General features: G+C 43.5%; 1 protein-coding gene and 1 long non-coding RNA gene across 5 annotated transcripts; one reads left to right on the plus strand and one right to left on the minus strand.

Moving 5' to 3' along the window:
• Positions 1–262: 262 nt before the first annotated feature.
• Positions 263–7,329, minus strand: LOC133075660 (uncharacterized). The gene is made up of 3 exons (XR_009697379.1): positions 7,298–7,329; positions 5,829–5,870; positions 263–657 (listed from the first exon to the last, which is right to left on the minus strand). It is a non-coding gene; the product is annotated as an uncharacterized LOC133075660 (long non-coding RNA).
• Positions 7,330–7,674: 345 nt separating this feature from the next.
• LOC133075658 (cytochrome b5) lies at positions 7,675–36,895 on the plus strand. Of its 4 annotated transcripts, XM_061170008.1 has the most exons (6): positions 7,849–7,933; positions 22,000–23,193; positions 27,899–28,027; positions 30,089–30,118; positions 33,605–33,639; positions 35,378–36,895. In XM_061170008.1, exons 2-6 carry the CDS (start codon positions 23,119–23,121, stop codon positions 35,457–35,459), a joined length of 351 nt encoding a protein of 116 aa, XP_061025991.1. In that variant the 5' UTR covers positions 7,849–7,933; positions 22,000–23,118; the 3' UTR covers positions 35,460–36,895. The 4 variants fall into 4 exon arrangements, with proteins under 4 accessions (XP_061025990.1, XP_061025992.1, XP_061025993.1 ...); XM_061170007.1 differs by lacking the exon at positions 22,000–23,193 and having other exon boundaries at positions 7,675–7,933; XM_061170009.1 differs by lacking the exons at positions 22,000–23,193; positions 27,899–28,027 and having other exon boundaries at positions 7,675–7,933.
• Positions 36,896–72,089: the final 35,194 nt, after the last annotated feature.

Raw genomic sequence — 72,089 nt, forward strand, 5'->3', positions numbered from 1 at the left:
TTACGGCTGGGTTCAGCACGCACCTTGGCCTGGAATTCGAAGAACTGGGATGTCTAAGATTGTATTTATGGGTAGAGTATAATCATCTGCCCTCAAACATACAGAGGGAGACTGGGACTTAGAAGGTAGGGTCCCTAAAAAGGGTCCTCACTGGGTGTGCACCTCACAGTCATTTGGCATCACTGCTTCATTTATTTTTTATTTATTTAATTTATTTTTAAAATAAATTTATGTATTTATTTATATTTATTTATTTATGGCTGCGTTGGGTCTTCGTTGCTGCGTGCAGGCTTTCTTTAGTTGCGTCGAGCAGGGGTTACTCTTCGTTGCGGTGTGCGGGCTTCTCATTGTGGCGCTTCTCTTGTTGCGGAGCATGGGCTCTAGGCGTGCGGGCTTCAGTAGTTGTGGCTCGCGGGCTCTAGAGCGCAGGCTCAGTAGTTGTGGCGCACGGGCTTAGTTGCTCCGCGGCATGTGGGATCTTCCTGGACCAGGGCTCGAACCTGTGTCCCCTGCCTTGGCAGGCGGATTCTTAACCACTGCGCCACCAGGGAAGCCCTGCTTCATTTATTAAAGGTGAATGAACTATGTCAGGCTCTCATAGTGGAAAATTCTTTTAGGTTATCCTTTAGCAAAGTTCATTTGAATATTCTGGCTCTGCTGTAAGAAAGCAAAGAAAGGGCTCTTTATCCACACTTATGCCAGAGTGTCAAGGAGAGTAGCATAGTGGTAGGCGGTGGGGAGTGGTATCAGTAATCAGTGAGAGAATCAGGGAAAGAAGGATATGGAGGGATGCAGTTGCATACCTAGAAAGAAGAAACTTTTACTTCCTTCTAGCGTCAGCCTTAGAGGTCCTAGATGGTATTTTTATTTAGGTAGGTAGCTGTGTTTCTGATATGGGGCTCCCAGCTTTCGAGAACTCCACTGCCCTCTCCATCATTCATGTTACTTGTACACTTATGTGGCTGCATTGAACACCTTGGACTGGTGTTAGGTCCACACACTCATTCATTTTAAACTATTTTCATGCTGCTGCTGCTGCATTTAGCTTCTTTTCCCCAGTTTCCTAGACTGAGAAAGAAATAAAACAGTTTTACTTTTTGTAGTGTTACCGAGCCAGGTTTGTTTGTCTGACATGCAAGCCAAACGCTGAGACCCTGAGGTTTGCAGCAGAGAAAGGGTTTATTCTTGAGGCCACCAAGTGAGGAGATGGGAGAACAAATCTCAAATCCACTTCCCCAAAGGCAAGGGACTTGGGATATTTATGGAATAAAGCTGGGGTGTCAGGAGCACGGGGAGTGTGAGGAAAAGTAATTAGAGACAAGAAAAAGGTGAGGTAATCATCGTTGTGCAACTAAGCTACAGGCGTCTTCTTCGGACACGTGCTCAGAAAATGGTGGCATTAGCATGTTCTGAGGGAGGAGTTTTTGGCCTTCTGACATGAGACATTTTCGCCATCTTAACCAGTCTTAACTGTCTGGAGCTTGAACTGGACACAGCTGACTCCAAGTTCCTAATAAACAACTTGGGCAAACATCTCTTATTATTTGGGCTGACACTTGGAGTACATGCAAGTTTTTGTAAAAACAATTAAAGCAAGCTTGATCAGTGACGGCAAGTTACAGGTGTAATGGATCTAACTGATGATTACCACCCCCCCACCCCCCCCACCCCCCCGCCGCCCCGGTTTCAGTAGGTGTCCTGGGAAAAGTTAAAAACTTGGCTAATACTCTTGCTAGTGTCAGATAAATGAATCCACATTTCTCAGTATGATTATAGTGTAATTATGATTTTTCCAAGTACTCACATGCCATCTCCTATATCACATTTATACCATTATTCATTCAAAAACATTTATGGAGCACGTGCTGAGTGCCAGGCACTGTGCCAGGCTCTGAAGATACAGATGTGACTAACCATTCCTGTCCTTTAGGGACTCTTGGTCCAGTGAGAAAGACAGACATGTTGACCGATGATGTAGTGAGTGCATGATAGCCATGATTGGGGAATAAAGGAACAGAGAGGGCGCTACTTGGAGGGGAAGGGTGTGGTCAGCACATGCTTCCTCCACAGTTGACTCCTAAGGTGAGTCAAAAAGGATCCTGAGTCCTTGGCCAGGATAAAGGAAGTAGGAGAAAGGAGGTAAGGAGAGTAAGAGGTAAGAGGTAAACTTAAGGTAAGAGGCAAAGGACAGGGCTTGAGCAAGGGTATGGAAGTGAGGAAAGAATGCAGTGTGTTGGAGATCTAAAAATAGCTCACTGTTGCTAGGCTATAAGGCTTGAGGGGGAAATGACAAAGGATGAAGCTAGAGAGAGAGACAGATTTTGAATGATCTTGGATGTTCTGGTAAGGAATTTGAACTTTAGTTATTGGGAAACACTGGAATGTCTTAGGCAAATAGTGATATGATCAGATTTTAATTTTGGATCCATTACTCATGGAAAATGGGTCTGAGGATTTCAAGACTAGAGGCAAAAAGAGCCTGTTAGGAAGTTATTGTAAGCAGATAGGCAGGTAATCATGAAAGGCAAATCTGGGGCAGTGGTAGTAGGGATAAAGAGGAGAGACTGACCTGCATGATTCCCAAGCTTCTGACTTGGGTGACCTGCTGATGATAACACTATCAGCTGTATTTCATAGAACTGTCTAGAACCCTGAAGCCTTTACAGAGTTAAATAGGATATCTGGAACTTTCCTTATCTATACCATTTTACTCTTGTTCTGTTTACTTGTGCTGGAGACAAAAAGATTTTTAAAAAGAAGTTTAATATTGCAACCATGTACAATCAAACATCTAATCTTTTTATTTACCTGCTCCTACTTAAAGATGGACATACAAGGAAAATGTGCCTAAGAACGTATTTACAATAAGATGTCCTACATATAATTAACTTGTCTTTGTCTGAAGTTACTGAGGAAAGTTGCCCTACCTCAGCAATGAACTTAAGACCTTTGTATTGGCTTTGTGATCAGATATCTATTGTTTTCTGCTCATTTCTGCCTTTGCTATTCAATTGATTAGAGATTATCAACTGAAATTCTGGTGTGTTATAAATATGCATGGATTAAGAAAAATTCAAGACATAAATGCTTTATTTAAAATGAATGAAAAATTTAAAAATTTAGAAAATTTTGGATATTATTGCTAATAGATGGGGAATTGTTTGGAAATCAACTAAATAGGGTATACATACTAGAGATACAGATACTTTTAGAAGGGAAAAGTTAACCTATGCTAACATATTTAAAAGACATGGATTTAATACAAATTATCCATGTAGATAATTTGATTTGGAGTCCATCTTTTTAGAGTGCCCATTTGTTAAGGGGGAACCTGCTCTCTATGGTTATGGCAAATATAATGATTTGTCAATGGGAAGGAAAGAGCTGATGAAGTGTTTCTTGTGCATTAGTGGCAGAAAGAATTAGAAAAGGAATAAAAAATGTAATAATGTTTGCTTATTTGTGCTTTATGTTAGAAGACTGAGTGCCTTCTACAGTATATTTTACCTGAGGAACTTTAGGAGTAGAGTTGGTTTTCTAAATGTTTATTAAAATTTCTTTGCTGGAGGGGAGGTCAGGAAGAGTTCATAAATTCTTATGTTCCTTTAATTTCTCAGGTTTGTTTGTTTCTAAATTTGCCTAAATTTACTTCACCTTGGAGCACCTTCCACGTAGGATGTTTCCTTATACCTGTGTTTTAGAATAAGGAAGTCTTGATTGATAATAGCACTTGCGAAAATCTATTGATTGCTTTCTATGTGCCAGACCCTGTGCTAAGCATTTTATAAGCAGTGGCTTAGATAAGTTAACTGATTAAGTCATAGTCATGCATTTGATAAGTTACTAATCCAGGGATAGGACCAGGTCACTGGCACCAAAGTTTTGTTTTAACCACTTATGGAGTTATTTGGAACTGGGACTGAAATCTGAAACAGTCTTGACGTTGGATTATAGAGGTAGCCATGCAATCAAGAGACTCATTGCTCTGCCAGAGTCACGGGGAGGTTCAGCAGACCAGGGAACTGTTAGGAAAATAGTATACATCATCTGGTTTACTTTTTTTTTTTTAATATTTATTTATTTGGCTGCGTTGGCCCTTAGTTGCGGCACGCGGGATCTTCATTGAGGCATGCAGGATCTTTTGTTGTGGCACTAGGGCTTCTCTCTAGTTGTGGCATGTGGGTTTTTCTCTCTCTAGTTGTAGCGCAAGGGCTTAGTTGCCCCGTGGCATGTGGGATCTTAGTTCCCTGACCAGGCATTGAACCTGCATCCCCTGCATTGGAAGGCAGATTCTTTACCACTGGACCACCAGGGAAGTCCCTGGTTTACTATTTTTAAAGCGTTTAAGAAAGTTATAACACTAAATGCATGCATTTGGAAAGAGGAAAAGTCTCAATTCAATAATCTAAACTCTTACCCCAAGAGACTAGGGGAAAAAAAAAAAAAAGAAAGAAACCCAAAGCAAGCAGAAAGAAGGACTCAATAAAGAGCAGAAATCAGTGACATTTAAAAAAAAAAAAAAAGGAAAAACAATAGAGAAAATCAGAGACAGAAAGCTAGCTCTTTGAAAAAATCAATAAAACTGACAAACCTCTGGCAAGGCTGACAACAATAACAACAAGAAGAGTGGTCAAATTACTACTGCCAGGAATTAAACAGAGGATATCACTGCAGATGTTGCAGACATCAAAAGATAATAAGGGAAAACTATGAACAACTCTATACATAGATTTGACAATTCAGATGAAGTGGACCAACTCCTCGAAAAGTACAGACTACCACAACTCACCCAGTATGAAACAGATCTGAATAGTCTTATAACTGTTATGGAAATTAAACTCATAGTTTAAAACTTCCTGAAAAATACATCTGCCAGCCCATATGATTTCACTGGAGAATTCTACCAAGCTTTTAAAGAAGAGTAACACCAATTCTACACATACTTTTCCAGAAAAATAGAGGAAAAGGGAATACTTCACAACTCATTCTATGAAGCCAGTATTACTCTGATAGCCAAGCCGGACAAATACAATGCATAAAATGAAAACTACACACCAATACCTCTCATAAATATAGACAGAAAATCTCTTAACAAAATATAATTCAGCAATACATAAAAAGAATTACATATCTTTTCAGCAGGTGGTGTTGGGAAAGCTGGACAGCCGCATGTAAAGCAATGCAGTTAGAATACTCCCTCACACCATACACAAAAATGAACTCAAAATGGCTTAAAGACTTGAATATAAACCATGACATCATAAAACTCCTAGAAGGGAACATAGGCAAAACATTCTCTGACATAAATCGTAGCAATGTTTTCTTAGGTTAGTCTCCCAAGGCAACAGAAATAAAAGCAAAAATAAACAAATGGGACCTAATCAAACTTATCAACTTTTGCATAGCAAAGGAAACCATAAACAAAATGAAAAGACAACCCACAGAATGGGAGAAAATATTTGCAAACAATGTGACCAGCAAGGGATTAATTTCCAAAGTATACAAACAGCTCATACAACTCAATAACAAAAAAGCAAACAACCCAATCAAAAAATGGGCAGAAGACCTAAATAGCTATTTCTTCAACATAGAGATGGATAATAAGCACATGAAAAGATGCTTAACATTTCTAATTATTAGAGGAATGCAAATCAAAACTACAATGAGCTATCACCTCACACAGGTCAGAAACAATACAAATAAGTCTACAAATAATAAATGCTGGAGAGGGTGTGGAGAAAATGGAACCCTCCTACACCATGGGAATGTAAATTGATGCAGCCACTATGGAGAACAGTATGGAGGTTCCTTAAAAAAACTAGAGTTACCATATGATCTTGCAGTCCTGCTGGGCATATATCCAGAGAAAACTGTAATTCAAAAAGAGACATACACCCCAATCAATATTCATAGCAGCACTATTTACAATAGCCAAGACATGGAAGCAACCTAAATGTCCATTGACAGATGAATGAATAAAGATGATGTCGTATATGTGTATATATATATATATGCACACACATATATGTACAATGGAATACTACTCAGCTGTAAAATAGAATGAAATTATGACACAGCAATATGGATGGACCTAGAGATTAACAACTAAATGAAGTCAGAGAAAAATAAATATATGATATCTATATATGGACTCTAAAATATGATACAAATGAACATATTTACAAAACAGAAGCAGACTCACAGACATAGAAAACAAATTTATGGTTACCAAAGGGGAAAGGGGTGGGATAAATTAGGAGTTTGGGATTAGCAGATACAAACTATTATATATAAAATAGATAAACAACAAGGTCCTACTGTATAACACAGGGAACTATATTCAATATCTTGTAATACACTATAACGAAAAAGAATATGAAAAAACATATATATGTACGTATAACTGAATCACTTTGCTGTACATCAGAAACTAACACAACGTTGTATATTAACTATACTTCAATTTTTTTTAAAAGCAAATAAAAAAAAGAATTATATATCGTAAGCAAGTGGGGTTTATTTCAGAGATGCAAAGCTAGTGCAGTATTTGAAAATCGGTGTATTCCATCATATGAAAAGGCTAAAGACTATTTGGAATGTTTGGAAAAATGTCTTTTCCATGGCCTTGCATTCCTATGGAAGAGGTAAGCAGGGGTACAGGAAGCTAACATTCATCAGCAGCTGGTGTGGAAGAACTATGCTTAGTTTCTGGGAGGATGACCTACATGTGTAACCTATTGTGTAGTTCTTTTTGGAATTAAATACCATTGCCGAAAAAGACCTTAATAAATATCAGACGACTTTTTAATATGCTGGAATTCTCTCCCCCGCCTTTTTAAAATAGAACATTTGTAAATCTTCCTATGGGTGCCCAGCTGGGGAGGTACTGTTCCAGACTCTATTCCAAGAGCAATCAGTTATTTAGGATTTACCTTAAACAATATACTGTTGAGAATAGACAGGAGGCACTAATACAAGTACTCGCCTAGTCAGGGTCAACAGCGAATAACTTCAGAGCGACATACGTCCTACGCACATTAGGACGTTTTTGCTTTTATAGAACAATTTCCCTGGGTTTGTTTATCCTGTGAGAATGGGGCAGTTCTGGGGATGGGTCGGGCAATTACAGAGCACTGTTCTGGGCAGCACACTTGTTTTGTCGAGGCTAAATTAGGTAACTGCGTCTTTTAACGTCCACGAGGCTCGTTTACATCTCCTCTCACACTAACAGTCCACCCCGACACTCGCAGCGGAACGACTTTGTTACAAATTAACGCCCAGCTCTGCGTGATCTGACCTGATTGGGAAATCGCGGCGCTGTTGATGTGGGGTCGCTGCCCTGCACAAGATGGACTCTGCGCCCGCCCCGTCGGACCCTCCCTCTCCGGCCACCTCGCCGTGTCCGCCAGGAACACCCACACATGAGGGCGCAGGTCCCAGCGCCGGATCTTCGCGGCACCACCTTCTGCGCAGACGCAAAGGGAGCCCCGTCCTCCGCGTGCTCCTACAGCTGTGATTGTGAAGGGCACCTTCTGCAGCCAATCAACACTCGCGCACTGGGCGCGGCCCGTTGGAGTTGGTGGAGTGTCGGTCAAGGGCGGGACCCTTGAGTGACACGAATTTTGGCCAATCATCGGAGGCCTTGCTTCGGCTCCCCCCCCCACCCCACCCCAGTGCCTGCCTCCCTGCCCAGGCGCTGAGCAGGGCTGTGGGGAATGTCCCGGGGCAAGTTCGCGGAGACGCCCGCTGAACTCCGCCCGGCTCCGCTGCTCCTTTTAGGGCCTGAGGCTCGCCGCGTTCCGAAATGGCAGAGGAGTCCGACAAAGCCGTGAAGTACTATACCCTGGAAGAGATCCAGAAGCACAACGACAGCAAGAGCACCTGGCTGATCCTGCATTACAAGGTGTACGATGTGACCAAATTTTTGGAGGAGGTGAGTTGGTGGAGGCAGGATGCCGACCGGAGTTTGGGGGTTCCCTGTCGAGACCTGTTGTTCGCAGCGTGGTGGGATTGACCTGCCCGGCTCTATGGGCGCACCTGAGTGTGTTCACCAGTGCGTGCGCACCCGGCTTTGCACACCTGGGAGCGGCTCCCCGCTTCTGCATACTTGTGTGTGCACCCCCTGAGTCTGCACACCTGGGAGCGGACCCCGAGTTTGTACACCTGAGGCTGCGCGCCCGCGTGTTCACACCTGGAGGTGCATAAGTCAGTGCCGCGGCGAGGTGAACCAGTTTAGCAGCCCTTGTAGGGCAGAAACTGTCTCCCGAGACCCTGCGCGGGCATGTAGGAGAGCACTACTTCGCACTTCGTGGGAAAAAAAATCTCATCTGGAGCTGTCTTCCTAAGAGAGAGCGCAACTACGGAAGGATTTTTGAAGATCCTTTTTATCCTTGAGTGTGCATAGACCGGGTCTTCATCTAGGACAGGGGTCGTCCCACTTATTATTCCTGGAGTGGATTCCTAATTGGAGCCGGTTGGAGACCACCCACCTTGAGAGCTGTGGGATCCCACAAGAGGGGACCTTGAGTTCGGAGGTCCAGGTGTGGTCTGCGCCGGCTCTCCCCCTGGCATCCACAAGCCCACCCCACCATCCACGCCCACCCACCCGCTGTTCACCTAGAAGGCGCCCAGTGATATTTAAGGTATCCAGTGACGACTTCGGTGAGGTACAGTACTGGACTCCTGCGAGTGAGCATGGGGGTATGTGTGTGGCTTTGATGAGAAGCAAGGGAGAGGGACAGAGAAGTGGAAAATGCCAGTGCGACTTCATCCTTAAGCAGCTTTGGGAATTGTAAAGTAACTTTGCTTAACTTTGAGGAGAACATTCCTTTGATAAGATTCTTTGCGTTGATTATAATTTTTGCAATAAATTCTAAGGAGTTTTTCTTTGCTGCCTCTGGCTGTGTTTTATCACTGTGGGGGAGTTTCAGTCATAAATCTTACACTTACTCTCCTTCATTTCCCCAGACAATAGACAGGAATGCTTAGTAATGGGAATTTTCTACATAGTTTGTGAGGAAAATGAAGATAGAGGCCTGGTCTGAGCTGGATCACAATTTATATCAAAGGACATTGGTTTTGTAGAGAATGTTTTAAAAAAAATTTTTTTAAAGGTTGAAGTTGATGGTTATTAGTAAGATATATTACTGTTAAATTGTCCTCAGGTGATGTGCCAGAAGATAAAATAGTGTCCTGATCTGGTTAAGAGTGGTTTATAGTAGGGGGTCAGATCTGATCCGTCCTGTTCCTTCTGCTGAGCTACAGAGCTTATTTGCTATTAGAGATTCTTGAACTAATAATCCTGCATCATAACATCAGGTCTAATTGACACCAGATGTCTGCTTAAAACTGTTCCTTCCCCCTTCCCATGGTATATGTAATTGTAGAATTTTAAGATCCATTGTGTGCTTTCTTTATTTGTGTCTATAAAAAAGAATAGCATTTATAAAATAATAGGATATTTTATGTTATGAAGCTTTGCCATTTTTTTCTTTCTTTTCTGTGGGGTCCTATTCATTGTGTTGTACAGGGGGCCTCCATGGTCTCCCCCCACCAGATGCCAGTATCACCCCCTCCCCCCGTTGTGACAACCAAAAATGTCTCCAACTATTGCCAAATGTCCCCTTGGGGACAACAAAGTCACTGCTAGTCAAGAATCACTGCCCTAAGATATATTTTGCATAACTTTTATGGGTACATTTCTCAGGAGATAAGGAAGAGAAGATTATTAAGCTTTACTATAAACCATTTACATTTCATTCTTATGAGGCAGAAAAGGAATTGGACAAGGTTTTCTAAGTGAAACGGGAAGAGATGCAAACCAGCTGCTCAGTGGGTGAATTAGCTGACAGCAAATTCCTTTATTTTTCACTCAGTTTTCAATACTCTTTCTTTAAAAGTAGCTTGGGGAGAACATCTCTCAAGAAAAATGCGATGAATCGAGTTTATCACTAATATTTGATAACTAATACTTATAGCAAGATAACTCAAAACTACTGTTTATAGTGAGATACATAAAAACAAGTTTACAGCAGTTCCTATAAACTAAACTTTTCTTAATTGCTTCTTGGTAGAAACTCCCCAGAATAGCCTATCTGGACTTGAGTTTGGGACACCACTGCTCTCTGGTACTCACTCACGCCCTTCCTTTTGATCAGTGATCCTGTATCTGCTGAGTTCTTATAGTGGAGACTGTGGAACTCGAGAGGAAGAGATATCAGTTCTATTCTCAGAAGTTTCCGTTTGAGGAAGCCGGAATAACACAGAAAACAATGCAATGGGCAGGGATTATTATACACAAAGCTGTGCTGTATCAGCCAGAGTCTAGTTGAGCGGTGGGGAGTGGACCCGGAGTGGCCGTGTGAGGCGTCAGGCATCAACTCTGGTGAGTAGGGCCTAACATCAGCGGTGACAGACCGGCTCCCAGAGCTCATCTGGATTAAGGTAGAACAGGACGGTGGCTGACATTGTGAAATGGGACCGATCAGAAGGATGAAGGTGTGCAGCGAGGAGGAGGCTCACGCAACCTGTTCTAGCTGGTCATCGGCGGTGCCAGCCTCCCCAGAACATCTCATTCTACTTTTAGGGGACATATGTTCTATTTACTGTTTTCACTATCTGTTTTCATTTTTTGTGACCATCTCTGATTAATGCAGTGTCCTAGGCTTTGGCTTCCTGCCCCAGCTTAGCCATCCTAGGATTCCCTGCCAGTGGCTTCCTGCATCTTCAACACACATCTCCTTCAGAGACCTGCAGGGCGCTCTGCCAGAATTTTCACTTCTTCCTAGATTCCTGCTGTTCCATTACTTTATTAGGGCAGTGCTATTTATCTCATCCCTTCTTTTGAAACAGAGGAAGGAGCCCAGAAGATGTTTCTCCTCCCTTGCCCTGCCGCCTTTCTTCCATCATTTAAAAGCTCCAGAAATTCATGAAGCCTTTGCGTGGTAACTAAAGAATATTCTACTTTCCCTAACTTACCCAAATATGAAAGAAGTTTTTTGTTTGTTTTTTGTTTTTTGCCTTCCTACCTCTAAATAGTGAACTTTCATTATGGGCTACATCTCTGTATATATCATAGATTTATATGCATGTCTGTATTCATGTTGAGACAGTATATACTGTGATGGGTGGAAGGGGGTCCTAGTCTGTGCCTACACTCTCTATGCCTCATATGCCTTATTTAACGTAAAATGGGAGGATGACAGTAGTGCCAACTTTGAGGGGTTACGATAAGAAACAAAATAATGCTGGTTAAACATATAACACAATGGCAGGTGTATGGTCTTCACAGTAAATGCAAACTCCTATACCTGTACAGGTCAGCGTGGGGTGTGCCTTTCTTTCTGTAGCATCATATGCAGCTGAGTGCTAACATTAGATTTTAGGTGAAGGTGTGAAACAGGAGAGCATTATAAAAATTGTACCCTCTGGTCAAGAACACAAGTGAAGTTTCTAAGTTGTTCAGTGAGCTCCACCTCCTGAAATAATAGCCTTATATAAAGCTGTTTTGTTTTCCAGAGAAGGGTAGACACCTGAGAGGGAAGATTGGCTCCTTATTGCTGGCAATCTCAATAGCAGCAGGTGTTCAGTTACTATCGGATACTGATCTGTGAGATTATGAGCCTTGTTGCCTACGTATTTTTTGAAATTTTATTTATTTATTTGTTTTTGGCTGCGTTGGGTCTTTGTTGCTGCACGCGGGCTTTCTCTAGTTGCGGCGAGCGGGGGCTACTCTTTGTTGCGGTGCGCGGGCTTCTCATTACAGTGGCTTCTCTTGTTGCGAAGCACGGGCTCTAGGCGCGCGGGCTTCAGTAGTTGTGGCATGTGGGCTCAGTAGTTGTGGCTCATGGCCTCTAGAGTGCAGGCTCACTAATTGTGGCGCACGGGCTTAGTTGCCCTGCGGCATGTGGGATCTTCCCGGACCAGGGATCGAACCTGTTTCCCCTGCATTGGTAGGCAGATTCTTAACCACTGTGCCACCAGGGAAGTCCCTGCCTACGTATTTTGAAGTAGGTCGGTTTTGTTTTTCAATTCTGAGTTATAGTTTTTGAACTTATGTTTGTGAATTTGAGTCTTGTCATTCCTGATTATATGATTAGCAAGGTTAATGATTGTAGAACTTTGAATGAAAATGCAGGCATTTGGGGCCAGGGAGAAAAATGGTTTGCTTTTCCCTTTCTGTGATTTGGGCAGTAGCATTTATTCAGGTTTTATGAGTGCTGTGGAATATGAGAAGAAAATATCACATAATTGATGGCAGTAATATTAACTTGCTTTCAGTTCAAGTCTTTACGTGTTTAATTTGTGAAATAGACACCTTCCTGAAAAATATTATAAAGCATAATATTTTGTGTCAAGTTGTCCTCCTCCTTTACATGATCAAAATGGAAACTTGTTTCTGTAGAACTTTTTCTGGTGATCTTGGGATTCTGATGCTCTGTATCTGCATCTTAGATGTTCTTTAACAGCATTCTGCCTTACAAAGCTGTTGGCTTCTGACTCACTTTTGCCTTTGGAGTCTTAGGCAGTATTCTCTATAGCAGGTTTTGTTTTAGGGACTTACTTTTTGTTGTTTTCCTTGAACATGGCTGCCTGCTTTGCAGGGACGAGTGGTTCCAAGCCTGGGGGACCTCAGTGCCCTGGGGAGCCAGGAAGAGAGTGTGTTGAAACTCAGTGTCCTTAATTTTGAAAAACACAGAGGACCCTGCATCTTTACTGTTGGTAGGACTGTCATATTTAGTGCTAAAATCCCAAACGCCTTTGCTTTTTTCAAGGAAGTTTGATAATATCCTGAATCTTATACAACTAAAAAGCTGCAGTTGCAAATATGTCTTTGATGAGTGTGAAATGGAAAAGTTATTATTATTTAACATACATAGTTTGGTAAATAAAACTCAGAAAATATGAAATCCATAGGAGGAAAATATAAAGGGATCCTTGGTGGTAAAGGTGGTTCAGGCATCTTGGGTAAATAGGCATCAGAGCCTCATCTCACAATGGTGAATGTGAGAATTTATATGTTGAAGAAATCCAGGAGCTGTGAGCACATTTAAAGTTGTGATACTGGATGAGATGGCCGAGGGAAAGTGGAAAACACTAACTCTGTGACTAGGGCAGGGGACCTAAGATAACTAGTACAGCTTTAAAAGAAAACAGACATCCAGTTGGTACACAGCTGCTGTTATTTGCTTTGAGATTCCCCCCCACCCCCATATCCAGGGTTCTCCATAGGAACCAGGGAGAAAGCAGAGGGGAGTTGTGAAAGAATAAAAAGAAAACCTTTGGAAGGTCAAAGGGCTAAAATGTGCTTTTTTTCCCATCTGCTGTCGTTTTATTGTGTTGCCTTTTAGAAGGTGGAGAAAACAGCCATTCCAGTTGCCCATGGGGAGTTTTTAAGTAGAGAAAGTTCTGGAGGAGTCTTCAAGGATGCCATTTGTTCCTAACACAGATGACATCTGGATGATTTTAAGAATCTGTATTATTTCATTCAAGAAAGAGATTGTTGGGCATGCGTGCAGAGGTTAAATGTTGTTTTCTAAAGGCCTCTTAAATAACTGGCCTGGAAGGGCTTGTTCTGAGTGGAAATCTGATGAGGTTACTGCTCTGAGAAAATCCTTCTGTGGATTTAGCTGATCCCCTGCCCTCCTCTTCCCACCCCCTCGCTGATTTCCGTCCTGTCCTCTGAGCTGTGGGTGGTACCGTGTTTCCTTGTCCGCCAGCGTCCCCGTCTCACTTACACGTGGTTCCTGGGCCTCGGGAAGGGTCTCTCCCTCCTTCCTTCACACTGTCATCCGTCTTCACCTTCCTTTCTTGTGGCTCTAGTTGTTAGACTATCTTCCTCTTCAGAGCTCGTGTCCTGACATAGTCTTCAGGATTTCAGTGGTTCCATCACATTGGTTGTTGATTTATGAGTTTTCAGTTCACGTAATGTATGTTGTTATTGTGTTAAAGAATGTAATTTCTAGAAGAACATAAAAAACTTCATTTTGTAGAAACAGACTGTCATTTCTCTGCTTAGTCCCTTTCCATGGCTTCCCAATGCATTTAGAATAAAATGCCATCTCTCTCCTGGTGTAATAAACTCTGCGTAATCTGGTCCCTTCCTTCCTCTCCCACCTCAGCTGGTAACACTGTCGCCTTGCCCTCCACACCTTTCTGTGTCCCTAACAAGTCGGCCTTGTTTCTGCCTTAAGACCTTTGTGCAGTTTCCCTTCTGCCTGGTGTGCCCTCCTTTCACCACCCTCTTCAGGTCACCGCCCAATGTCTTTTACCAGAAAGGGGGATGTTCTGTCTCATCCTGCAGTGTCAGAGGTCCCGGGGCCCAGTGTTTTCCACTTTCCCTCAGCCGTCTCATCCAATGTCACGACTTTAAATGTGCTGACAGCTCCTGGATTTCTATCTCCAGGTCACAAGGATGTCTCTCCTACACTGAGGATTCTTGTATCCGCAACTCACTTTGCATCTCCACTCAGATCTCTAACATGCCTCTCAGACCCAACGTGTTAAAGACTGAACTGACCTTCCCTATCTCAGTGATGACACTTCCATCCATTTGCTCAGGTCGAAAACCCTGGGGTCATGTCTGATCCTTCTCTCTCTCTCACTCCCACACTGAATCCCCCAGAACATTCTGTGGGCTCAGCTTTTATAAAGGAGTCAGAATCCGACTAATCTTTCCCCCTCTACGCCGTCTCCCTGCTCTGAGCACCATCACCTCCAACCTGGTGGCCCTCACCCCTGACTGTGTACTTTTGGTAGTAGAGTGCTATTTTAAGATGTCATATTCTATCACTTTCCTATTTAAACCCTTCAGTGGCTAATGACACCACCCAATTTAAGACTTTGGATATAGCTGCAGTAATCAAGAAAGCGTGGTCCTGGCAAAGAGACATATACGTAGATCAATGGAACAGAGTAGAGAAACCAGAAATAGACCCATGCAAATACTTCTGACTTTTGACAGAGATGCAAAAGCAATTTGATGGAGGAAGGACAGCCTTTTCAACAAATGGTTCTGGAACAATTGGACAACAGTAGTCAAAAATATAAATCTTGACCCAAACCTCACACTTTATATAAAAATTAACCCCAAGTAGATCATAGATCTAAATATAAAATTTTAAAATTTTGAAGAGACTTAGGATTAGGCAAAGTTCTTAGACACAACAGCAAAAGCATGATCCATATAAGAAAAAGTGGATAAACTGGACTTCATGAAAATTAAAAATGCTGTTCTTTAAAAGATCCTGTTAATAGAATGAAATGACAGGGCCATTGACTAGGAGAAAACTTTTTCTAATCTCATATCTGACAAAGGACTTATATCCAGAATATATAAAGAGTTTTCTAATCTCAACAATAAGGAAACAAATAATCCAAATAGAAAATGGGAAAAAGACTTGAATAGACATTTCCTCCAAGAAGATATATGAATGGCAAATGAATACATGAAAAGATGTCCAACATCATTAGCTGCTATGGAAATGCAAATTAAAACCACAGTGAGATACTATAACATACTTGTTAGAATAAAAAATACTGGTAACCCAAATTCTGGTGAGGATGTAGAAATGCTGAATTGGTCATGCATTGCTGGTGAGAATGCAGAATGGTACAGACACTCTGGAAATCAATCTACCTGTTGATTGATTGATTGAAAAAGCTAAACATAGACTTACTATATGATCCAGCAGTAGCACTCCTTGACATTTGTTCTAGAGAAATGAAAATTTATGTCCACATAAAAGCCTGTATGCAAATCCCAGCAACTAGAACAATGCTGGCACAGAGAGAGGACTCAATATTGATTGATCGAATGAATAAAAGTTTATAAGTGTAAACAATATCAGATAATTGATACAGAGTGGCTGTTGGGCTGGCAGCTTTATTTGTAAAGCCCCGAACTGGAAACAACTCACATGTTCCTCAGTGGGTCCCTGGTTAGACTGGTACACGCGTAGAGGGAAGACAGCTCAGCAGTAAAAAGGGAATAAAGCAACCTGACTGGGTGTCAAGGGTATTACGCTAAGTGAAAAAAGACAGTCTCAAAAGATTGCACGCAGTGTGCTTCCATTTCTGTGACATTCTCAGAATGACAAGGTCACAGAAGTGAAGAACAGATGATAGGTGGCAGGGGAGGGGGACTGCAAAGGGGCAGGAGGGGGAGCGCCTTTGTGGTGACAGAATGGTCTTGTGTTCTGTGAATCTGCATGTGGGAAAGTGCCACAGACCAGGACCCAAAGATACACCAGACAGACACACAAGTGCACACAACAACTCTAAGTCAGTCTAGTGACTCCTATGTAAGATATTTGCTGGTTTTGACGATGTATTACAGTTATGGAAAATGTTGCCCATTGAAGGAATCTGAGTGATGGGCGCACGGCACCTCTCTGCAGCTATTTTCAATATAAAGAGTTAAAACAAAAAACACGTTCATCAGCTCCCTCTCTTTCGTGGTTAAAGCCAAGCCTGTAAGGCAGCTACAAGGTCCCACCGCCTTCTGGCACGTCCTGCGTCATGCATGCTGATGCCCTTGCTCTTCTAAGAACGTGCCAGGAACCCTTCCACCATAACCCTTTGTGCTGGAAGGTTATCCCCCAGATAGCAGCATGCTCACTCCTTCACTTTCTCAACGAGGCCTCTCCTGACCCCCCATTTACAGCTGGACATCTGCATTCAGCCCCCTGCATTCTGGACCCCACCATCCTGCTCTGGTTTTTCTTTTTCCTATAGCACCTGTCACCTTCTAACATACCGTGTAACCTATTTCTCATGCTTACTGCTTATCTGTCTCCCTCCACTGGAATGTAAACTCTGAATGCAGGAATTTTTTTCTGCTTTATTCCCCGGTATATCCCAGCCACTGGAACAATGCTGGCACATAGAAAAGACTCAATAAATAGTTATTTATTGAATGAATAAGTGAAAGTTTACAAGTGTAAAATATTAGAAAATCGATGCAGAATGGGTATTGGGCCAGCGTGGATAATTTCCTGACAGCTTGTTTTATTTCTCTCTTGCCTCCAGTTGCCTGTTTTAGCCAAATTTTTTTATTCTTAACACTAGATATAAAAGGAAAAATAGGCCTAATGATTTGGTATTGAGGAGGACTGGTTCCACCCTCAATCCTCCTTTTCAGTATCAATTGTAGCCTGTCCTGTCCTCTCATCTTTTGGCCATTCCAACTCAAGATGGATCCTAGCGTAGATAGAGGAATAGCCCCTCTTAGATCATAACCCATCTTCCACTGGGCCCTCAATTTTGGTGGCTTTGCTTGTTCTTATGAGGAGCGTTGGGTTGAGCTGGGTCACAAGGCAAGCGGTGTGTGTTCTAACTCTCCTGGCCTCGGTGTCCCCTGCTCTTGTCCCTCGGAGGCAGACCTGTCCCTGCCCCTTCCTCTACCCCAGGGTCCTTACTTCTCAGTCTGGGACTTACTCTTCCCTTCAGAGATCCCAGGAGTTGTTACGTCTCCAATGAACTCACTTATTTTACCTAATGAGATAAGTTTAGTGATGGTAGAATTAAAAATATTGGTCAGGGCACACTGACTAAATGCAAAATTATCTTTGATTCATGGTAAATTTTGGGCCAAACATTTACTGTCTCAACTCTAAAAGTAACCATGAATGATTTTGCTTCTCTTTCTTTTCAAGGAGAGAACACTATAACAGCACTCTGCAGGATAGTTACCAGCTCACAGCTGCATTGCTTATCTGTTCTCATCCTAATGACCTTTATGAATTATTTCATGTAGCGAATGTTCTTTGTCCTTATGGTATGTTGTTTCTATTAACTCTTGTCATTGGGTCTGTGGCTTAGTAGGATCAAGCCAGTTGATTTAATCCACAGAAATCTCTTGAAGATGAAGGGCAGGGTGGAAAGAAGGGGTCCCTTGGGGTTTGGGGTTTGGTGCTGGACTTGGCCTCAGCAGTTTACAGGGACCAGGCACTGTGCGAGGTTCTGTTCAAGGTTCTTTCTGGCAGTATTGAATGGGCAGTATTGGATAAGAAAGGGAACGAAATTGATATTGATGGAACACCTATTACATGCCAGGTATTGTACTAGTTATATCACTTAATCTCTGTAGTGTAAGTGGGAGAGGTATCTAGTGATGGAGAAATGGAAGCTCAGGAAGAGCTGCTACCTTCCTGGGTCGCTCTGCTAAGACGTGGCAGAGCCGGATCTTGAATTCAGCTTCCTCAGCTTCCAAACCTGGGCTTCTTCCGTAACACAGTACTGCCTGGACGTGGAGGCCAAGACAGCTGGAGACCAAACCGCAACAAAGGTGCAGGGGCTTATGGCCAAATACGTGACTACTGAGGGGTCTGCTTTAACATTTTGTTGAGTGATATGGGGAAGGGTTATCGATAGTAATTGGGAGGTGACATGTGCTTGATTCTCTTTTCTCATTGCCTCCCCCAAACAAAAACAAATGAAAAAATGATCAAACAGTGCCTTTTTATCCATGTGAAACCGGTTATTTACAGTGCCTGAGTTAAGATCTCCAGTTGAGTTTTATGCTTTTGATGCTGTGCTCACAGGTGAGGTGGAGGACAGCCAACTTTCAGGAAGCCGAGAGTGGCTTATTATTAAGGCTGGCGCCTGTGGGCTGGTAGAGGGAGAGAGAGGGGTTTGTGCTGTTCATGCTGGTCAGATTGCTGCATGTCTGCAGTGGTGCTCTCCCTGTCTGGATTTTGAGCCTCTCTGTTCTAACCATGACAGGTCCATCCGGCATTTTGTCATGGTCGCTCTGCTCTTCAGGAACCCACAGTGGTCCTCATTGTCTTCCACTTCACACTGGCTCTCAAGGCCCTAATGGTTTGGTCCTTCTAACCATCCAGCCTGTGTTAGGGTTCTCCAGAGAAATAGAACCAATAGGAGATACTCATACACACTTCATATATATATTTATGTATGAAGAGATTTATTATAAGGAATTGGCTCCCATGATTATGGAGGGTGAGAAGTCCCCCAATCTGCCATCTGCAAGCTGGAGACCCAGGAGAGCTGGTGGAGTGATTGTCTGAGTCTGAAGGCCTGAGAACCAGAGGAGTCAATGGGAGGCTGAGGGCAGGGGAAGGAGAGATGAGATGTCCCAACTCAAATAATGATACAGGAAAACAGGTGAATTCTTCCTTGCTCCACCTTTTGTTCTATTCAAGCTCTGAATGGATTGGATAGTGCCCGCCCACATTGGGCGGGGCCATCTCCTCCGCTGAGTCCACTGATCCAAATGCTAATCTCATCTAGAAACACCTCCCAGAAATCAAGTTTCACCTCAAGTTGACATGTAAAGTAAGCCATCACACAGCCTCACATATTTTACTTTATTCACACTTACCTCTTCATTTGCCCCAAGTATGCCATGCATATTTCAGCCAGTAAGCCTTCATTCGTGTTCATATTCCTCTTGAGCTTATTCATCTTTATCTACTCTATTTATCCAAATAGTAACTCTCCTAAAGCAGCCTAGATTATTTTTTAAAAGCATCTACCTTTCTAGACTTCTACTCTGTTCAGTCAACCATTAAGATGATCCCTTAATATTTCTCTAATTTTTTAATGTACATAAAGATCATTGTCCTAATTTGATTTTAAGTTTCTTGACACAGAGTATGTTTATCTATGTCTTTTATATGTTCAGGACTTAGTACAGTGCCTGCCACATGGTATTTTTTTGACAAAGTGATTGATGTAGTAATTAGAATTAAGCTCAGAAGAACCCCCTTGTGCTTGAACAAGGTAGATGTTTATTCATCTGTCATAAAGAAATGAGCTTTGCAGTCCAGGTCTGGTGTGCTAGCTGTGTTCCATCAAGTCCCCTGGGGCTCTCCTTCTGGCTCACTTCTCACCTATCCCCAGAGTCAGGCCCTCATCGTTATTCTCAAAGGCTGCATTCCCCTTCCAGACAGCAAGATGAAGGAAGGGATGAAGAGAAAGGGCAAAGGGTGCACATCACTCTGAAGGTTCTCCTGACACTTGTGCTCACATTAGGCAGAATTTAATCACATGGCATACCCAGCTGCAAAGGAGGCTGGGAAAATCTTCTATTCTAAGTAGCCATTTCCCAGCTAAAAGTTTAAGTGGGGTGGGGGGAGGGTCAAAACAATATTTGGGGATGAATATTCTAGCAGCAATGTATAAGATGGTTAAGAATGTGCTGAGGGATTGGAGAGGGGAAGACTAGTTTGGTGGCTGGAGCCATGAATTTGATGAGAAGCACTTCCCTGGTTTATTTACAAGAATGTAGGGCTTTGCTGTCTTACTAACAAGACCTTCTAACCTTTGACTTCGAAATTTTATAACTTGTTTTTCCAAAGCCACTAAAATGTAGGAATTCTAGGAGTTAAGTTCAAAGAATAAGTAAAACATATTTTTCTGTATCAAGCCTAAAAGTATCTCATTTATGAAATTATTTGTATTAAAGAGGAATATAACTAGCAAAGACAATTTCAAAGAGATAATATAGACCCATTTTTATTTTCTGGGTAGAGAATCTAAGGAACTGTAAATGGCCATAGAAGCAAACAGTAGGAATGCAGAATGGACCTGGAAGGTATTTTCACTCGATAATCAGTTTCCCAATTAATAGTAGTTACAGACTGCATGTTCGAACCTACGAGTGATTCAACATTTTGATTTTACCCACAACATTTTCTTTCTGATTAAGATTACTGCCTTCATATTAAGTATTTATTGAAAGCATCTGTATCAGGAGTGGCATGTAAGTTTATCTTTTTTATCTTCCCAGCTTTTCTAGATCCATTTTTAATGTATTATTGCTATTTACTGTACTATTAAATATGAAGTAGAATTTACCTATAATATAAAATAATCCTTGATCTTGTAGAATCTCTAATAATGCATTTATTGCTTTATTTAGCATTTCTCTTTGGCTTCATTCTAAAAAGGACGTGAGGCATAACTCTCATTATGTTGACTTTAGAATTCTTGGCGTCGTAACATACAAAAGTTATCCAAGACCTTGCCTTCATTGATTGTAACACTTATTCTGTACCTGACCCCTTATACATTTGTACTTTTGTGGTCTGGTAAAGCACCTTCTGCTCTTTTTACTCTTGATATTCTCTTTTTTTTTCTTTCTCCCCTGTATGTGGGAAACTGGACTTACTTTTATTTGAAAAAAAGTTACATGTTGTATGTGGTCTCTCTCTCAGTACTAGTTATCCCTGAAGTGGAGAATATCCAGGGGTTAGAGGACGAGGTGCAATCCTCCTAGGGACTGGCCTTCGCCTCTTGAACAGTGTGGTGTAGCATTGCTGGGCCATGAGGGCATTGCATATCAGGTTTGGGTCACATACTGTTTTGTTATGTCCTAGGGGATACACCATGGAGCTTCGCAGTTTTCAGTGGGCCACGTGAGATTCTTGGAACTTTGGTTATGAATGAAGCTTATCATGTGGTCCCTGATGGGAGGTGCTGCAAATGTGGGGTTAACCCTGATAACCTTGGTATCTCTCCTGAAGGAAGCAATCCCAGGAACACTTGAACTCCACCTGCACTGAGTGTTTTTTCAGATTAAAGCTGATGCCACCACTTCTTTAATCATCATCACATTACGCAAAGAAGCACCCTTCTCAATGTACTGAGCTCACCTTTATTCACACACACACACACACACACACACACACACAATAAATAAATGTTCATGTCTTTCACTGCAAATGAAATGCCTTTTCAGTTTTCACCTAGGTTGTCTCTATCTCTTGAAAAATGTTTGCATTGTCTATAGCTACACTTTCCAATCTGGTAGCTAATAGACAAAAATCGCTAGTTAAATTTAAATAAATTAAATAAAATTTACATTATTTTTCAGCTCCATTTCAAATGTTCAGTAGCCACTTGTGGCCACCATATTGGACAGTTTAGATATAGAGCATTTCTATCATTGCAAAAAGTTCTAAGCACAAATCTGGAGCTCTCACTAAAGCAGCTTTTGTGAAGGAACCACGTTTTTGTTTGTTTGTTTCCATACAGATAAGGTATTTGGTGCAATCGTTTACATCACTATTCCAAGCCATTTCTGAATTCACATCTTATTGGAAACCAAATTTCTAATGTCTGGCACTCCTTCTTGCGAGAGCACCGGAATCACAACTAACTGCTGAACAGTCATTGACAGGAAAACACTGGAACTCACCAAAAATGATACCCCACATCTAAAGACAAAGGAGAAGCCACAATGAAACGGTAAAAGGGGTACGATCACGGTAAAATCAAATCCCATAACCGCTGGGTGGGCGACTCACAAACTGGAGAACAGTACCACAGAAGTCCACCCACTGGAGTGAAGGTTCTGAGCCCCATGTCAGGCTTCCCAACCTGGGGGTCTGGCAATGGGAGGAGGAATCCCCAGAGAATCGGACTTTGAAGGCTGGTGGGATTTGATTGCAGGACTTTGACAGGACTGGGGGAAACAGAGACTGCACTCTTGGAGGGCACACACAAAGTCTTGTGTGCACCAGGACCCAGGGGGAAGGAGCAGTGAGCCCACAGGAGACTGAGCCAGACCTACCTGCTGGTGTTGGAGGGTCTCCTGCAGAGGCGGGGGGTGGCTGTGGCTCACCGCGGGGACAAGGACACTGGCAGCAGAAGTTCTGGGAAGTACTCATTGGCATGAGCCCTCCAGGAGTCAACCATTAGTCCCACCAAAGAGCCTGTAGCCTCCAGTGCTGGGGCGCCTCTGGCCAAACAACCACCAGGGAGGGAACCCAGCCCCACCCATCAGCAGACAAGCAGATTAAAGTTTTACTGAGCTCTGCCCACCAGAGCAACAGCCAGCTCTACCCACAACCAGGCCCTCCCTGCAGGAAGCTTGCACAAGCCTCTTAGATAGCCTCATCCACCAGAGGGCAGACACAATCACAGAGAGATAGGCAAAATGAAAAGGCAGAGGATTATGTCCCAGATGAAGGAACAAGGTAAAACCCCAGAAAAACAACTAAATGAAGTGGAGATAGGCAACCTTCCAGAAAAAGAATGCAGAATAATGATAGTGAAGATGATCCAGGACCTTGGAAAAAGAATGGAGGCAAAAATCGAGAAGATGCAAGAAATGTTTAACAAAGACCTAGAAGAATTAACAAACAAACAGAGATGAACAATACAATAAGTGAAATGAAAAATACACTAGAAGGAATCAGTAGCAGAATAACTGAGGCAGAAGAACGGGTAAGTGACCTGGAAGACAGAATGGTAGCAATCACTGCCGTGGGTCACACATGAATAGTCAAAACTATGAGGCTATATTTGTGTTTTTCTTTTTTTTTTTTTTTTAAATTATTTATTTATTTATTTATTTTTGGCTGTGTTGGGTCTTCGTTTCTGTGCGAGGGCTTTCGCTAGTTGCGGCAAGTGGGGGCCGCTCTTAATCGCGGTGCGCGGGCCTCTCACTATCGTGGCCTCTCTTGTTGCGGAGCGCAGGCTCCAGAGGCGCAGGCTCAGTAGTTGTGGCTCACGGGCTTAGTTGCTCCGCGGCATGTGGGATCTTCCCAGACCAGGGCTCGAACCTGTGTCCCCTGCATTGGCAGGCAGATTCTCAACCACTGCGCCACCAGGGAAGCCCTGTGTTTTTCTTCTTTAACCTCAAATTAATTGTATGCTTTTCAGGATCAAATCATGTCTATTTTGTATGTACTTTTGTGTGTCCCATGCAATGCTTTGCACATAGTATTCATAAATATTTTGATTAAATGAATTAAACAACAATTGAATATGAAATTATATGGTTTCTGAATGGTAAGAACTATTATAGTTCAGGAGAAGGAAAGGGGTGTGAACTAGAATAGTTGGAATGGGAAAATTGTTGTCAGTCACTTAACCAGTTGTATATACTAGTTCTAAGACAAATGTGTAATCAGCCGTGCACATCTCCTTTATTTATCCAAACTTGCTTACAAATATTTCTTTGTATCTGCCATGTGCCAGGCATTGAACTAGGTATTGGGCAGCAGGGATGAGTAAGACAGACAAAGGCCTCTGTCCTCATGAATCTTACAAACGATTGACAAAGTAGAGCTTCAGGAGTACTAGGTTCTGTGAAGGAAAGAGCAGGGACTGGATAGAGACCGTGGTGTGAGGACGGGGCAGGCCCTTCTGGACGGGCAACTCAGCGAAGGGCTCTGAAGAGCTGACATGTGAGCAGGGATAAACGAGGGGACAGATGAAATCTCATCAAGGTTTGGGAGAAGAGCATTCCACACAGAGGCAAATGTAGGGGTTCTGAGATGGGGAACTAGTTTGGCAAGCCTGAGGGCCTGTCAGAAGACCTGTCACTGAAGTGTGTCTGTTTTGCTTTTCGATTTTACCTGTTACCTCTCTCGCTTCCACTATGACCAGCTACCCTGGACCAAGCTGACATCTGAAAATCCTCACGGCATGATGGAGGAAGCACAGTCGATTGTGGGGAGGATCGAGAAGAAGCAGGAGGCCCGTTAGGGGTCAGTTGTGGTTGTCCTTTCAGGAGATGCTGGTTTGGTCTAAGGTGGTAGCATTGTAAGTGGGGAGAGGTGGTTGGGTTCTGAATATGTTTTGAAGATAGCCAGCTGGATTTGCTGATGGATGGGAGTGAGAAGGAAAGAGGAATGAAGTTTGATTTCTAGTGTTTGGCTGCAGCAACTGCATGGCTGCATGGTGGCAACATTCACTGAGAATAGAAGGACTGGGAAGGAGTGTATCTGGGGGCAAAGTAAAACGTTCGGTTTTGGTTATGTTATGTTCAGGATGCTCATTAGACATTGAGTGAACAGGTAAGTAGGCTGTTGCATGTGGGAGAAGTCTGGAGCTCAAAGGAAGCCTAATGAACTGCACTCGCTAGAGAACAGGTCATATTCTGGGTCGGAGACCTGGTAAGATCACCAGGAGAGCTAGTACAGGTGGAATGGGAGAGCGCCAAGGACTGAGCGCTGGGGTTGAGACTCGGAGAAGATCAGGAGGGGAAATAAACTTGAAGGGAAACTAGGAGAGCCTGTTGTACTGGAAGCCACTTGAAGAAAGCATTTCAAGGAGAACAGATCCACTGTGCCAGCATCACTGAAAGCATTTATGCTGTGAGCAGTAGAAAGACAGTTGTAATTTCAGGACCTGGTAGCCACCATTCTCTTTATACCACAAGAATTTACCATGTCTTTCTGAAAGTGTTCTTAGGAATGGGTAGAGATTGTGACAGTTGATGTCTTCTGAATTATGGACTATGCCAGTGTTTCATCTTTTAAAATCTATTTCCTGTTTATTTGCTTGCAAATAACCCTTATATACAAAAAGATGTAAAAAATGAAAGCTATTTCGAGTTATTTTACTGGTATTCCCTAGTTTGTATCTGGAGATTCTCATATGTTATCAGCGCAAGGTGGTACTTTGGGACCTTATAATAAGTAGAGATTTCACAGAAGCAGACAGGGAATTATGCACATGGAAAATGGAATCTTCCTCTGGAAAAATGGGAGATTTTTTGTTAGAAGGACAATTCCAGTGGGAATGGCTTGTTTTGCCATGGCTGCCGCCGGTTCTGTCCTTCCTGGGTCCTCCTACCGTCACCCCTGACGTTCCCTCCCGTCTTTCTCTCTCTCTGGGCTCTACAGCGGCTGACTGCCTGCACACGGTGGGATGGATGGAGGGCCTAGCGAGTGACCCTTTACCAGGGCAGATTTCTGATACAGACTTCACCAAAGTTTGTCTCAGACTCTTTTTTGTTACTCTAATCTTGCCTGCCTGTAACTAGGCATTTTGGTCTTTTCTGTAATCTTTTAGAAAATCCTCAGATAATTTTGCTTTGCATGCCTGTTCTTCTATCACTTTCCTTTTTCAAAGCCTTGCCTTTTCTTTGGGCTACCCCAAATTCTATAACCTGCCCCAAAGATAGTAGTATGTTCTCTGAGAGTTTCTGGAAAGAAATGGGAGACATAGACCGTCTCTGGGAATAACCAAGACGGCGCCAACACCAGCGTTCCCAGTTTTCTTTGTGACTTTCGGGCGCCAGCAGGTAAGGAAGAGCATTTCTTTCAGTCTTCAAATGTGATGGGTGCTTATTAAAACGGCAGCATGAACTTAGTCACAAGAGTGAGGACAGTGACAAGATGAATTGTGGAGTTCCACACCATCATGATTTAGACTTGATTTCCTTGGCAATGTGTCTCTCTCTGTTTGTCTCTCCCTGCACATAACAAGCCAGTCCCATATTTATTGTCTTATCAAGACTTGAATTATTTTTTTCCAAAAATCAATTTTTAGGCTTTGTTTCCTTACTAATTGTTTTAAAAAATCCAAAAAAATCTTAAAAATAGGACAAATGTATTTTAGCATCAATTCATTTATTCTATATTTTTTCCTAAACAGTGGTCATTCAAACCAATATAACCCAAGATGTTTCTCTCATTCTCTTTTTTTTCCTTAGAAAACTGCCTTATAAATGGTTTAGGCAGCGTCTAAATCATAAATGGTTACATGTGTACATGCATACACATATGCATAATGCATGCACACTTGCACATGCAATGCATGTGTGCATACATACATGTAGACACATACTTTTTTGTTTCCTGTGCTTGATGAGAAATTAAGTTGAGAAGTTGTTCTTTTGTTTTAGGTGAAGACTATTGTGTTACTGTCCATGAAGTAGAATGTTTACTTCATTTTAGCACTTTAAAGATAAAATTCTATATATATATTTTTTTTAATAAATTTATTTTATTTATTTATTTTTGGCTGTGTTGGGTCTTCGTTGCTGCACGTGGGCTTTCTCTAGTTGCAGCGAGCGTAGGCTACTCTTCGTTGCGGTGTGCGGGGCTTCTCATTGTGGTGGCTTCTCTTGTTGCAGAGCACAGGCTCTAGGTGCGCAGGCTTCAGTAGTTGTGGCGCGTGGGCTCAGTAGTTGTGGCTCGTGGGCTCTAGAGTGCAGGCTCAGTAATTGTGGCGCACGGGCTTAGATACTCCGCGGCATGTGGGATCTTCCCGGACCAGGGCTCGAACCCGTGTCCCCTGCACTGGCAGGCAGATTCTTAACCACTGCGCCACCAGGGAAGTCCCAAAATTCTGTATTTTTAAAACTTGTATAATTTTATGATTGTTTACAAAAGGCCAATCTATGTTTTTAACCTCATTTGAAATTTTCCTTTGAAGATAGGCAGTAACTGGAAAATAATGATTTAATTTGGGAGACTTGTCTATGGTCACATACCTTTAACAGGACCCAAAAGTTAAGGAACTCATGAATGAAGCCACCCACACAGAAGAAACAACAATCTGTGAATTTGCATAATTTGTGGGTGCTGCGTAAGTTAGTCATTTTGTGTCTCCCACGTTGTTGCTTCTGTGCCTGTCAGGCTGTGCCTAAGAATAAACAGACTGTTCGAGAATTAACAAACCACATTTGTCATTGCCACGGCCTTGGAGATGCATCAGGAAGCTTCAAGCTGGCTTTCAGAGTGAGCTAGTCAACAGCCTGTACCTCCAGGGCGGCTTCCCATGTTTAAGTGGACTCTAATATTCTGTGCCCCAGTGGAAGGCATTTAAATAAGTGTGGAAATGCGTACAAGATGTAGATTGGGTAAAGACTGAGAAAAGCTTTTTGAGATTTTGAGAGCTTTATGGAAAAGCAAAGAGGACATTCCCAAAGGATGAAAAATGTGTGCCTAATGGTTTTATTGCCATGTGAATAACCGGGAAATAAATGTCTTACTATTGGAGAAAGTTTGTCTGCACTTTCAAGTAGGAAATTGAATACAAAGGAATCGTTTTCACCCAGGTTATGAATGATTTATATTGCTACATTGTCATCTGTGACTTCTGGAGTAGCCTATTTGGTTAAGTAAACTGGCCACTTCCTTTTAATTCATTTGCCTGGAAAACATACTCATTTTTCTGTCTGTCCTTCAAACAGCACCCTGGTGGGGAAGAAGTCTTAAGGGAACAAGCTGGAGGTGATGCTACTGAAAACTTTGAGGATGTCGGACACTCTACGGATGCTCGAGAATTGTCCAAAACGTTTATCATTGGGGAGCTGCATCCAGTAAGCACCTTTCGGGGGCCTTGTTTCTCTTTAAGGCTGTGGGTTGACCTTACTCAAATCTGTAGACTTGCATATTACAAAATTTAAAAAGGAAAAAAGCAAAAAACAATTGCTCCTGACTTTAGAAATAAATTGACCAGAAATTTCTTTGTATTTCCCTGGTTGCACTTTTCACCAGCACTTAGAATCCTCTCACTCCAGGGTCACGTCCTGGGGACGGTGCGTCTCAGACTCTGAAGTTTCCCTGAGCAGCAGATTTTAGAAGGTGGGGGTATTGACCCAGAGTAGTGTTATTTTGTCTTTTTTTCTTTTTTGACCAAAATATTTTTCTTAAGAAACTCCTTTCTACTTTCATTAGTTTGAGGATATTTAAATTCTAAAAAATGATTTAGAAATTTAAAAAAAAATCAGCTATGTTAAATGAATAAACTCTGCCTTCTGTAAAACCCACACATGGTCCTCATCCTTCTCACTCTACCTGAGACCTTTGAGAACATCACCTTTGGTGGCAAGCCATGGACTGATTTTGGAAAAACGTAGGCTTGTTTTGGCTTTTATGTAAACCCAGGGCTGTAATAGGAATTTAGGCCCTTCTGCAGCATTTCAAAGTGTACATTTATAACTCCACTCGTCAGTCAACCAGAGTTATCAGGAATATAGCTGCAAACTTGGAGACGTGCAATCTTGGAATCTGGAGCAGACAGGTAGATCCCTCTCACCTCTAGAGAGAGCCTGAACCTCTCCTCCGAGCCAGTGCCTTCCTTTCTCCTCCCCCAGCTCTGGGCACGTTACCAGTGGCCAACCTGAAGGCGTGGAGGTGCTCCTAGAAGCGGGCTCCAACAAGAAAAAAACATAGCAAATAGCCTCAACCCCAGTGAGCACACCTAGAAACCATATGAAAAACAGCCATACAGAAAGTTTTGTTGCATCTGATTGATGCTTCTTGTAGTGACTGTGAATAAAGGAAAGGTTGAAGTAGGCTCTTTGGGGAATGCCTGAAGGTAGGAAATCTGTTTTAGAGCAGTTTCCGTTGAGTGGGACGTGGTTTTTTTGGTGGTGGGAGATGGTACTTTGAGAAAGGAAGCTTCATTTGTCAGGAAGGTTTATTCATCCACATATTTTCATCTTTATCTTCTATGTCACCAAAGCGAAATAGTTGTATGGTAATTGGAAAGGCCTGCCCTTAAAATGTTGCACCCTGTCCTTATTCTTTCCATTCCAAAGCTTGTGAGGGTAGAGCAGGTGGGATTTCAGGCTGTGACTGCAGCATTTCTGCCTCACCTGTGATCACCCTTTAGAGAGTAGATGATAACCCTATAATTGGGAGACTGCAGGAATTCACTGAGGATACCACACAAATTACACACACACACATTACACACACACACACCCCCCACCCCACCCCCCCACCTCAAAGTGAATTTCAGAGGATAGAAGGGAAGAATCTAATTAGGTCTCAGCTGCTCCCTGAATTACAGATCAGAATCCGGGTCTCATAAATATATATACAAGGCTTCCCTGGTGACGCAGTGGTTGAGAATCTGCCTGCCAATGCAGGGGACACGGGTTCGAGCCCTGGTCTGGGAAGATCCCACATGCCGCTGAGCAACTGGGCCCGTGAGCCACAATTACTGAGCCTGCGCGTCTGGAGCCTGTGCTCCGCAACAAGAGAGGCCGCGATAGTGAGAGGCCCGCGCACCGCGATGAAGAGTGGCCCCGCTTGCCACAACTAGCGAAAGCCCTTGCACAGAAACGAAGACCAAACACAGCCGTAAATAAAAAAAAATATATATATATATACAGATCAGCATATAAATATGACTATCATGGATGCTATTTTAAACTTTGGAATACCAGATTGAAATAGAGCTAGGCACTTAACCTGCTATTAATTTTTGCAGTCAGATGGATCAAACTGTGTATTTGATAACCTAGATGGAACCTAAAATGCTAATTACTGAATAATAATTTTTTTTTTTAAATCTCAGTAGAAGCGAGTACTTTGGAAATGGTAGTTTTTCCTTTCATAATGGAGCTTACTTTTTTTTTTTTTAATTGCAGGATGACAGGTCAAAGATAACCAAGCCTTCGGTAAGTGTGACCATCTCCAGTATCTCGGTGGCTTTAGTTATCTGCGCTGTATTTCATACCTGTCAAACTGGAAGGCATTTATTTACCTGAGGCCAGCATAGGTCTTTCTAGGTTAGATGAATATGTACCCTGTTGTCTCAGCAAAATTTTTTGTTTGTTTAGGCCGGTCAGTATATTTCATTAGGATAGCTTGTGTATTCTCTTCACAAGACTCAATACTTAAAATAACTTTTTCACCATAATTATCAACAGATACCTTTTGAAGAGCTACTTTTTATAAGTAGCATTGTGCTTCTGATCTGGAAGATTTGACATAAGCCTTCTTTTCAGAGAACTTAAAATCTGAGCAGAGGTCTTAATAACTTAAACCTTTAAGGACACTACCTATGTCTTCTTCATCTCCCCGTCTCTGGGACATAGTAGGTGTTTGGTAAATATTTGTTGGTTGAATTTAATGCTACTTAAAGAACTTTTTGATGTATTTTTCCTTAAGAAAGGAAAATAATTCTAGTAGTGCTACTTTTATGCCCTGGTTCACTAGCCCTTCTCTCTGAACTGATCACCTCACTTAGATGACTTAGTACCTTTTTTGAGGCTCCTTTTTGGACTGTTGAAATTCTGTGATACATGAAGTTTTTTGCTTTTTCTCCAAAGTCTGTCAGGGAAAAAGTGTAATTTTTCCCGTTAGGTGTTCAGTATGTTAGTAAGCTTGGTGCATATCATTCAGCTGTAGTAAAACAAGGATTTGCTAAAGCTTGTTACCTGAACTTGGAACTAATGTCGGTCCAACCATGTCCTCAACCACGATTCCTACCAGCAGAAAGCACCAGTTAGAGCTAAGATCTCCTACGTAACTGTTTTACTTCTGAGAGTCAGACTCTTCCTTTAGAACATACGTGACTTTGCTGACTTTAGAACAGAACTGGAGGAATATGGGACAGGAACTTGCTATTTTTCTTAGAGGCCAGAAGCGAACACAGTGAAAGAAAAATACATGACCACTTTCCTAGATTTATCTTTTCTGTGCTTCTAGTTTATCAGAAGAGAGTGTTCCTTGTTGGGTGTGTCTTATAACCATTCCATCTATCTCCAGTCTGATAAATGTACACCGTGGTCTGAATTTTTGAAATTTTGCCTGCTGAAAATATTCGAATTGTGCAATAAGCTGCACCAAAGATTATTAGCTTGAACCTGCCCAAAGGGAAACAGGTGAAGTTGCCAAGTTAAGATATTTGTAGACACAGAGACGCATTTTTAAGTAAGCAAATCCATATCTATCAATTTGACATGGACGATGTAATTAGTGGCAATACCTACTGATAGGTTTTTGTGGTTGCAGTTTTCAGAACATTGCTATGTTAGTGAATTGATTTGGTTCTCATGATATCATGCGGGAATCCCTGGACCTTCTAGGGAAGGTGAAGGCAATGAAACTCAACCTTGTTCCAAGCTTTGACCTTGTTCAAGGTCACACACTGCAGAACCACTGCTAGCACCCACTTAAGGCTTGGCAGTTGCAAGTCTCTCATGCCTCTGTAGGCTCTAGCCTTTGCATAAAAGGCATCACTCCATCAGCAGTATTTTTAGGAAAGCCTTCCAGTGAAGAAATAGGCTAAGTGAGATGAAGTTATAAATGAGGTGTCTTTGATTTGCAAAAGCTCGATGGGCTTTGCATGCTTTTATTGAGAGCTTATCATGTACTGATTTCATTATTAACCTTTTCCTACTTGAAATTGAACCCCTCAAGGTCACGGAGTGAACAGAAGGCACAGCCTGTAATAAAGACCAGAGTCTTTTTTCCCTGTTCTGACAAATTTGTTAGTTACATACCAAAACCCAACTGTGGCCCAAGTGCTAAGTGGTAATTCAAACTTGCCTTAACTCTTAAGCATCCCTGGGTTAAGAGCCTAACAGATAATAAGCAATCAAAAATGCATATTATCTTTTACAGTTCAGCTCTTTAGAGGATCATTGTTGTTGCTGGTGGTGACGATGCACTAGTAGTGGAAGGCAAGCCAGCCAAGTTTCCATGCCGAGTTGTCAGCATGTTTGGTGAAATGCATGTGCTCAGTATAACAAAATAACAGATCCGTGTTTGCCTTCTGTTTACTATTTCAGGCTTAGCTTTCTAGTGTGACAATAACATTTTACCTTAAATGAACTGTTGTATTTGTTTCAGAACTGATCATGTCTTTCTTTATATGTCTCTAATAGCTAAATAATATTTTCTCATTGTCCAGTTACTTCTAGTAATCCTTATTAATTTTATTCATCTCTACAAAATTTGAAACCTAATCTTGCAGTAGTTATGAATACTTTTTGTAGTCTCTAAGATTTAATATTGCTTAAAAAGATAATAACTGTGAAGTTTTCTTTTAAATGACTATTTTTTTCCCTCCTCCTGTGTCAGGAATCTTAAAGGCCATGTTACCAGGTTGGTGGGTCTCATAACTGCTTTGCTTGCTCTTCCTGGAAGGTTTCTGCCTTTTCACGGGAATGTCTTTAACTCGCCTTGCTGTGTGTAGCTCTGCCTCACTGCAAATCGCTGATTGTTTTGCTAATGTTTTTTTATCTTGTGTTTTGGGAAACTACAGAGATAGAACTCTCTGTGAAGCTGCCTTATTTCTGGCTACCTTTCTTTGAGGCACTAATACTTTTGCTGGTGTGGCGCTTCAAAAGAATGCTTCTTAACAAGTTTTTAAGCCCGAAAAAGCTTACATTTCACTAGGCCTTAGTTACCCCACTGTTTGGGGAAGTATGCATCTTCCTAGAGCCATCCATAGTTCATTTTCATGGTACTGACAGGAAGGACCCCTCTCAGAAAGTGCTGGAAAGTAATACAGGCTGTAACTGTGAAAGACTGTGGCATTTGAAGGTTTCTTGGTGGGTGACAGTGTGAAGTCAGCCTGTGAGGCCTCCAGTGTCTTTTTAGAGCCTTCTTGACAGAGTTAAAGAAGGCCAGGAAAGGTGGTCCAGACTGTTATAATTTAAATGATACTTCTTATTTTTTCTTTTTGGTTGACATGTCTTTTTATATAATCTGGGTACACTTTTACTTCATATGAGATTTGATGAAATAACTGATGTTTTTATCGAACATTTCATTCATGCTTTTGAAGAATGAAACTTAAAGATAATGAAACCTTAAAGACAATGATAGGTTCTGTGTATGTATAAATGATACCTGTGTTCGGTTTCTATGTTAAAGTATTTAGATGTGCAAAATATTTTAGGTAGCCTATTAATTTTTAACATTTTCTTTCAAATTATCTAATTTTTTTCTTCTGAAAAAATGGTGAAATTAGGTATTCAGGTGAGAAGTTTATGATATAATTTTCCCTTTCAACTTTTTTTTGAAGAATGCACTGAATAAGAAGAATGAATTGAATAAACTATTGTGATCTTGTTTTAAAACAGGTTTTAGTCAATTGAATAAATGTTTAGATGTTCCCTTTAACTTACTTTACGTTTTCTCTTGTGTTTCAGGAAACTCTTATTACTACTATTGATTCTAATTCCAGGTATGTGGTAGTTTTCTTTAAAAGCATTATTGTGATCAGAAGGCTCCTAAAATCAGAGTTGGACTGGGGGCCTCTCCCCTCATCCGAGGCGCCTCTGTTGCTCCGGCTCCCGCCGTGTGCCTCTCAGTGGACAGGCCAGGGGTCATCTCCACTTAGCACCCAGACTACCCAGGGCCTTCCCTCCTCAACTGTCTGACAGCTCCGACCGTGGACACTTTAGAGCGACCCCAGATCTCACCCTCCAGCTGCATCTACCTTAAGGAACAGAACAAATGTAGTCTCCTGTTCCCCCGTGGCAGTCCTGTGGCCCGGGCAATCTTTTAATCTCCAGGCAGACATTCCTCATTTCCTTCCATATTTGATATGTGGTCAGTTTCTTAAATTGTCATGATTATATCTCCCTAAGCATGGCTCAGTTTTCCCTTGTCCCTTTTCTAGGTTGGTCTTAAAATTGAACCCAGTAATCCAAGTGTAGCATGAATCACTTGTTCTAGGGACTAGATTGCTTTATTATACTTTAAGATCATAATGACATTTTTGGCAGCTCTACCATCCTGACTTGTTTAATTGCCATTATATACATCTTTTTGGACGCAAGCTCAAAGCTACACAGTCCTGCTTATTAATTTCACCCTGTCAAATTTTGCTGCCCCCAGGCTGTCGGTGTTCTGGTACATTCCCTGCAGTATTTCCTTATTTCTTCTTGCTTTCCCCTGAAATGTCAGTCTCCTTCTAAATGGAAACTGAAAACCTACCAAATTACACCTGTAGTCCTTTTGCAGTTTAAATCTTTATTTTGAACTTGATCTTTGAGTGGGTTGATATGTGAAGAATATTAAAGGGTAGAAAGTGTAACAGAAAATATATACGTAGCTGTTACCAGCTCTTTATTCAGATTCTAAAACCTATACATTAATTTCTGTTTTCTAAGAAATTATAGGCTCAAATCTGTATTGAAGATCATCCTAACCCTGCCCCTGATATCATCTGTCATTTATAATAGATCAAAAATTCTATGCATCCGGACTGAACAGTGTGTAAATTAGAGATTTTTGTGAATTTACACCTATGGACCACAGATTAAATAATTTGGGCATGTTGTTTATTAACACGTTAAACCTACTACACACATGTAAAGAGTAGATTTTCAAAGCAAAATCACAGAATGTTGAGCTGTGGTGCTAGTAGCAACCGTAGTAATCCCATGCTTCAAACTCCTTAACTTTATGCTCAGGAGACTTGATTTGCCCTTGGCTATAGAGCTTGCTGATGGCTCTCTTGAAATGAGAACCTTGGTCTTCTGGTTCTCAGTTCAGTGCCATTTTCAATTCTTCACTTATGGATGTAACTAGAATAAAACCTGCTAGGAATATTCACTTTCGTGAACTTGTGATGTATAACCCAGAGTTGATGTCTTTTCGATAAGTCACTAGTTCTAGGTGGCATCTGTTGTGGGAGTGATTCATAGCTCTTTGTATAAGTACATAGAAACAGATCTAAATGGAACTGGGAGGACATTAGTTTTCTTATAAGTCTGGAAGGACAGACCAGTTGCCAGTATACCAGGACATGTGTTGTACTCACTGCACTTTCAGCAATTCAGAGTTACCTTTTCATCCAAAAAGGTTAGAGAGGTAATAAAAACATGCCATGGTGACTTCCATGGTAAAGAGAAGGAGCACAGTCTCGAGTCCCCTCCTTCGAACACCATGCAAGCGTCACTGCTGTTTCTTTCCAGCTGGTGGACCAATTGGGTGATCCCAGCCTTCTCAGCACTGGTTGTAGCCCTGATGTATCACTTCTACACATCGGAACACTAAACACGTTCTCAGAAGCCAATGGAAGAAAAGACTGCTTTGGTCTGGGGAGAAAGAAGCCACCGTTAACTGCTTCAACTGACAGAACCCTTCACCTGAAAATGATTTGAATACACCTGTTTTCCTTTCCTCCTACGTTAGACACAAAACAAACCAAAAAGAACTGTTCTTTCTACTCCTGAACTTTTAGAGTGTGCCTTTTTATTCATCAGCTTTGTTTTGATGTTCCATCACTATGTCATTTGCTTATTGTGGGCACAATCTTTTAAAACATACCACCGTGTTTGGCTGTCTGTTTGATATGTAATTGTCTTTAATGTTTGGAATCTGATTATTTGGCAGTCATTTAATGTGCTAATCTTTCAGATCCAAGTTGTCTGTCTGATGTGAGTAGGGGTGTCCTTGGATCTCTTCTTGTGTTGCTTCATCTAATTGAATAATCAGGTATTGCATGTTTCCAATGTAGTTTTTTTTTTTCAAGGAAATTAAGGAAGGCCCAGAAATAATAGCTTAAAGATTTCTAATAATTGTTCTACTTGAACAATCATATAGATGATAAAAAGAGAAAGTGGCCTGCAAGACCTAGAAAAGATACTCCATCTTTTCTTTGATTGAAAACACCAGCAACATCAACAAAAGCCTGTGAACCATGAGAGAACATTACCACTGTCCCTTCTCTCAGCGTAAACATGTCATTCCGAAGAGATTCTCAGTTATACGGGTTCTCAGGTTTTACAGACTCCTCCTTCAGAGCTGAAAACCGTTTACGTGCTCCTGTAAAGAAATGGTGATTCCCTAATTTGTAAAAACACACATTTGAAAGAGATTGTGGGACATTTGGAATCTGATTTTTGAAGAAATTTAGCTCTGGTGATGGGCCATGAAGAACTCTGGTGTGGACTGATTCAGTGGACTGATTGAGTCATCCCGTCTTTGTTTATTATTCTCTGCCCAGTGCTTTTTTCTTTAAATGTCGAAACTTGAGAGATGAATTTATAGACTCGAAGTACTTTGTAGTTAGCGATGATTGTCCATTGGCCTGCTAGCCGACTGACGAGCCATGGAGTGCTTCAGAAATAACTAAACACATTGGAAAGGAATTTGTTTAAATTACAGAGCATAGATTTTTATAATCAATGACATGTATCACCCTCTGCCTTTTTTGTCACTGGAAGTTAGAGCGAATGTAGGAGGGCAGTGGGGCAGCTGTCTCTATCACATGGGAAAATACCTTGCAGAGGAATCCTTTGTTTAGATTTTAATAAACATAAGCCTGGAACAAAATCATGCCTCTTGTAATGGACTTGAAGTGCCCGACACATCCCTCTGCGTTTTGATACATCGACAGACGAGTCAGCAGGCTCTGCTGTAACGTGCTGTCATGACTGTGTAATCATGGATAGGTCAGTAGCTAAATAAAAATGCCTGTGGGACCTTCACTCTGCTTTTTGATGCTACCGTATCAAGGATATCCATGTCGAGTTCCACAGTTCTTCCTCTAAGATAGGAGAGCAGTCGGTTCACTGCTCCGGGTGTGGTTTTCAGCATCATTATGAAGGATGTGTCTGGAAATAAACAGTATAACCAAAGGGATTAAGGCAAGAAATTAGTGCCCTGGTGAGCGTTTCTGCATCTGCCCTCTCCCACTCCCCCACCCCACCGCGCCATAGATAGGGGCTCTGCAGGTTCCTCTGAAGCTTGGAATGAAATGACCACCAAGCTTGCACTCCTCTCCCTGGCCCACACGTGCAGTGAATGTTTGCATGTCCCCCATCTGGATCTCTTAGAGAAGAGCTTGCTTTAAATTTGGATGAGATACTTGGTGTGTGAAATTTGAACAAAGCAAATCATACAATAATTGCGAATTTACAGTTAAAAGCCATGTCCTGTCCGTGTGCAGAAATCTCTGTGAGGCTGGGTCGACCCAGCCTCCAGACTCCTTTCTGCTTTTCTCTGACTGCATGTGTGTTCACTGTCACCTTATCTGGAGGCCCAGTTTGGTTTGGTTCCATATCAGGGTGGGGAGCTCTGGTACTTGAGATAGTCCAGCATTGCTCTTAGGGATCAGGGTCCACTCCTGTGCCATCGGCATTAGCAAAGACAAGCTTTCGTATTGTCCTTGCTCTCAGCGAGCCTTACCAAGTTCCTGGGAGGAGCAGGCATGGAAGAGAAGACATAACGGTGGGCATCGGGCTGGACTTCTCTGTCTGCTGTGTCCAGCTGCTCGAAGGCTGGGCAGCCTGGGGGAGGGGCCACGGGAGAGGAAGATGTTTATGCAGGAAGCTCGGCGTCAGTCCCAGAAACAGTAGGAAAAGATAACAAGGGATTCCCGTAGTGAGTGGGGGAGGGGCAGAGGGTTCATCTGGAGGCACATTTTGTAAAAGATCAACAGATATTTGAGAATTTCATTGATCACGAAATCATTATGTAAGTTCTAAAACTAAATCACAGTGTTATATGTTTTTTGAATGTCAAATGTGAACATTTCCATCAAGATAGAAAATGAAGCCCAAGTTGTAGGTGGGAATGATGCACCTGTCAGGGAAAGTCCTAAAAAATGGAGAAATAGGTAACCCTTGTATTCCTGCTTCTCTCTACTGTTGCCTCATGCCCAGGTATCTCTACCTAGTCACTCCTTTTTCCTACTAAGGCAGGTGACTCAAAGAATCCCATAAGTCATGAAATTCACTATGAACCAAACAAAGCCCATGTGAAGTTTGGAAGTAGAATTTCTTAAATAAAGGCTAGTTGTTTTAAGGAGGGTGGGTGGGCAGCAGGTCTTTCTGATCCCACGGGCGGTCTCTCCACATCTGGTGGTATTTGGCATCTCGAGGACCAAGCTGAAGTTGACTCAAGGTTTCAGGTTGGCCTTGAAACAGTTATACTTCCAGGGGTGGGGCTGTGGGTTGACTCCACCTTCATCATTCCCTTTAAAGAAGAAAGAAGCAAGTGAAACAAATTTGCTTGTGTCTGCAGCGTAGGTCCTCCAGAAAAACGATGCAAAAGGTGCAATTGCAAAAAATTCACCTTCAAATTAATTTAAGAAACCATTAAAATGACATGTTGTCATTTTTAGATAAGAAAATTCTGTTTGTTTTAATATTCTTGGAGCCATGGGGGAATTCTAGAAATAACTGAACAATTAGAAGTTCTGGTAGAAAGAATTTACCTGATACTTTTAAGTAACATTTATCCTGTGGTGAACATTCAACAACTTTGAAAACTCTTGTTTCATTGTCCTAATATTTTATTGATAAACTGAATTTATTTCACCTTTATGATTATGCTTGTCATGTCAATAGCTCTTCAGGTAGAAGTCATTTGAGTATTGTCAGATGGAAATATTTAATATATAAGTAATTGCATTACTTTCACATTCGTTTTCTCAGTTAACCAGTTCAAGAACAATAAAAGATTCATAATTATCTTGGAAGAAAACATAGGCATAGTTCTTTATGATTTTGGAGTAGGCAGTGGTTTCTTAGATAATGATACCAAAAGCACGAACTACAAAAGAAGAAATAGATAAACTGAACTTCTTCAGAATTAACAACTTATGTGTTTTAAAGGACCCCATCAAGCAAGTGAAAAGACAACACACAGAGTGGGAGAAAATATTTGCATATCATATTTAATGAGGAAATTTTAAAGAATTCTTACAACTCAATAAAAAATAACCCATTTGAAAAATTGGCAAAAGATCTGATTATACACTTCTCCAAAGAAGATGTTCAAAGCCAATGAGCACGTAAATGAATTGATGTTCAACAGCATTAGTCATTAGGAAATGAAAGTCAAAACCACAATGACATAGCACTTCACACCCACTGAGAAGGCCATAATACAAAAATCTGATGATAGCAAGGGTTGACAAAGATGTGGAGAGATTGGAACCTTTGTGCATTGCTGGTGGGAATGTAAAATGGTACAGCCACTGTGGAAAACATGGCAGTTCCTTAAAAAAACATTCCTATGATAAACCATAATGGAAAAGAGTATTTTTTAAATGTATATATATGTATAACTGAATCACTTTGCTGTACAGCAGAAATTAACACACCATTGTTAATCAACTATACTTCAATTAAAAAAAAGTTAAACATAGAGTTACCTATGACCCCAAAATTTGATATGCTCAAGAAAATTGAAAACAGGTACTGATACAAAAACTTCTGCATGAATGTTCACAGCAGCATTATTCATCATAGCCAAAAAGTGGAAACAACCCAAGTATTTGTTCACCAACAGATGAATGGATAAAAGATGTGTTATATTCATGCAGTGTTGAATTATTTGAGAACAAAAAGTACTATGCGTGTTACAACATGGATGAACCTTGGAAATGTATGCAAAGTGAAAGCGTTACTGAACCCAGGTCCGGTTGCTCAAGGCTCGAAAGCCAATTCTTGAGAGACAAGTGTTGGTAGGAAAGGAAAGATTGCTTTATTTCGGAGGCCGGCAGCCCAGGGAGAGGGTGGACTCCTGACGGAGAACCAACTCCCGATGGCTGCTCAGGAGACAGGGGCTTTTAAAGGGGAGTTTCAGGGGGAGGGAGGGAGCAGAACAGCACAGTCTGTTCTGACAGTCATCTTGAAACCAGTAATGTGGTGGTCTGATCAGCGTCACCTTGGTTGTTTTAAGTACAGTTAATCTTTAGTTCCAGGGTTCGTTCCCATTTCTTTGAGGCCAGTTCTCGGAATTGTGGCAGCTTATGTCATGGCTTCAGTTTGGTCATCATGTAGTCATCCTCCTCGCCCTGGTGGGGGGCTTCAGTATCTGCAAAACAGCTCACAGGATGCGGCTCAGAATATTATCCACAGCCCTTAAGGAGGAACTAAAGGTCCTTGACTGTGCTTAATGATTAGACTATTATTGTCTGGTCTCCTTTGACTGTTTTCCTTTGTTTCTGCATTTTCTCACTTCTCTGATTAAACTTATTCTTTGGCTAAAGTTTTTCCACAGACAAAAGGCAGGCTGAGGACATGGTGGGGGGACAAGGACCATGGGTCCTGCTCTGTTTCGAAAGTAGTCCGGAAAGGCCACATACCGTATGATTCCATTTATATGAAATGCTCAGAATAGGCTGTGGTTGCCTAGGGTTGGGGAGAAATGGGGAGTGACTGCTAATGTGTATGGGGTTTCTTCTGGTGGTGATGAAAATGTTCTAAAATTGATTATGGTGATGGTTGCCCATATCCGTGAATGCACTAAAAAACATTGAATTGTATAATTTAAAATGGGTGACCTGTATGGTGTGGGATTATAATATAGTTAAATAAAGCAGTTATTTTAAAAATTCAGCACAAAGTAAACATCCCCTACCCCCGAGAAATTGGTCTTCTCCCATGTTCGTTGTCTTAGAAGTATCCGCCCAGTTCATGGCAGCAGCGGGAGTTCCTCACATCCCGCTCACCCACAACATCACTTCCTGAAATCAGCACTCTGTTACAAGTGGCCTCTGTAAGATGTGGGATGTGAAGCTGGAGAAGGGACTCTTGCTTTTTTACTTTATATTTTGTCCTCTTATATATTATTTGAATGAAAGTGTATGACTTTTGCAATTAAAAATAAGAAATAGCTCTAATGGTCTGTCTACTCTCTACCCAAATCCATCTCCCTTCTGCACCTCCAGTGTCACTGCCTTAGTTCAGGCCTTCAGCTCTTCTAAATTTTTGCTGCAAATTCTCCCTGGCTTTTCCCATCTGGATCTGTCCATGCTGTTATTTCTGTTCCATGGTGTATCTTTTAAGGCTTGTCCAATTCCTGGGACATAGGAGGTGTCTGCTTGTTAACCGAATAACTAAACTAATAAATGACTGAAGTCCCTTAGCTGGTCTCCCACCTCACATCTTCTATTTCTAATCTCTTATTCCCATTATCGGATTATTTTTACTAAGACACCACTTTGATATCACTCTTGGCCAAAAGCCTTGGCAATAACACCAAGTCCAAGGCGGTGCTGAAGGCACTTGGCAGGCTGCTCCTCAGCCTGTAAGGATATTGAGCTTTAAGAACTGCGGCCAGAAGGCTGGCTCCCAGTTTCGTATATGGGAGTACAGGTGCGTTTAGACTCTAGTAGTTTCTCAGCAGTGGCAAGAGGCGGAGAAAGACTTTATCTTACAAGCCCCTGATAGTCTTAGCATGTCGGATCCTGTTAGCTGGTGAGGCTAGGTTAGTACCTAGACCTTGGAGCCTGTCCAAAAATGGAGGGCAAGGGAGGGTGGAAGGTTATCAGTTGCAAACAGGAAGGAGGGCAAGGCTGGTTACACACCCAGAGGTCAGGAAAGTTCTATGCTCTTGGAGCTGAGTCTGATTAACTTCTGCTAGTTACTCTTTATCTCTGCCGAGCTGCAGTATCTCATGACTTCAGCAAACCTGCCCCAGACCTGAGCCTGTAGACTCTTCCAAGCTGGTAAAGTTTACTTGGCAGTAAGCCCAGTCCCTAAAAGCCTTCCTTTTAACTAAAACCTATAGGCTTTAGGGGCCCCAAGTGACACTCTCCTCCTGGAAACATAGTGATTATTTCAGCATTCAAGACTTACCATTGAGGCCAACAATAACTAGAGAAAGCATATTTCTCTTTCCTCTTGGTGTGAGCTTGGTCACTGATTTACCCCTAGACACTGAAACACTGACTAACTCATAGGAGAATTCCCAGCAGATACAACTAGGAGCATCTCTCAATGTTTTTGGCTAAAGTTTTCATATATTAGAACAAAATCCTTTTAGGGAAATCATGGGGTTGACCATTGCCTTTATCTCCAATGCTCTTCACTGCTTGTTATTTTTCAGAATCATCTCTCCTGGGCATTATGCCCCTTCTTGGTTGGTTCTCTATTTTTCAAGTTCAAACTGGATTCCATAACCCTTTCATTTCTCTTCTCATGAACCTGTTCCCTCCAGAGCCAATGTGTGGCCCTTTTCACCTGTGCCCTTCTTCTGTTTAAAGCTCTCCCCCACTGAGGGATTACAGAAGACCTATTCTTCCTCAGTTTGCTGAGTCATGCCAGGGGAAAACCAAAACAGCTCTGATGCATTACATCTTTATAAAAATTAATTCCATAATGCTCATAGGATTTCCTTTCTTTCCTTTTTGATTTTGGGTTGCCTGTCTCCTCTTCCTATTTTTAGAATGTAGTCGAAGCCCCTTTAACTGTATGGTTAGATGGTTGATTACTCAAAGTCAGGTAAAGTGGAATGTCATCATCATGTTTTTTTTAAGTTCATTCAAATGTTCATTCTTTTGTCCAGTGCTTTTGTTTGAGAACAGGTCCATTACATTCAATTAAATATTGTAATTGCAATTATAGATACAGCTATGATAAGCAGACTGGGAACTAACGCAACTGATAAACCTACATTTAACGAGTTAGAATTGGGATGTGCAGGCCCTCAGGAGGGTAGACTCAGTTGAGCATATCAGTGTGTCATGGGCGTTGGTTAAGTATTTCAAAGGCTGAGGAAAGAGACAATCTGGTGACTAGATTCAGTGGAGATAGGTTGATAGGGCTCCTACTATAATTTATACTGCTGAATCTAGCCTATTGATTCTCACCCATCTCAAGCTCAAATTGTAAATTTTCATTTATAATGTGTGTTGGTGTTACGTACATTCTCATAATCAACTGCCATCCTGTGACAGCAGTAGTTATCTGTTAGTGGGAGAAACCCAAAGGAAGAGCTTTCTAGTAACTCCTGGCCCAGCTGAATAGCAATTAGGCTTAAATGAGTGGCACTTGAAGTTTGGAGCAGCTGATTTCAACTTTAAAAAGCAGCTCCAGCAGTTGTTAAACTCCCAGAAATTACATGAAATGTCCTGTTCATGTGCATGTTTTTCTGAGAAGGGTACTAGTAAGTTTTCTTAAATTCTTAAGGGGTCTGTTATTCCCCAAAGATCAAGAGCCACTCGTTACATAAGTGTAAGAATGAAGGAAAAACTGTTCCTGTTCACTTCACAACTGTTGCCTAAAATCCATCCCCCAACTATGCATTGGGCTCTTGCTATGAGCCAGAACCATCTGGGCCTGGGGACCCAGCCCTGACCAGGATGCCGCAGTCCCCGCCCTCGGGAAGCTGCATTCTGGTGGGAGGTGTGCAAATAACGGGTAAATAAAGAGACATGCATGGAACATCAGTCAGTGAAAAGTATTATGAAAAGAGTAAAGCAGGCCCTCTAAAGGGAAGAGGAGTGTGATTTTAATTAGGTGATTAGGAAATCCTCTGTGAATCGGAGACATCTGGGTGGAGACCTGAAAGAAGTGAGGGAATGAGCCATGCAAATTTCTCACGAAAAGCATCCCCAAGATCAGGGATAGCAAGTGCAAAGGCCCTGAGGCAGCAGGGTGCCTGACATTTGAAGAAGAATGAGGAGGCCAGCCTGGCTTCAACACACATGATCCGATTTACGTTTAGAGGGATCCATCTGGAGATTATATGGGTGGCCAAGAGCAGGTGCCTAAGCCTAGGAATAAATACGTGTATTTATGAATACATTTCTATGTATTTAAATTTTTCAAAATGGGAATTTTAAAATTACAGTATTACTTTTATATATATTAATAGAAAAATGAAACGACATATAAATCAGAAATCTATAAAAAGAAAATTTTAATTGATGGCCAGCTAAACATACCTGTGATTACCATTTCAATATATATATTCTTCCAGAATTATTTCTCACATTCCTTTAGATAAGTGGAATCACAGTGGAAAGATTTTTTTCACTCAACAGTAAATTGCAGAACTCGGTCCGTATCAAAAAGCAAAAAAAGGCTTCCTCATTATTATTATTATTTTTTCTTTTGTCTTCTGTTTTTCTTCTAGTCACTTTTTTGGCTTCCTCATTATTGAATGTGACCCATTATGTACTATTATTATTTTTATTGTGGTAAAATATACATGTATTAATTTTTAAGGGAAATTAGCAAGGCCTGCACCCTGGCTTCTGAACGTGTGTTCTGTAGACCAGCAGCAGCAGTAGCAGCAGCAGTGAGTTTGTTAAATGCAGACTCTCAAGCCCCACCTGAAGGATGGAGACGCACTGGCCTCAGTGGGGTTGACCAGGAGACCTGCAGAGGAATAGCCCTCCCCCACCACCCGAATGGGGTCCTCCCTAAGGCCCTGTCTTGTGCCGTCTGCTTTTCTCTATTCATGCTGCTCAGAGGAAGTCAACTGTTGTTATGACTTAAGAATAATCTTATGACGCTATACTTTCATTCTGAATCTCTTAACCAGAGACCATCCATCCATCTCCAGCATATGGAGAAGTTTCCATATGTCAGTTTTTGTAGGAAGCCCCAAGGGTACATTTGAACAAGTGGGAGGAGTTCCAAGGGGCTGGCTTGGGCATCTGGGTGGTGGCCATGCTCTCCAGTCAGGTTGGAGACACAGGCTGAGCCATCACTACAGATGGTCACTGAAGCCACTGATTGCTTGGGATCATCTGGGAAGAACGTGTGGAGTGAGAAGATGGGACCCGTGTGAGGACAGGGGAGGCCTGGGAGGAGGCTGAGCAGGAGGGAGGCCAGGAGAGGGCAGGACACAGGCGTGCAGAGTGCTCAGCGTCACCGGTGTCCCCCGGGGGTCACGGATTATAGCAGGTGCTGCCCTACTAACACCTGTGTAGGGTTTGCCACAGGCCAGGCACCCTTTGAAGGGTGGTACATTTATGACCTCACCTAATCCTGTAACACGCACAGGAGGTAGAAACCTGCTGTATCTCTGGGTTAAAGATGAAGCAACAGAGGCAGAGAGAGCTCTCTCCCAAGGTCACCAACATGTGACAAAGCCGGGACCCAACTCCCGCAAGCCTGGCCCTGAGATCCATGCTCTGAACCAGTGTGCCAAGACTGAGACTGAAGACTTCCCCTAGAATAGCAACAGAACAGTTGTGGCAGGCCTTGTGGAGAGCAGCTCCCTGGAGAAGAAGGGGTGGGAGCGGGTCACAGATGGAAGGGAGAGACTGCTTGTCCAGAAACTTGGCTGTGAGAGGAGGGCAGGGAGGGGTATTAGCTGGAGGGGCTGGGCAGGGGGTGGGGGGATTTTTGCTTTATTTTAACTTAGAAGTGGGAGATATGAACACATGTTTAAATGCTGGGAGCTGCGTATAGGCAGAGGTTGAGAAAAGGGCTGACTGGTGGCCACAGGTCCCTGGGCGAGCTCAGCCCTGGAGGAGGGCTTTCCACTGTGAAAGGGCCAAGGAGGCCAGGATGGGAGATAGGGAAATTGGAATTTCATGCCTCTTGTCTTCTGTTTTCCTGAAGTCATGTGAGAGACAGAGGGAGGTGGTGGAGGAGAAAAAGGAATAATAATAATGAGGAATAGAAGAAACATTTATTTGAGCCAAGCTGAGGACTATAGCCCTGGGGAACACAGTTCAAGTGCTTCTGGTAACACGACCCAGATCTGACTCTTAGGAGACCAGCCTCATCATTCTCAGTGATGTGATATGGGTAGGATTGACCCCACTCCTAAATCCAGGATGAACCCAGATTTGCTTGAGCTAAAAAATTCCATCTCTTGGCCATAGTGGGAAGATATGTTGCTCTGTCAGAACCAAGGAGGCAGAAGAGCTGTTTGCCAGTGTTCATGGGAAAGTGAAACACCTTCCCTCCTCTGTGTGTGCTGTCAGAAGAGACCATCTCTCCTCTCCTGGATGATAGGGTGTAAAGATGTATGTCATGGACTGCCGCAGCCATTTTGGCACCATGAGGTATTTTGGGTCCTACTGGGGTGGGGACTCATGAGGTCTGGGGATGAGCCAGTCCTCACGAAAGGCAGATTGGAAGGACTGGGAAAATCTGAGTTCTTGGAGACACTGACTAAGTTGCTGCATCATGCCTCTCTTCCAGATCATGGGGCATTTTTTCAGGTCGGAAGCCTATAATACTGCTGATAAATTTACAAATGTTGACTTATAAGAGTGGCAGTTTCTTTTATTTATTTGTTTATTTATTTTATTTTTGGCTGTGTTGGGTCTTCGTTTCTGTACGAGGGCTTTCTCTAGTTGCGGCGAGCGGGGCCACTCTTCATCGCGGTGCGCGGGCCTCTCACTATCGCGGCCTGTCTTGTTGCAGAGCACAAGCTCCAGACGCGCAGGCTCAGTAGTTGTGGCTCACGGGCCTAGTTGCTTCGCAACATGTGGGATCTTCCCAGACCAGGGCTCGAACCCGTGTCCCCTGCATTGGCAGGCAGATTCTCAACCACTGCGAAGAATGGCAGTTTCTTTTGGTTCAACCTGCGAGTCAACATTCATAACCCCCCTTGACTGTCTAAGTCAGTTTGAGGTGAGTTGTAGCTAAGACAAGTTGGAACTCAGAGCCATGCCCAGAGAAGGAGAAGCTCACCCCTAAACCCCGGGTGCTGACTGCTCCAGGACGTCTCTGTGGTGCCATTGCTGCCACCGGTTCCTCTTGCTGCTGACACCCGGCCAGTACAAGAGATGCGTCAGTTTGCTGCTGTAGCAGCGATGGCCACGGCTGCTCTGATGATGCCCAAGGGACACAGATGTGGGGCGGGCTTGGCTTAACCGACCCCAGGTTTCCATGAGCCCCAGCCCGGGAGGATTATGATTTGGAGCAAATCCCAGCTCAGCGCAGCCAGTCAGAGTGAGTTCACGCACAGGAGTCCCCCTGCATTTGGAGAATGTCCGCAGGCTCAGAGGGTGAGGAAGACAGACACCTCTCTTTGAGAGTCACAGGCTCTGCTGTGAATGTTCCCTCCTCTTAAACATCAGTGTGGCTGAAAACAAGTTCCTTCCGTAAATGTGGATGGATGGTGGGACCTCCAGGTGCCCGCAGGATGGATGGTGGGACCTCCAGGTGCCCGCAGATGTCTGAATTTTTAACTCAAAGTGAATATTTGGGAATAGCCAGAAGGGATTTTGGTGTGGCGAGGTAAGTCGGACCAATGCCAGTTTTGCGGGCTGAAGGAAGTTCTTCCAGGTTAGGATATGCGCGCTTTAGGCAGTGGATTTTTCCTGCTCGTGGTGCTCAGTAAGCTGCGGGCTTCTCTTGAAACCGTAGTTCATTAGTATCAACCCAACATGTTTCATCAGGTAGCAGTCATTTGCTTATGTGAGGGGAGAGGAATCCTAAGTCAGTGTTTGCATACATGCTCTTCCTCCATAAAGTGTCTGTTTGACTCATTTCTCCTGACGGAGCCAGCAGGAGCCTGGGCAGGTAGGGCTACCCTGCTGGGAGCTGTGCCCTGGGCCTCTTCACCTCCTGCCCCCCTGCCCCTTGCTGGGGTAGGAGCTGGTCTCCAGGAGGGACAACGCTTGCTTCATAAGCCAAAGAAGGCAAATCATTGGCTTTTCTCAGTCCAGCAAAGGTTAGTGGAGGCCTCTAGCAATTCTTGCTTTCCCACTCATCAAAGAGTAACTTGAACACAACGATGTGATGAAACACGTTGCTGACAAAGCCTCAGAGCCCAAACCTTTCAAATCAAAGTTTCTTTGATTTCGTGGTTTCATGGTTCTTTTCTCAAGTCAGGGAGGTTTAATTAGCTCTGTTTATTAGTCGAAGATGGTTGCCTTGCTGTCGACAACATCAGTTAGTCTGTTTCCAAACTCTGTCTCAAAAAAAAAAAGTGTACATGCCCCTTACTGAGCCAAAACCCACAGGGGACAGCTTAACTTGTTGGTACACATACTGTTAGGCAATCTCTTGCATTGCCAAGGCTGATGATCGGGGGACTATTAAAACCCATCCACCTTGGGACTTCCCTGGTGGTCCAGTGATAAAGAATCCGCCCTCCAATGCAGGGGATGTGGGTTCAATCCCTTGTCAGGGAACTCCAATCCCATGTGCCGCAGAGCAGCTAAGCCCACACGCCACAACTACTGAGTCCGCGCGCCTCAGCTAGAGAGAGAAAACCCGTACGCCACAACTAGAGAGAAGCCCATGTACCACAACAGAAACATCCTGCATGCCACAACGAAGACCAGATGCAGCCAAAAATTAAAAAAAAAAAAAAAAAGATAAAATAAATATATTTTTAAAATCCATCCACCTTATGCCTAAGGAGTGGAAACAAAGAATTACACTATTAAAGTGAGAGTCAGATTCTGAGCATCTCTTAGCATTCACCTTCCCGATGTGGAGACTGATTCCCCAGAATTGCAGCACTGTTTGATATTCAGATGAGATGAGTATTCTCAATTTAATCTCTTCCCCTTAGAGGCTAAAGGCAGAACCAACTCCTTCCTTTGCACTGCTTTAAGCTGCCTTTGATTCTCCTGTGGGCAGGAGAGAAGAAAAATGATGTATCTAATGCCCAGTGTGCCTGACTTTAAGGGTTGGTCTTAAGTATAGCCAAAGGAGAAAATAATAAACAAGATTTATGTTATATATATAAATGTTACATGTGTATGTCTTTCTCCCAGCTTCCAGCGGCTTGCTGGCACTCTGGTGTTCTTGGTTTGTGGAATCATTATCCCGATCTCTGCCTTCATCTTCACACGGTGTTTTCCTTCTGTGTGTCTGTGTCTTCACAGGCCATCTGATGAGGACACCAGTCATGTTGGTTTAGGGCCCACCCTATTCCAGTATGACCTCATCTTGACTAATCACATCTGCAATCACCCTATTTCCAAGTAAGTTCACATTGGGAGTTAGGACTTCAGCATATGAATTTGGGGAGAAACAGTTCAACCCCTAACCATGAGTAAACCTAATATTGGACCAGATTTTCAGGGAAAATGTGACCCAGGGCCCATTTTTTTAAAATTAATTTTTAAAGCAGAAAAGTACTGTGCCAGAAATTGGTTAGACCTCTCATGAGGGGAAAGAAAAGCAATGAAAATGAAATATACTAGATCCAGGCTGGCATGCCTGTCCTGGGAAAGTGGTATTGTGACAGCACTCTAGTGCCCGCTCGTGCAGGGGGTGCCGCCCGAAGCCGTCTGGGTGGGACGTCTTCTGTGGAGGAGCATGTGTAGCGCTGTTTAAGGGCAGGTGGTTCTGCAGGTCACCCAGCTCTTTGGGCTCCGTCTGGTCCTAGGAGACCTCACAAAACCCAGGTGAGCCGAGAGCAAGGCAGGTAGAAGGTGCAGCATGTGAAACAGACCTCAGCTGCGACGGAGAACACGGCTCCAAAGCGAGCAGGTGTGCCGCCGTGTGTTTTGCAAATTGCGAAGCACCAGGACTTGGCAGTGATGACAAAGGGAAATTATAATAAAGTCATCACAGTTCAGGCATGCAAAAATGGAGTCAGATGGCCGCTGAGGATCTGGTCGCAGACACATCTGTGCACCACTGAGAATTTGAACTGCCTGTGAACTGTACCAAGGACACCACCAGCAACACCTGCCAGCTGTCACCTTATGGTCTCAAGGCCTCCCCTTGTAACTATACAACCATTTCAGTCCCCAGCCAACCCTGACTTAACAAGCACCCCCATTTCTTGCCAGCTCCAATGATAATTCTTGATAAACAACTCATGTGACCAACTGTAATCTTGTGGTTTTTACCTTTATAAACGCCCCCTTTTCTTAGTCCGGCAGAACACAATTCAAGTGCTTCTTGAATCTGTGTATCCAGGGCTGCAGTCCTAACAAACTCCAAATAAACACCTTTTAATTTCACCCCATATTCACCCTTTTAAAACTAAGATTTTGTAATGCCACCTTAACCTGAAATAAGATCCCTAGATGATATCACTTACACATACTTTTTTGAAAAGAGTCATCATAACAACCTAATCAGGCCTCTGTTTCTAAAATTTTGGTTAACAGAATGGAGCTCAGAATAAAATCCCACACGTCTACGCTGTTCCATCTTTTCATCATGGATGGTTTGGGCCACAGGTGGTCTCCCCAGGCTCTGCTGTCCCTTCTCAGCTGGCAACCTCTTCCCTGCTTGGCAGTTCCCTGCAGATGACTCAGAACACACTGGGAGAAGAGCTTGGCTGAAAGGTGCTGCAAGGCTCACGGGCAGACCCAGGCAGGCCTGTGGGCACACCTGCTCTGAGCAGGTGTAGTACAGGTGCGTGTCAAGCAACTCCAATCTCAAGGTCACTAGTAGTCAAATGAATCCGATTTTCAGTCTTTACCTGGGAGGAAGGGGTGTTTGCAGTGGATACGATGTTATGTATTTTTGCCTCCAGCTCTGTATTGAGTTTGTGACGGACAAAGTATTAGAAATTACAACTCCTCACCGCTGGTGCTCACCTCGCCATTAAATCACTTCTCAAGCCAGCACAGGAGTAGATTAAAACAAACAAACAAACAAACAAACCTCGTCAAAACTTCCTTTTCACTACAAAATTTTGACCATGTTGATTTTAGGGCACAGAAGTTGAGTCAAGCCATCTTAAAGAGAAGGTAGGAGAGTGAGTGTATGGGATGGAGCCGGAGCTGGGAGCCAGCAGGGTCAGAGCCGTCTCCAGGGTCAAGTGGCTTCCTGCTTATTTCTGTCGCGTTCTCTCTTTTTGTACCATTATTTGCCCACTGAATTTGTCCCCAGCCCTTCTCTTTACTTCTGGTGGCCGATATGCTTTGCATTCTCTAGTGCAGATGCTGGGAGGACATTTTTGGCTCTGCTAACTATTGGCTAGAGTCTTCTGCACCCCATGGATGAGCCTTCCTGGGTCGGGGGCTCTCCATGGTCCAATGGGTGGCCCTGGTCACAGCATGCAGCCCTAGTGCTTCCCGGTGACAGTGGTGCTTCCTCCTGGGGGGTGTTTTGGAAACATGTGGGGCCCTTTTTGTCTTCTGGCAAAACTGCCCTTGAGCGTTTATGTATTAAAGTATATATTATTCAATTATGAACTGCTTTCATGGTATTTTCCCTTTATATTAGATTTAGGTTGTTATGATGATTCTTTTCAAAAGTGTGTACAAGTGATATCATCTAGGGATCTTATTTCAGATTAAGATGGCATTAGAAAATCTTAGTTTTAAAAGGGTGAATACGGGGTCTGATAGCATTGGGAACCTATAACTCACATGTCTCCTACATATGAATATAAATTATTTGATTCCAAAGAACGATACATCTTTTCTCATGTTTCACATGTGGACCCGTAACTTGGAACAACCTATAGCGTTTTGGGGAGACATTTCCCCCAGAGTGTACACTGAAGTAATGAATCTGTTGATACATGCACCCCAGTGAATGCAGGGTGGAAGTCACAGGTGTGGAGTGGGGGGCTGAGCCCCCTTAAGCTGCTCAGCAGGGTTCAGCTGAGGAAGAGTCAGCGTGCACTGAGTGCGTTAAAGTTAAGCAGGGTGGTCGAAAGCCTTTGGTAGGCACTGCACGCCTGTTTGATTTTTGCTCTGTCTTATCAGTATGGTGTTTATTTGCTCTTGGTTCCTGCTGCGTCATCTAGACCTTTGATACAATCCTTGGTCACGCATGATCATTACCTCCGGTTCGGAGTGGGTGCAATTTGTTGGACTGGGGAATAGCCCAGGAAGCATCTGGTGCAGAACTCAGTCACTTTACTACACGGCGTTCTCACACTTGCAGTCCCCAGAGCCTTCTTGCTCATTTCTGCCTGTGTCTGGGGCAATGATTCTATGAAACAATGTACGTCAGTCCCCGAATTGAGAACCGTTTCCCTTTATAGCGACCTCCGTCCATGTGCACCAGTGGACAGCCACACACCCTAGTTCTCATCCACAAGAGGAGTGTTATTACTCTCCTCCACCTCTTTACCCCAGCTGACGGGGCACTTCGCCTGCAGGAATATCCCTGGCCGGTCATCTCACCTTCTCACGAATGCCCCAGACATACCCTTCGGTCATCTTTGTTTTTTCCACATCTCTCCACGGAGCAGAGTTTAAATGTCAATGTTTAGTCCATGAACACCTGGTCGAGGTGCTGCTTGGGTGAACCGCAAGCTTCCCTTCTGTTGGTCTGAGGTTCAAACCACCCACGATGGCTCTCTAAGCCCCAGGCTACCATGACAGGGCTGCCTGCCATGTGTCTCCTCAGCCCCCTGCAGGGATGACGTCCCCACTGAGCCTGCCTCTGAAGTGGGAGGAGGCGGGAGCACAGACATTCCCCCAGGGAATGCAAGTCCTTGGATCGGGTTCCAGCGTTTCTTCTATGCTGTCTGTGCCTGATGGAAGCAGGTGGCCATACCTACCGTTTCCCGACCACTGCGTGCTAAGCATTGGGCATCCATCATTTCACTCCACCCTCACAACAACCCTGCAAGCGCAGTTAGTTTACAGAGAAGGAAACTGAAATTCAGCAAAGCTCGGTGACTTGCAGAAGGTTGCTCGGCTCGGAAGGCCCACACATCTCTGAGTCTTACCTCTTCGTTCTGGCTTCGCACAGGTGCAGGCTTCTGGTCCCGGCTCTGCTTTCTGCATCCTTTTCGCCTCTGGTGCCCAGCATCTCTATGCTCCTCCCTGGCAAGCTTTCCTCCAGCCTGGCTTGTAGGAGCTCCTACATTTATTCTTTACAGGTAAAGGAATGTTGATGCCCTGGTTTTTAGGATAGCAGCATTGTATAAGACCTCCAGGTATTGGTGGCCTGTAGAATTTCACATGTCGGTCTGGATAAGGCAGACATATGATTTTAAGTTGTGGGGAGGTTGATAATCTGTACTTTATTTGGAGCTACACCTGTGTGCTTACTTATATTGAAATCATATGTGAGAGAGGTACGTTATAGGTTGAATTACGTCTCCCAAAAAAAGACATGTTGAAGTCCGAAGGCCTAGTACCTGAGGATGTGACTTCATTCAGAAATAGGATGGTTGCAGGTGTGATAAGGTGAGGTCTACTGGAGCTGGGTGGACCCTAATCCAATGACTGGTGTCCTTATAAGAAGACGGCCACATGGAGACAGGTGCAGCGGGAGAACGCCTTGTGCTGATGAAGGGAGAGAAAAAGAGGGATGCAGCCAAAGCTCAGGAATGACAAAGGCTGCCAGCAGCCACCAGAAGCTGGGAGAGGCAGGAAGGCTCCTCCCCTCCCTGCCAACACCTTGGTTTTGGACTTCTGGCCTCCAGAGCTGCGGGAGAATCAATTTCTGTTGTTTTAAGCCACCTGGTTTGTGGCCTCTTGTTATGACAGCCCAAGGAGACTAAATCAGGGGAGAAACCGGGATGTGCCCTATTTGAGACGGCTGGTTAGGAGGATCTGAACAGCCCTCATTTACCCGCATGATAACCAGTCATGCGTCTCTCTGTACCTGTGGATCTTGGCCTCATAACAAATCCAGATATTTAAACAAACAAAAAAGATTAAAGAAAAGGTGTCAATTAGATAAGAATGAACATTAAAAGGCAATTTTAAGGAGTGTTTCGTTTTGTTTGAAAGGCTGTAAAATTAGTATGTTTTTGTTTGTTCGTGCTAAGAATGATGGTAATGCGATGTTGTCTGTAACACGAACCATCACGGAGAGAGCAGTTTATCAGAAATGCACTCTGGCAGCCACACGGTGGAAGCTGTGAAAGACTCTGCTTCCACAGCTTTGGGAAAGAGGACTTGGGTTTCGTGCGATCAGTGTGCACCAGTTTGTTGGCGCCCAGCTGTCAACTACCTGTGGGGGCCGCCTTTCAGCTGAACCCGTGTCAAATTCCTAGAGGTGTTTTCCTTAGTTAGAAATGCCTCTTTCTTTCTGTCCCTTCCTTTGGACTTCTGTCACCTGCTAAATGGCCCCCAGAAACATACCCTTTCTCTCATAACTTCTTATCACCACATCACCCACTGGGTTTACCACTCACTGGGTCACTGGATAATTTCTCCTGAGCTAAACATTCCTCATATATTAAGAGCTAATTTGACAATCAGCCACGTCCAGGATGTGGGAAATTGTGTAAGAACCCTGTTTCTTCAACAAGTAAATGGGATTTAAAAAGAGGGAGCACTATTAAGGGTTAAAATACTGTTAAGAGATGGATCCATCACGTTGAATGTATGGGCCTTGTTTATATCTTCATTTAAACCAAGTACAAAAAGACATTTTTGAGATAATTGGAGAAAATTAAGCATGGACTGGGTACTATTAGATATTAGATAATGAGATTATTGCTTTTCATTTTGTTGCAGATGATAATGGTGTTGTCCTTAACTGTTGGAGATGCATATTGAAGTATGTTTACAATTTGCTTTAAAATTTTTTTTGCCAAAATGTATGGGAGAGGAAGGGGTGTGGATGAACTAAGAATGGTGGGTGAGGCCATACAGGTTCTTTCATGATTGCGTGTGTTTGAAATTGTTTATAATACAATGGTTTAAAAAGAGGACCTGGGCCACGTGGTCTTTGGTGCTGGTGCTGCCCCAGAGTCGTGCATGGGCATCCTGGAATTCATTTCATCGACATGATGGCAGGTGAGGGGTTTAAGGAACTCCCTGTGATTTCCATGAATATCCCAGAAAGTTCACTGCTCTGTTTTCTAGTTAAAATAACCTGGTGGCTTGCTGTCCAAAGTCACGGGAAAGATTCAAATCCAGTGACCAGTGCCGGGGATCAGATTTTGAAAGCCCCGTCCCGAGTGGGGCTCTCGGTCCCAGTAGCTCCTGCTCAGAGTGGTGCCCTTTTGCACTGGGAGCCCAGTCCTTTATCACAGTGTCCTTATTGATTTTTTCCTCTTAGCCTGAACTCTAGGCCTCTTTGTTCCTGGGAGAGAACATAGAAAGAACCGTGTTATATAATGCTGGTTCCAATAAAAGCTAACCTTGGAAAGGACACCCCGTGATAGAAATGCACTCATTTGTTCAGTCACTCAAGACATTGTTGAGTGCTGTGTCCACTGAAAGGCCTAGAAGCAAGTACACCTCGGTGGCAATGAACACCTTGTACCCAGACCTTGGTGTCAAATACTATTTCCCACCCAAAGGAGCCAGGACTCCTCCAAGAAATGGCTGATTTCAGGGCTAAGACAGTGTAGGTCCATGAGCATGGGGTACCTTATGCCACAAAATAAGGAGTGATTAAAAAAGAAAAAAAGATGGGGCATGTCGGAAGGACACAGGAGCCAACTTGATGGAACTCTCATTGGCTAAATCTGGCCCAATTTCAGCAGCCAAACAAGTACAGTAGTGACTTATTAACTGTTCAAAAAAAAATAGGAATTCTCGAGTTCATAATGATAATTAAAGGATAAATAAATGGGGGGTGCTTCCCTGGTGGTGCAGTGGTTAAGAACCCGCCTGCCAGTGCAGGAGACACAGGTTCGATCCCTGGTCCGGGAAGATCCCACATGCCGTGGAACAACTAAGCCTGTGTGCCACAACTACTGAGCCTGCGCTCTAGAGCCCGCGAGCCACAACTACTGAAGCCTGTGCGCCTAGAGCCTGTGCTCCGCAACAAGAGGAGCCACCACAATGAGAAGCCCACACAACGCAACGAAGAGTAGCCCCCGCTCGCCGCAACTAGAGATAGCCTGCGCGCAGCAACGAAGGCACAATGCAGCCAAAAATAAGATAAAAATACAATAAATTTAAAAAAATAAATAAATAAATGGGAGAGAAAGGAGGGTTACAGGAATGCCGAGTGTTGGCTGGTGATGCGTGAGGAGTGCCAGCGATGGGAAATCGTGTGCAGCCATCACAGTAAAGATGGATTCAGGCAAGAATTACTGATGGATGCTGAGTCTAAAGGGAATATTTTATGAGGACCGGCCTCCGTGTGTCTCCCCACAGTCTGCTTACTCACTGCAGGGGAAGCAGTAGAACCACGCAGTCGGGAAACTGGGTGATGCCTGTGATGGGTACTGCTAGAGAGGGGTCAGTGGACCCCGCATGTCTGCAGTGGACACAGCATCGCTTATGTGGTTTACTGGCCAGGAATGCATCAAACCCTAAATGAGGGCAATTCCATTAAAAAGGGGGGAGGAAATTGTTCTTCAGAAATACAGTGTCATAAAAGATTTTTTAAAAAGCTGTTGGAATGTTCCAGAGAGTAAAGGTGACTAAGGAGACGTGGCGAATGGATGCAGTACCAGATCCTGGGTGCTGTGCTGTGCTGAAGGAAAAAAATGGTAAAAGGCTGTGGGGGTCCACTGGCAAAATCAAAATACAGATGGTGCCCTGGTGGTAGGAAGGGATTGGAGTGTTTCTTACAATGGCTGCAGGGTGTCCTGTGAGCCCTGGCAGGGCCCTGGGGCGGGACTGGGTTCTCCGTGTCCGCTGCACCCGTGTTTCCAGGAGCTGCCCGTCAGGAGCTGGGACACCCCTGCCCTGCTTGGTCCGCCCTCCACGCTCCTCGCCGTTGACCCCACCTTGCACCTCCGTCCTTTCCAGTCGAGCCCAGGCCAGGCCTTCTCTTCTCCTCTAGTTTTCCCTGAAAAGTGCCAAAAGGTACAAACTGTTCATTCTTACTTAGTAGATGGGCTGCCAGTTGGTGAGCTAAAAGACATATTTTTTCTAGCACATTTGACATTGGAGAGTAGTTAATGACTAGCTTCCCTGGTTTTTTTTTTATGAGTGAATCTCTTCCTTTGGTGTCCTGGGTTCTCAAATATTTGCTTCTGAAACGGCATTTCTGATACAGAAGTGTATATAATTGGCGTGCGTGGCTTTCATTAATGAAAGTGTAGTACCTCAGCAGCATTGTCATCACTGGACCGCCCTGTAGCGCTCCTCACTTGGGGTGGTCAGAACTGTCCAGGAAGCTCGGGCAGGCCCTGTAAGTTCTAGAGGATGACTGGGCACTGCAGTGGATATTCACCTGTGAAGAGACCTTGATGATGCCTAAGTCTGTGTAGATGCCCCGGGGTTCTCAAGCCTAGTGAGGGCAGAGGGCAGGGCATCTGACCTGCGTCTTTTCAGCCTACCTGAGGAGTCATCTAAGGCCTGTTCTCCTTGGGGCTGTCGGCTTCCTGCATCTCTCTGCCTGAGGGTGTTCTCTGGCTCTTCCTGGGACCGTGGCTGGCCGGCTGGTGGGCAGGCTCAAAGTGCCAGGGAGCCTTTGGGCAGGATGGTGCTGAGGCAAGCTCGATGCCCTCGCCGAGTCCCTGTTACCTGTGCCTGTGTCCCTGCCTCACTGTCACAACCTTCGTTGCCTGTCCTCCCTTCCCTGGCTCACCTCCCACATTCACTCCTTGCACTTGTGGGCTTGTCCCAGGGTCGACCTCCGGGGATGCCCAGTTTGAGACCACAGGCTTCTCCAGCAGCAGCCCAAGCTCACGAACTCAGGTTGCATCCAGTCTGTGTCTGTGCTCATGTTCACTGAGTTTATCTTTTCATTTTCCTTTTTAGAAATAATTTTCTAAATAAATCACTCAATGAAATCTTAATTTAAAAAAACCAAGATATCAAAGGGCATGTTAACATAGTTAAGAAAAATTTCTGAATTAAAAGCAAGAATGTTCATATTAGCCCTTTATATAATGCTAAGGTATAATGCTATATAATATTATTATATGACAAGAACAAACTACCCGTAAATATTCTTCCAACAAATATTTTAGGAATTATAGTTGTCAGCTCTAGGTTTATTAGAAGTCAATATCAAGGACTGTTAACTTGTCACTACTTCACATATATTGCCTGGTTGATTGAAGATACCAGCAGAATAGTTACATGTGACACATCATCTTCAGAGCTATAGGAATTGTCAGTCTCCAGAAAGTGTGATGACTGGCCATCACCTTCTACTCATTTGTGCATTCATTTATTGAGCAAGTATTTTTCAAGTGCTACTATGTGTTGGAACCACTTGTTTCTAGAGACACAGAACTGTGAGCACCTAGTGCAGGTGGAGGGCAGGTGCAGGAAGGAAGGGCAGTGGTCTGCTGTCACAGACGTTTTGCCCCATATTCCATGAGAGCCCAGAATGAGAAGCAGACAAGATAACTAAATGTTCGTGACACGTAGAATTCGAAATACTGTACCCTGCACTTTCTTCCCAAATGAGAGCCAGGGTTGTCCCAAGTCTGGCCTTCTCTCAAATTTTTCATTTGAAGTACTGTCTGTTACAATCGTGATTGATATTTCAAGCCCTCTTGCAACACAGATTGGACTGGTGCAATTGTTTGCAGGGCTGACTGGCCTCAGGGGCCACTGGGGCAGGCGAGATGGCTGTTGCCTCATTTTAATCTCCCGGGCTATAAGTGAGAGCATTTCTCTTGTTCTTGGCAACCACCACTGGTTGAAACAGAAAGCAGCACTGGATTAGGAGTTGGGAGAGGTGGGTTTTAAATTTGGGCTTTGCCTTTGACTGTGTGACCTTAGGCAGCAAGCCATGCTCCTCTCTGGGCACAGATTTCTTCACTTGTAGAGCAGTGGATGGTGATGAGCACATCTTGTTGCACAAGAGCCAGTTTAAGGAAAACAGGGTTGACAGGTCTGCTTTGAAAAAGGAAAGAAACGGTAACTTTTCAAATCAGGCATCGCAACACTGTATCTGCCTTTGAATGTAACTTCTGAGATTTCTTTCTCCTGAAAATAGTGTGTTGCTTGCAGGTGACTCCTCATTAGACGAGGTCATCCTAAGACCTCTTGCAGCTTTGTAAGTTTGACCCCCACTATTCTAGCCTCCGGTAGCATTGACGGTCTGACATGTTTTGAGATACTTGATATGTCTTGAAATTATATGTACAGGGTTGCAAAAGAGGTGTTTGAAATCTGTGGCCTGTGTTTGCCTGTGCATAGTTCCGAATATACCATGAACTTGGTGAGTGGGCTAGGCGGCCAGCCCCGTTCCAGCTCTACCCAGAGCAAGTCCATGCGCACCTCCGTTGTGTATTGAAGGGATCTGCTGGGCCCAGAACATCACAGTGGGAATGATGAACTCCTTATCTGACATATATATTTGCTTGTTCGATTTTTTTCTACATCATGTTTTCTTTCCTCTTGACATTTATTCACATTCAGTAGTTCTATTGACAAGTCACAAGAGTTCATTCAGAAGCATCGCTCCAAGTCTTTGGGGTCATTGCACACCAGAGTGCTTCTTTTGAGCACAACCTGCTTTACGTACTTGGGTTCTACTCATCCCAAGCCTGCCTTGCAGGGCGCTGGTTCTTGGCAGTTTTTGCTATCAGATCTATTCCTCACCTGTCCCCTGTTTGACTCTGTGTCACTTGGGGGTGACCCCGGCAGGCTTCATTTCCTAGACTCTCAGAAGAGCTGATTCAGCCAGTGGGGACCAGGGTCGGAGATTGGCCAAGCAGGGGGAAGGGACAAGCCGCAGGGGTTTCCCTCCCTGTGTTCCCTGGGGTGTCTCAGGCAGTGGCTGCACTTTCTCTTTGGTATTAACTTCTGTCGGATGGGCCTGCCATGGTTCCCACCTCCCTGGTCTCTAGGAGCCCCACCTCTTCCCTTTGTCCCTCCAGCCCATCATGGGGGTGTCTTCTTGTGTGACTGATCTCTTTGGGTCCTTGATTTGGCTTCTCTGCCTTTCCATCACCTGTGTAACCAATTCCTTTCATTAGATTCCCTCTGTTTTTAATCTTTAAATGATCTTTGTTTTTCAAGTTGGCCCCTGGCTGATCGAGTTCTTGTTACCAGAATTAGTGCCAGAATCAGATCTTCGGGATGGGATTGGGGGACTGGGCTGCCTCCCTGCTTGAGCACACGGTGGTGCCCTTCGTGCAGATGGAGGAGGGGAATCCTCACTGAGGACATGGATTTGTGTCATGACTGCCTAAACCATCACCTGTTGTTTGAGTTGGAATGCTGGTTGGGTTCAAGGCGTTGGGATACTAACTAGAGGCTGCATTCCACTGATGTGCAGTAATAATGATCACGAGGATGGTGCTGGAGAGTTTCCAAACGACAATCCTGAATTGGAAGAGCTGGAAGTCTTGGGTTAGGCACAAATGCATCCAGAGGTCAGCCTTAAAACAGTCATTCATTTCTTGTAGCCACAGGCAGGCACGGCTGAGGATCAGGCCCAATAACTAATTGTGTGGGCAGCAGAAATGACAACCATACTAAATCCCTTATGTTAACTTTGTGGCATTCGTTGGGGAGAAGTGGGACCCAGGGATTCGGGAAGGAGACATTTGAGTGGCCTCAACTAAGAACCTTGACAGCCCCTACCCCCAGTTCCTCCAGCCTGTCTTGCTAGATTTCTCCCTGTATGAGGAAAGGCTTTCTTGCATAAGGACTGTGTGTTGACGTCTGTTCTCACCAGCTGTCTTGGCCTCCAGACCTATAACTACGGTGGGTCCCAGCATCTTTGTTCCCTGTAAGTGCTGCAGAGAAGGATCTCTGCTGCAGAGAAGACTCAATAATCAGTGGACGAGATGGTCCATTCCGTGGAGAACAGCGTCTTCCTCCAGCTACCTGGAGGCTCAGTGGGCCATGGCAGCGGGGACGGAGGTTTTCTACGGCTCAGCACGGACATCCTCTTTCTCAAGTCAGCCTGGGTACCAGCACCGCTGAGGGCCCAATCTGCCAACAGCAAGGCCAGTACTGAGTCCCTGAAAGGATGCTGTGGCCTGGTGGTCATGGCGGGCAGGGGTGGGAGGGGCTGCTGGAAACCTAGCGGTGAGTTGATGATGTTATGCTCATCTTATCGTGATGGAGCCGTCCTGAAGGGAAAGGCATACTTTCTGGGTATGGATTTGCCCTCCCCGCCTGAAATGCTTTTGTGGACATCAGACACCCCTTGCCCGTGGTCACGGAACCCTGCATGGGGGAGCACTGTCCATTCAGGTGAAGAAGTGCAGCTTTGGGCCTCTCGCTTCTCACCATATATGCCATCATCACGTACCCCATCCGTGGCCTGAAAGAACAGAGGAGCAGCCGGTGCTGGCTGGGAGGCAGCCCCTTGGGACGTTGGGTACCATCCTATGGGACATGGTGTATGTCTTAAGCCAGTGATGGGTTGATGACGCTCTTTGTCCCACAGTCTGGGAACAACAGGGTGGGACCTAATAACCCATTGAAGAGTTTTTGCTTTCTGTTCCCACAGCCTTGAGGTCTGCTGGTTTAGATGCCTTAGTTATCATTGCAAGAGAGGAAGGCTTCAAACAACAAGGTCCTACTGTGTAGCACAGGGAACTATAGTCAATATCCTGTGATAAACCATAATGGAAAAGAATATGAAAAAGAATATCTATATATATTCTTTTTCATATATATACATATATATATACATATATATATATATACATATATATAGATATAACTGAGTCACTTTGCTGCACAGCAGAAATTAACATTGTAAATCAATTATACTTCAGTAAAATAAAATTTAAAAAAAAGAGGAAAGCTTCCATTAAGGGACATACCACCATGGTTCCATGAATTTGGAAGTTACCTCGATCGCCACCTGACTGTCTTGAATTCCTTGTGCCACACACAGCCGCGGGCTGCTTCTCCCCTGAATCTTGCCTTACAGGAGAGATTCTAGATAAACTTTGTTTAGCTACCTTTTTATCAGCTGGGAAGGTTTGAAGGTGGAGTAATACCATGTTTTGATCACCTGGAGGGAAGGGTTGACATTAGGTAAACTCTTAATAAATCTTAGCATGAAAATATTTGAATGCAGAAGAGAAAGCAGTAATTAGGTTGATTCGTAATTAGCAGCAGCAGGAGTTTAGAGCAGAAGTGGGGCGAAGGCGGGCACCTTTACTGATTCATGTTTTCACATTATGACTTGGAGGGAGGCTTAGGGCTAGTTGGGGATGTCTCTACCTGCTAAACATTGGTGTATCTTTCCGGAACAGCCGAGTAACCTCTCTAGAAAGTTTTCAGCCCATCAGAGACATGCAGCAGGGCCATGTGGGTCGCTCCATTCTTCAGGGTGGAATAGCGATGGGATGGAGAAGAATGCACAGAGCAACTTCCAGAATTCCCTCTTTAGGGTCCAGGAAAGGGAGGGAGCAGGCCCTGCTTCCTTCCTCCAGGTTCGTGGTCCCGGGGGAGCATTTGACGTGGACAGTACAGCTGGCAGCCCTCGGATTCAGCCAGCCCATGGTGGAGCCAACCTAGCACCTGGTCACTTGACAGTCATGCAGCCCTGCCTTACTCCATGTTGCCTTGGGAGTCCCTGGTCCAAATTCATTCCTAGAGGGGACTCTGACCCAAATCAACTCTGGAAGGAAGTCCATGGAGTTCCTAGGGCTATAGGATGTCAGTGATGGTAGTGCTGAGGGGTGTCCTAGCTGTCCTCTGGGCCAACCCCAGTGTTTTACAGCTACTTTATTCCAGGGGCCCTTATTCTGACTTCCAGTTCAATGCCTTTCCATGGCATCTTTTGTGGAGCTTTGAAAGGGCACACAGTGGTGTGGGGATATGGCCAGAGGGCCACCGGGAGGCCTCGACTCCAGTTGGGCTCTGACTGGATGACAGAGCAGGCACTTGACCTCAGTTCTCCGGGCTCTACTAGCCTAGACCCGATTTAAGTGTCTGCACTTGGAGCCACGCTGCCTGAGCTCGGAGGCTGGCTCTATCCCTCGCCAGCGGGGTGACTGTAGGCAATTTTTACAAACTCTGTGTCTGAGTTTCCTCTTTCATAGGACAGAGACAGTAATGGCGCCTACTTCTTAAAGTAATTGTGAGAATCCAGTGAGCTAGTTCATGTAAAGGGTTTGGAGCATCTCGTGGTATTTAGTAGGTGTTCAATAAATGGGTTTACCTGGGTTTTGGTAGTAGGGTGATATCTATCTAGGCACAAGTTCTGTGCCAGAGTTTTAACATGTTTAGATTGATGAAATCTAAATAATGAACCATAGTTTAGAAAATACTCCTTGAAGGTATACATGCTTTATCTGCTATTTTTGTTGGTATGTTTGTGTTTTAAATACAGTACATGCCCTGTTTTGTTTTTTGACAGCTTTATTGAAATATAGTTCACATGCCAATACATGCTTTATTTTGAGAGTGGAAAATATTCTAAATCTGGAATACTGGCCAAGATTGCAATAATAAGACCATTATTGGACATGCACATCTAAAAACAAGATTTCTTTTATACATCATGTCCCACAGTTAGAACTATGTCTGGTTATTTTAATATGTAATTGCATTTTCAAAGGTAACATGAATTACACAGCAGGCACTAGTTCAAATTAAACATTCTGTAATAATTCTATTATTTTACTTTATTTCTCTCCTATGAAGATCTTTAATTCTGAGTGCTTACAGCATAATGCAAGTATATCACCTTACTGATGAATGTTTACAAGAAACTAAATAAAATTATTGTTAAACACTCAGCATTTTTGTTATCAAACGTGGGTATTCATTTTCTTAAGCTGCTTTTGCTTCTAGCACTGAGTGGAATTGAGCAGACGCGAATAGGAGCAATTTCACTGTTTACTGTTTACTGAACCAAAGTGTTGGACCTTGTCTTCTCCGGGCTTTTTTTTTTTTTTTTTTTTTTTTTATTTATTTGACTGCGTTGGGTCTTAGCTGCGGCATCTGGGATCTTTCGTTGTGGTGCGCGGACTCTAGGACGCGCGTGGGCTTAGTTGCTCCGCGGCATGTGGGATCTTAGTTCACCCACCAGGGACTGAGTCTGAGTACCCTGCATTGGAAGGCAGATTCTTAACCACTGGACCACCAGGGAAGTCCCTGGGCTTTTTAGTTTCTACCATTTGAATGACATGTGACATGCTGCTCTCTTTTGATTATATGTCATGGGCTTAGAAATAATATTCCCGTATCACACACATGGTATAGTTTTTCTGATAGATGCCATTTCTCATTCTTCCACACTGATTTATTTTTGGTTGACAATACTCCAGATCTTAAGGCATTCGCTCTTTGGAAAAGAAAAACTAAATGTCTCACAATTTGACTCATGCTGATAATACCCTGGTGTCAATGTCTGCATGAACCTGCTACTGTCCTCTGCCACCTCCTCCCATCCCCTGTCCCTGCTGCCCTTTATGTGGCAGAATTTTCTAGAAGGGACTCCTGGGTGCTCAGTCATAGTCAGTGAAAGACAAAATTTTTACTAATCTCATGGCTCTGAGAAAAAGTGAGTTGCTCACTCCCGGACCACTTAAGCATAGCAGCTTTTAATCTCCAGGAAGTTCAAAAGTGCTCTTAAAACCTAAAGACCATGACCAAAACTTCTCATTAAGTTTTGTCTAAAAATATATCAGTAAGGTCAAATCCACCTCATTGCACCTCATGTAGTGTTTCTTACACTTGAGTGACATTATTCACATTAAAAAACTTGACGATATTTTAAATATTATTTTAAACTCTCCTTTCTTTAACTTCACTTACAAAGACTTAATTTTTCTTGTCCGGCTATTATGACTGTCAGCCTCTAATTATTCAGAATAATTGAGACATGATATCTTTGATGAACTATTAACTACTTTAATTAGATAACTGGAACTGTCCCAAACTGTCAATTATGTTTCAAATGTAATTTGAATTTATTACAATTATCACCATTATAAATTTAATATTGTGGGAAATGGAAGGTAAACAATATTTACCATGATTGGATTTCCAAAATGAAAATAAATTAGAATAATACATATTTAACATCACCAGTTAATAGAACATAACTGATCGTGGATGTTTTAGAGTGGGGGGCACTATGCCGTATGTCTCCTTGTTACAACAGGGAAGGTGGTGTTAATGGTCTCAATTATTCTGATGAAGAAACTGAGGTTCTGCGAGGCTAAGTCACCCAATGACCATGTAAGAGGCTCCCACTTAGTGAGCCTGATCAATGTACTCTCAGCACTGGTCATAAGCCCTGAAGTATGCTAGGCATACCCTGAATGGCTGTTGAAGGAAAGATGGTTTTGAATAGCTGGTCTCTACATAGAGCGCTCTTGATTAAAAAAGGGATAAAAAACTGAGTTATGTATGATCTGACCCCAGGAAGTTGTCTTAAAAAAATAAACACCCCAAATCAGCTTACATACTTGTCATTTGGATACACCTGTCTGTGCATTGCCAGGTGAGAACCATCCTCCCTCCTCCTCACCCCCACCCAACAACTTGCCACTTATTTGGGGAATGGCTTCCCCTCCCCCTGCCATTCCAATTCTAACCACGTGGCTCTGACGGGATTGCTGGGCTCCCGCTAAGACCACACGTGGTGGTCGGGGGTGGCTATCTCCTAGGACTTTCTGCTGAGAAAGAGCCGGTCCCCTGAGCTCAGAGGCGGTGGGCAGGGAGGTGACCTCCCTAACATTTGGCTATTCAAGCCCAGATTCCAGGGGCTGTTCAATTTCTTTCATGCCCAAACTTGCTGATCTGGTTTCGGACATTTGAAGCTAAAAGCCTGACTTGCAGGAGATTAATTTGTTACGCATGGTGTCAGTTTACTCATGAACAGCACCCATGCGTGCATCCAGATATGTATGGGTGTTGCGTCTGACCCGAGAAGCTGAGTTAGCACTTGGAAGGTGAGCAGATTTCTGAGGAGGGGGATCTGGGCTGTGCTCGCCCCATGGCGGCAAGTCTTCCAATAACCCTGGTTCTCAGGCCTGCAACACATGAGCTGACGGCTTCTCACCTTCCAGTGTTCTTTTCTCTAGAATCTGTGCAGCTCACCACCCTCCTAAACACATTTCTTAGTGTAACATCATCCTTCTTAATTTAGACATATTTTTAAAGCATATGTTTTTTATTTAAATTTCAGCTTTATAGTGGTCTAGTCGACATATAAAATTGTAAGATATTTGAAGTGTACATAGTGGTGATTTGATATACATATATGCTGGGGAAGGAGTGTATAAGTATCTAGTTAATTAACCACCTCACATATTTATCTTTTGTGTGTGTGTGTGAGATCATTTAAGTCCTACTCTTTTGGCAAATTTCAGTTATACCACAGTGTTGTCTACTTTAGTCAGCGTGTTGTACGTTCGCTCCTCAGACCTTATTCATCTTATAGCTGAAAATCTGTCCCCTTTTACCAACCTCTCCCTATTTCCCCCAACCCCCAGCCCCTGGCAACCACTTTTCTGCTCTCTGTTTCTATGAGTTTGACTTTTTTTTTTTTTTGATTCCACATATACGTGATACCATGCAGTATTAGTCTTTCTCTGACTTACTTCACTTAGCATAATGCCCTCAAAATCCATCCATGTTGTCACCAACAGGTACGTGAAAAGGTGCTCAGCATCACTAACCATCAGGGAAATGCAAATCAAACCACAATGAGCTATCACCTCACACCTGTGCGGATGGCTACCATCAAAGAGAAAAGAGATAAGTGACAGTGAGGGTGTAGGGAAAAGGGAATCCTGGTGCACTACTGATGAGAATGTAAATTGGTGCAGCCACTATGGATGGGGGTTCCTCAAAAACTTAAAAATAGAACTACCATATCATCCTGCCATTCCAATTCTGGGTATATATCCAAAGGAAATGAAAACAGGATATGGAAGAGTTATCCACACCCCCATGTTCATTACTGTGTGATTCACAATAGCCAAGATATGGAAACAACCTAAGTGTTTTTCAGTGGATGAGTGGCCAAAGAAAATATGGCAAATATATACATATAATATTCCATTATTATATTATATATGTATATATAGTGGAATATTATTCAGGCATGAGAAAGAAGGAAATCCTACCATTTGTGAAAACATATATTTTTATATTCAACTATCAAATTACATTTTAAGTGAGATGATTGCTTTCTAAAGATGTATAAGGAGATGTTAAACTTATCTTTCTTGGATAGTTTCCTTTTAGAAATATTCTCAGAAGGTACTTGATCTTTTTCCTGGTATGTAGCTACATGCTAACTTTCTTCTCAGACTGATATTTGGTTAAACCATTTCCAAGCTTAAAGGAATCTAAAACTCCAACTTATTTGGATGTATTCTTTATTTCTTAATAAAAACTCGATATAAGGACTCTTTCCCCTCCTCAGTGCATGAGATCTACAAAGCTAAGTTGCCACATTTAGAGATTTGCCTGTTGCTGAATTTCAGTAACTTCACAGTCATGACGTTTGTCTTATGACTTTTGTTCATTAGAGAACTTTTCTTTTGGGGAGACTTTCATGATTATGTTATTTAACTGCTCAATTATAACAAACTACCATTATTCCCTGATGCATTAATGTGCTTTCGCTAGTACCTTTTATATTTGGATATGCTTGCATTTTAAAATAAGTTGGATACTTTTGTCTCAGAACCTGGGAAACAAAGCAGACAACTCTTGAACACCTTTGAAATGTTCTTGTTGGAAGAGCACAACTTGTAAGGTGCCACCAGCCTGGGGCCCAGTCTTTTGGAGTTCCTGGACCCCCAAATCTTGGACTCCTGCTGCCATGGAAGTCAGAGCTTGAGGAGGACTTGGAGATCATCTGGCTGGCGTCCCTCACCTTACAGACCTGTCACTGGAGGCTGGGAGGGACTGACCCCAGGTCCCTCTGCCATCACAGAGGAGGACAGTCAGCTCAATACCTTCTTTCTGCTCACCTCCAGACTTCCTGGGCCAAGCTGGGCAGGACTTGGGCCAGTGGAAGCATCCAGTCACCAGCTCGGACCTGTAAGGCAAGATGCAGGGGAGAAGCTGCCCGCAGCTGTGTGTAATTTGTGCATTTTAAAGAGGATTAATCAAAGCCCAGTGACTTTCACTTTTGAGTTCTCAGGTGACAGCAAGGCTATCAAAGCCCTTCCTGAAAGTATTTATATTCCCAGTCCGTGGGGAGGAGGAAAGAAAAGGGACGATATCTAACACTCAATAAGCATTTACTTACGTAATCGCATTTAATCCTCACAACCTGCATGTGAACTAGGTTACTGTATGAGTTTCTCAGGGCTGCCATAACAAAGTATCCCAGGAAGACTTATTCTTTCACAGTTCTGGAGGCCAAAAGCCCCACATCAGGGTGTCGGCGGGGCCAGGCTCCCTCTGAAGGCTCTAGGGGAGGACGCTTCCTGCTTCTTCCACCTTCTGGTGGCAAATCCTTGGTGACCCTTGGCTTGTGGACACATCACTCCAGTCTACCTCCCTCTTCCCTGTGTCTCTCTGTCCTCTCCTCTTGTCAGGACACCAGTCATTGGATTTAGGGCCCTCCCTAATCCAGTCTGACCTATCTTAATTTACATATTAATTACATCTGCGAAGACTCTATTTCCATATAAGGCCACATTCACATATCCTTTTGGGGGACAAAACTAACCCCAAGAGTTACCATCATTTTACAGATGAGTGAGCCAACGTGTAGCGCTGTTAAGTCATTTTTCAGGTTTTCGTTTGTAGGAGGCAGGATTCAAAGCCACCTCTGTGCAAGTAGAATCAGTGCCCCTCCTGCTGGGCGGGGCAGCCCTTCCAGTGGCTTGCATCAGCCCTCCCTCACCCACAGCGCAGTCTGCTTCTAGGCCTGTAGCACCTGCACAAAAGCTTCTCCACAACAAACTCAGCTACGATTCCACAGCATTTGGTTATAAGGGAAGGTGCCAACACAGCCTGCGTGCGGGAGCGACACCCAAGCACGAGGACAGCTGGGCGGTGAGATCAGCCTTGCCGGTGATACCCGGGCTGCACGCAGCAGGCCAGGGCAAGGACCCTTGCAGAGCCGGCTCTGCTTTCGGGGAGAGGCCCTTCCAGAGGCAGAGAACCCACAGGACCTTGTCGCCTAGGCTTTCCCGTTAACACTCAGGCCACTGGAAGGTCTTGGAGCAGCAAGAGAGACTATGCACGGCCTAAGAGAAGACAAGGAGAATGTTAAGTCCAAGAGCCTTTTGTTCTGTCATTGTGATGTTTAGCAAATCGGGAGGAACGTGAAGAAGGGCAAGCCACTTTACTTATTTAACAAATAGTGAAGATACACAGATGCTCTGACCTCACGCCTCTCCCAGGAAAGGAGGCCTGCGGAAGAGGTTTTGTTCCAAAAAACAAGAAGGGAGATTTTTGGATCAGCTTCCCTTCCCTTTTCTGTTCTGCCTGGCAGGAATCTGAGTAATTTACATCTTTTTTTTTTTTTTTAACTGAAGTATAGTTAATTTAGAATGTTGTGTTAGTTTCAGCTGTACAGCAAAGTGATTAGTTATACATGTATATATATCTATTCTTTTTTAGATTCTTTTCCATTATAGGTTATTATAAGATATTGAGTATTGTTCCCTGTGCTGTATAGTAGGTCCTTGTTGTTTATCTATTTTATGTATAGTAGTGTGTATATATAAATCCCAAACTCCTAATTTATATCTCCCCTCCCCTCCCCAACACCTTTGGTAACTGTAAGTTTGTTTTCTATGTCTATGAGTCTATTTCTGTTTTGTAAATAAGTTCATTTGTATCATTTTTAAAGATTCCACATATAAGTGATATCATATGATATTTGTCTTTCTAATTTACTCCACTTAGTATGATAATCTCTAGGTCCATCCATATTGCTGCAAATGGCATCATTTCATTCTTTTTCATGGCTGAGTAATATTCCATTGTATATATGTACCACATCTCCTTTATCCATTCATCTGTCGATGGACATTTAGGTTGCTTCCGTGTCTTGTCTATTGTGAATAGTGCTGCTGTGAACATTGGGGTAGTAATCTGAGTAATTTACAGACACCGTATTTCAACTTTTCCTTCCCCATAGATTTTTAAAAACTGTTTTTATTTTTTCTCATGGATTTTGGCTAAATTGAACACTCCTTACATTAGACATTTGAGAAAATCAGGAGACCTATGCATTTGAGTTTTGTGACCAAAGATAGAAGTGGCACCTTCTGCCTCACCCCAGAGCCCAGAGCCCAGAGCCCAGGGAAGACCTGCCAGCATCGTGCTTCCTGCTGGACCGAGAGCAGAGGGTGGTGGCTGGCAGAGCTCCGCCCCACTAGCCCAACCTCAACCGTTTTTATGGAGCGCCCCCTGCTCCTGGCCTGCAGGGTAGGATCTGCTTCTCTCCCATCTCTTCTTCCCAATAACAGGGGCTTATCTCCTTCACGACCGGTCTGAAGAGCCTGAGCCTCATTGGCACAGAACGTGACTGTTGTGAAATAAGATTATTACACCAAGACACATTTTTCTTGTCTCGTTATGCTGATTGTCACACAGCGCACGTGACTGGTATGACCTTCTCTTTCCAGGGAGAAGGTAATTACAACAATGATTGTTAGCACTTGCTGAGCCAGGCGCTGTCTGAGTGCTCGATGTCTGCTCCCTCATTGCCCTCCTCCCAGTAAGATTTGAAGGGACTGCAAATATCCTGGTTTGCAGATGAGGAAACAGAGCTACCAAGAGACTGAGCAGCTTATTCCAAGTCTCTCAGTTAACAAGACCTCCAGGCTCCATGCCTTTAACCACCATGAGTCTCCTTGTGCAGGAAACTTCCCAGTGTCCAAGGTGACATCTGCTTTCTTCTCCTCATCATCCAAGGTAAAATAATTACAGGGGAATGTTTAGAGTTTCTATGCGTTGTCCGATGGTTTCCAGAGTGGCATGCCAGTCTAGCCTGCCATCATCCTGCACTCTTTCCTGCCTTCCCGTCCTCTCCCCAGACAATAAAAACCTTCACTCAGGCAGCTGGGGGGAGCAACCTAGAGAAAGAGGCCACACCAGCACAGTGATGACACTTCCCGTGTCCCTAGGGCATTCGAATTTGAGAGAGGACAGTCATCAGTGGGTCCACAGTTCTCCAATCAGTGGTGTGTGTGTCAGCTTTGTGTCTGGTGTGGGGAGGGGGCAAGATAGACACTTAAAAGTGAGAGCTCTGGTCCTCTTACCAGTTCTGTAACCTCTTCACCTCAGTGACAGGCTGGAAATGCTTCTGAAGGGTGCCCCATGTTGGCATAAGGCTTTTCCAGTTCTACTCTGTACTTCCTAATTGAAACATTTGGAGGTTATGAGCCTCTTCTTGGAACTTGATTGCACCAAAGTGGAGTAGAAATAGATGAAATCCAAAATTAAAAATAGTCCCAGGAACAAAGAACCCATCTTTAGAGGAATAAGATGCTATTTTGGAATGCAGCATCTAAAAAACCTCCATTTTATCTCTTGGCCCTCTAGCTCCATCACCAAGGTTTCATCCTCCAGTAGCCCTGGGCATTTCCTTTATTAAGATACCTGTCAAATATTAGACAGTCACCCTCAGCCTTCACGAACTTGTTCATGGGGCGAGCTAAGTTGAGCTTTTTTCAGGAAAGTGTCTCTGCATTGGCAGAACAGGCTAGTGGCGTAAATACAATTTCAAAGGTGTTTCTAAACACTGAAGCGATGGATGGAATGTTTGTAAGTGCCCTCAAGTGTGTCAGAAGCATAGTTTATAATCAGGGTGCCACTTGCCGGTCGTTCTTGTGTATTCATCAGCTCGAGTCCCCTAAGACTCGACTCTACTCTAAAATCAACTAACCCTGATTTTAGTTATTATATATAATTGATAGTAATCGCCCTGGATGTGTACCTGACATATATTATCCTCCAGCTTTTTACTACTTCACACTGCCTTTTCCCCAGCCCCTTGCCTTCAGTGTTTCCCAAACCAAACTCCTCTTTGACAACCTGTCCTTGGTGTCCAAGTTCAAAAACTTGCTGACATCTCCGAATCAACCCTCAACCCTCCCAGTCATTCAGAAACCAAATCCTGTTCATTTTACTGGCCGAACTCCTCCTCCCTTGGTGGCCCACCAGCGCTGTGGCCCCAGCCCAGCCCCTGCCAGCTCCCTGGACCTTTGCTGCCGCGCCCACCGTCTCCTTCCGACCCCGCCTTCCCCGGGAGCAGCCTTGCTTACCCCCTTTGCACAACAGCGTGAAGTGTCAAAGCGACACAAAAAGGAGAACACGTGGATCCCGCTTTAAGGAGCTTAACGGTTTCAGCTCATCCTCTGCGTTGTGTG

This window comes from Eubalaena glacialis, chromosome 15 (genome assembly GCF_028564815.1).
Source record: "Eubalaena glacialis isolate mEubGla1 chromosome 15, mEubGla1.1.hap2.+ XY, whole genome shotgun sequence".
NCBI lineage: Eukaryota > Metazoa > Chordata > Mammalia > Artiodactyla > Balaenidae > Eubalaena > Eubalaena glacialis.

Coding starts and splice junctions, on each gene's coding strand:
- LOC133075658 (XM_061170010.1), top strand. CDS start 7,805: ATGGCAGAGGAGTCCGACAAAGCCGTGAAGTACTATACCCTGGAAGAG. Junction 7,934..27,898: donor TGACCAAATTTTTGGAGGAG/GTGAGTTGGTGG, acceptor TCCTTCAAACAG/CACCCTGGTGGGGAAGAAGT. Junction 30,119..35,377: donor CAAAGATAACCAAGCCTTCG/GTAAGTGTGACC, acceptor GTTTCTTTCCAG/CTGGTGGACCAATTGGGTGA.